Source organism: Acomys minous, assembly GCF_964271855.1.
Source record: "Acomys minous genome assembly, chromosome: 12".
NCBI lineage: Eukaryota > Metazoa > Chordata > Mammalia > Rodentia > Muridae > Acomys > Acomys minous.
Window position 1 is genome coordinate 83447734 of NC_140493.1, and position 72089 is coordinate 83519822.

The window sequence follows — 72089 nt, forward strand, 5'->3', positions numbered from 1 at the left end:
GCAATAACTCCTCAGTCCTTTATGATTCCATTTCAAATTTATTAAGTGCTGGATATCCCTACTGAGGAGGAGGTGTTAACTCTTCTGCAAAGTAGGGAATTCAGCCATGTGGCCATATGGCCATGTGAGGGGACAGTGTCCAGGAGGAGAACACAGCCACCGTGTTCACTTTCTGAGCCAAAGGTCACAAAGTTTATTAGTTTTAAAGATACCATAATTAATTGTACTGCCTAAAAATTAATATTGATTATTTCATTGTGACTATCTCATACTTTTGCTTTTTAAAAGCCATTAAGCCAGGCTTCATGGTGAGGCTTGTAATTTCAACAGCTTTGGAGGCAGAGGCAAGAGGATCAGAAATGTAAGGCCTTGCCGAGGTGACAAGGCAAACCTGGGTCACTCAACGAGGACCCATCTCAAAATAAATGATAAAACAAAAGGCAAGCAGTTAACCCAGTGATGAAACATTTGCCTAGCATGTGCGAGGCCCTTAGGCTCAGTTCCCAGCAGTGAAAATACAATTTAAAACATTAAACGTCCATCTATTGATAGATATCTTACTTATCTATTATTATTTGTTTTTGTTTTTATTTTGCTTTGTTTTTGTTTTTGAGTCAAGTTCTTCCTGTGTAGCCTTATCTGACCTGGAACTTGCTATGTAGGTCAAGCCAGCCTAGGATTTGTGGAACTCCTCCTGCCTCAACCTCCTGAGTGTTGAGATTTGAGGTCTGTGTCATGATGAATATTGGATACTTAAAAATAATTACCAATATGTCTTTTTAAGACAATATTAAGTTAATTTGAGGAAATGGGAACACCATTGAACTTTCCAAATAAGAAGAGCTACACTTGGTTGCAAGTCAGTTAAGAGTAGGCAAATATTCACCTTGTCTTTCAGTAATGATCAGCTAATTCCTTTTGTCATTTGAGTTGACCAACTGTAATGCTTTGCCACCACATGAAGACCTCACTCCGTGACTTACGCACTTAGACTCTTCAGGAGGAAAGACCTCGGTGTTATTTAGGAAGCCTAGCTCTCCGATAAGCACTGGGCATTTCATCTCACTCACTCAGTGCAAATCAGGTGCTTAGGCGTTGCTCTCTCAAGGCTCTCAGCTTCCCTCAGGCAGTGAAACCGAAAGTGAGGCAATCGATTGGGAAGCGTGGAAGTAGACTTTTAAAAGAGACAGATCAAATTAGCATGGCAATTCATGATTTTCTGTAGGTAAAAGTTGTTTCTATTTGTAGTATATAAGATGCTGTCTTCAAATATGGATATATTCTGGAATGATTTGATCAACTGTGCATTTATGTATGCTAACTTGTCACAGTCCTCCTCTAATGGACAAGCTCCAATCCATGTGTCTTCTGCGAGTCCAAACCTTTCCAGTGTCCATATGATTCCTTTTTTTTTTTTTTTAAATCCTCTTTAGCAGTTCCTTTGGGGAAGGAACCGTATTACTAGAATTCTGTTCGTAGTAGATCATCTGTGGGTGTTGTGCTTAAATGTCAATTTATCTTGTGTATAAAATTCTTGGCTAGCACTCTTTTTCCTTCTGTGGCTTAAATATATTAACCCATCACTAAAAATAGGTGATGAGTCTTTAGTTTACTTTCTTTATATGTGAATTGTCTGGTTTGCCTACATTTTTTTTTTTTCTTAGCAGACCATTAACTTTCCTAGAGTATTGCAGAACTCACTTGGTTCTTCTGGACCGATTTTCCTAGGCTGATTGGGTACTCTAACAAATGCACAATGTCAATTTTACTTTTACTTTTAGCATTTTTTCATCAATTACGTTTTTTTTTTTTTTTTTAACATTTATCCCATTTTGTTGCTTTGGCTTCCTTCCTATTAGAGACTTTTCTGTCAGTTGTAGTTTTCGCAGATGGCCACGCTGACATACTTGTTCTAACTCAGGCATTCTCATAGCATTCGTGACATGTGTCAACAAAGGGGGACCCTGTCCCTTCTCTACATGAGTCTAGGTCATGCGTTGTGACTACTCTGACCAATGAATGAGAAAAGAAAAACATGTCAAACATCTTATGAGGTTAAGGTAGAAAAGTAAAACAGTCTCTTGGGACTCTAGGGTGAGATGCATCTGGATTTGTATCAGGCTGCTTGCCCTTAAGACTCTGTCACCAGTTATAAGACACCCGTGGCTACTTGAAGAGTTTGCATCAGTTGTTCAGACCAATAAATCCAACAGAGCTCTCAGACAATAGCCTGTAACAGCCAGATCATCCTGATCCTTCAGTGTCCAAGTCTTCCACCGCTCCAAGCATCCTGGAACAGAGTTAACTCATTAATGGCCTTTCTGAGCTCATGAACCATGAACAATATACTATAGTCCAAATCCTCTACGATTAAGGAAAGTGTTTTTCAGAGGCTTGGAGACAGGCTCGCTCTCTCTGCAGGTTCTGGTTGGAAAAAACCAGTAAGTCCCTTTGGCTGCCTTGAAACTTTCTAAGTCGGCATATACAAGGGTCTCCTAGAGACTACATAGCCATGGCCTCCAACTGTTGGAGTCTATCTTAGTGTTTGTTGAAATAGTTACTGTTCAATATTGACACAGGTGAGTGCTGAGGCCTGACTAAGAATAGGGCTCACGGAAACCTGCATGGAACTTAGTGAAGGAAAGGATGTTTGCCGTAGCTTTTAGCTCCTTTTTGAAAGATTCAATCACAGTTTCGATTTGCGTTGCAGACATACCGTTCCCAGGTATGCATTGTTTGCAGTGTGTGTAGTGATGTGTACGTGGCACTTACTTCCTGTTTCTTTCGGTTGTTTGTGTTTAGGGGAAGTTAGATTTTTGGATGAAATAGGATTGGGAGACAGACATTCAGGCTCCATGGTTCTTGGGCTCTGTCATTTCCACTTTGTGTCCTAACAGCGGTCTCCTCTGAGGTTTTCCTACCTGTAAGTGTAGGGATTTGGGGAGCATTCTTTGCTCCTTTCCTGTTTGACTGGGAGTCTTCCCAGTAGTTTCTCTTCAGCCTGGAGCTTCATCCTAGAAAAAATGGGCCTTGATTTGTTTGGAGAGTTTTGAATATTATATTCACTTTAGTACTTTCAAGCCTACCTCCCTGCTGATTTTTGTGGACACAGGTGACGCCACAGGGTTTTAAATATGACCCTAAGTTTTGCTGATGTTCTCAGGGGGATTCAGTGTAAGGTCAATAGTGAGTGTTTGGGTTTTCCTGTTCCCTGCTTCATCCAAAAGAGAAGCTAATGGCTCAAGAGCCTTACGACGCTATGAGTCCTTTCCCTCCTGTATCTAACTTGTAGTTTCTAGGAGTAAAACTGGTACATGGTCATGAACTTGCCTGTGTGTGTTTGCTGTTTTAGTCACTATTTTAGTTTTAGTTGGGAAATTCAAGTAGAATTATATACCATATACATAAACTATATACACCTATGACCACTGTGATTATCCAAGAATTTCACACATGCCTTTTAATCTCAGACTAGTATATGTGTTTCTGGATTGCAGGATAATTAAAGGCTAGGTATCAAAGACGTTTAGGGGAAGGACAATGACACACCAACTCTCTTGTCCTCGTGAGTAACCTGTAGGAACCATCCGTGTGGTCTTCTGTCGTTTCACACACTGGATCTTCAACCTAAAAGTTCAACACTTTGGAAATATGTAAAAACAAATATTAGGCTTCATAATATGAAGGAGTGAAAGGGATTTTCCTGTTACAAAGTATCACTCTATCAGCAGTTCCTCTCAAGACTTTGAAAGGTCAGAATTATTTGGGGGAGTGGAGGAATTGGGTTAGAACATGAGGTGAGAGAAATGAGGGAATCATGCCAGCTCTGGGTGCCAGAGTCCTTACCTGCCACAAGAGTGATATCCAGGGACATACTGACAAGTCTTTCCTCCATGCTAATAGCCGCCCAGTGCTCTAGCCCCCACTGCTGCAGCCCTCAGATGAAGTTAACCCCCACAGTGAACTTGGTAGCATTCTGAGTACAGTCTAGGAAATCAAAGCCAGTTGACCACAGAGACGAAGCTATACTCATGTTTGTTCTTAGGCTATTTAGAATAGCCAGGTTCTAAAATCAGCTGGGGAACCTAGTGAGACATTAAATAGATGATCATACAAAGACACACACACACACACACACACACACACACACACACACACACACACAGAAGCACACATACACAAAGACACACACACATGCACAGAGATACATACATACACACATACACAGAGGCACACACAGACACATACATACACAGAGAAACACAGACACACACAGGCACACATACACAGACAACACAGATACAGACATACACAAATACACAGAAAACACAGAAACAGACACACACACACACACACACACACACACACTTTACTCAGCCTCCCAAAAGAATGAACTCATACCAGTGTTCAGAACGATGGCTGGAACTGAGCTCTTGATGTTCACTGTGACATATTTTCTCTTATATGTTGACTCTCAAGGCAAAGAAGAGGAAAAAAAAAAAGAATTTGAAAATACAAGGAGATTATTAGAAATGTGGGAGGGTAGGGAAGAGTAGCCGAAGTGGCGGATATGGCCAGAGTGCATCATGCGCATGCGCAGAAATGTCACAACAAACCTCTTTGCATGAGTTTTAAAGATAAATAAAAACAAGAAAAATTCAAAACAGATGATGTGGGATCAGGTATAAATGGCAAATCAGTTTTTAAATAAACTATAAAACAACGGGAAAGAGATTGTTGGCAAAAGAGGTGAGGAGCACATGAGTGCGCGTGTAATGCTGTCGGCGTTGCCCTTAGCCCTTACCCCTGAAGGCTGGTAGAGTTACTGGAATCCTCAATTTAGAAATGCCTGCCTGTCCTGAGCCTCCCAGAGGCGTGCTGAGTACAGTCAGCTGAAGCACAGATGTTTCCGGCTTTAACTGTGGTTTAAGGTGTTAAGGAAGATTAGTCTTGAATTACATTTGGGAAAATCATCTTTACTATTATGAAGCAAATAAGTCTTTAATAGTATCTTTTTTTTTTTTAAAGCATTTCAAAGATTTTTTTCCCCTCTGTCTTTTTTTTTTTTTAAACCCACCAGATCTTCCTTTTGAGACAACATATTGTTGAGTTAAGTGCGAACGAATCAGCAGCATATGGCTTAATCTTCCCTCAGATCCCTCTGGGCTTGGGAAATTAATTGACAGCCTCGGTGGCAAAGCTTCCTGGTAGTATTTGGAATCCCGAATTTAGGAAGCATGTCTGGCGTCAGTTAACCACTGTGGTTCCAGTTAGGGCTCTCCTCTATTGAAAAGTCTTAAATCGAGGGCGAGCGGGGATGCAGCCTTCATAGCTGGCTGGCTCAGGCTCTGTGTCTGTTTTCCCCTCTGTGTTTATTTTGCTCAAGATTTATTGAGAAATGTGCATCAGTTAAACTCAAATCAAAACGTGCTTTGCTTCCTCTGGACTGAAACAGTCATGCATGAGAAAAATGCAGAGAAGGAAATCTGAGCCGACCAATTACTGTGCTATCTAATGTTTCAGAAGTCCCAGGCGGTTAAGAATCATAAGGGGAGCGCAAGATAAGCTTGAGGGGTTTTGGTTAATGGCTAATCTGTGAAGTTTATTTGTAAAAGTTTCTCTTTATGAGCAGTAACAATCTTTCTGCTTCTTGGTAACCCCCGCTCTTAACCACAGGAGATGTAAACAGATGCCCTCTGAACTCCAAAATAGTTCACTGAGCTCTTGCTTAAGGAACATCTTTTTGGTTAGGAGGAGGAAAGAGAGGAGTGACTTCCCATGATGTCCTCATGGGGCTCAGATATGGGTCTGGAGAGCCAGTCCTGTTAGACTGACTCTTCCTTGACACCATCTGGCTAGTGATCTTTTAAACTCATTAACATCCACTGTCAGCCTTACTTCCCACCAAATAGACAGAGATAGAATGAACAAGCATCCACCACCGTATACCAGGCTGCTGCCGCTCCATGGCTTTTCTGCTGTGATGGACCATACACTGTGGACCTTTGTCACAGCGACAGAAGTAACTACAAATGATATGTGCCATCTGCTGGGCGCCATGGATGGTGCCACAAAAAATCTCGTGGCTAGATCCCTTCCGGTTTGATTCATCCCAGCGTCTGAAGTCCTAGGAGACAAGAGTGGGGGCTACTGTACCGTGGAGCTGGTAGGGTCATTTGATGATGTACTGGTTGTGCTGCTTAAGTGCAATTTGATAGGAAGTTTGAGGAGTTAGGATGAGTCTTGCAAAGGTTTTTCTCTAAGGGCTTTTAAGAGCCACACCCATCAAAAGCAAGGCGCCTCTGGGAACCCACGCAGGTTTTTGCAACACTTTCGCATGTGGGAAAGGAAGCCCCCTTCCCTAGAAAAACCACACAATTCAACCAGTGTAATTACAGAAATCACAGCTGAATCAGATGTCTTCTGCTGTTTTGTGCTACTTAATGATGTCTGCCTCTCCCTGCTTTATAGCTGTTTTATAATCATAATGTTTCGAGACATCAAATGTCAAACAAATTTTTGTTTTGGTTTTTTTGAAAAAAATAAAATTGTGAAAAAAAAAACCCACCGAAGTGAATATTATTATCAAACATCCCCATACCTGCTATGCAAATTAATACACGTGAAACTGATAAATTTCTAATCTTTCACGTTAAAGCCTGTCTTTGCCTTACTGCTCCTGTCCCTTGCCAGAGGCAATCCTCACTGTAAATTTTGTGACTCTCTCTAGCCTGTGAATCTTCACTTCTAGTAAGTAAAAAGATTTAATACCAGCAGCATGTGCTACTGTTTTATAGCTTTAGAACCTGTCCTGATTCACTTTTATTTAACCATGCCTTTGAGAGTCACTAATGTCAATGTGTGTAGAGCTGTTAACTTGTATTAACTAGGTGACTACACTTTGCAATGCCACTGTCTCTTTGCTAGCATGTATTTTCATAATTTCAAATTTTGTCCTATATATACAAATGGTTTAATAATTTGAATAATTTAGACTTATTTAGTTAAAAGTAAAGGATGTTTTTTAAAAATGGATTTATTTCTTTTGTGTGTATAGGTGTTTTGCCTGCATTTATGGCTGTGTGTGTGCCTGGTGAGTGTGGAGGCCAGAGATGGGCTTCAGATTTCCTGGAACTGAGTTTCAGCTGGTTGTGAGTTGCCTTGTGGGTGCTGGGATTCAAGTCTAGTTCCCCTGAAAGAGTAGCCAGTGTTTTTAACCACTGAGCCATATCTCCAGCCCCTAAAGCATGTTTTATATGTAGCAAAAAATTGCTTTCTCTATAAAATTTTGTGGTTTTGCCCATTTGGACCAGTGCAATCTTGGTAGTAAATGCATCAATTTATGGACATTTACTCTGTATCAATTATTCTCACATCTTAGTTTTATTAATAAAATTTTATTTTCAAGTCTCACTATGTAGCTTAGCCTGATCTTACATTCATGGTCTTTTATTTTTAATTTGTGTGCTTATGGTCAAATGCATTAATTTATTTTTAAATCCTAAGGCAACCTGGCAATTCTGGGCTAAATACTCTAGGTCACGAAGCATTTCCCTTTTTAAATATTGTTGGGTTTAATTTGCTACTACTTTATAGCTTTTTGTGACTTTAATTGGTAATATTAGTCTGAAGGTTTTTTCCCCCTGTAGTTTTGGTAGGAGGGATGTTCTGATCTTACAGAACCAATTAGGCAGTATTCCCATGTATTCAATTTTATGCAAGAGGCTTTGTAGAATTGAATTATTTTCTTTTTTAATGTTTCTTAAAATTTACCTGTAGGAACATGTAAATCTTAAGCGTCTTTTATGGAAATGTTTTGAGCTACAAATTTAATGTCTTTTATAGATACGGCACTGTTTGGAGTACCTAATTATTTTTGAGTGATTTTCAGTTATTTGTGTATTGCACAAATTTATTCATTGTGTATAATTTATCTAATTTACAACCGTTACTCTCACAGCTTTTCCTTACAGAGCATTTACTGTATGTGGCTGTGTCTCTCAGTTGCATCTTCCATCTTTTGTCCTCATGGGTCCAGTGGGATAGTAATCACTTTTGTCGAGGAGCTCGAAGGGATAACTCTTGCTCTTATTCAGTCTCACTATTTTTTTTATGTCTTCTGTTCCATTGCTTTCTGCTCTGATCTTTGTCCTGATAACGTTGGTTTTCTTCTATAATTACTATTATCATTAATTGTTATTATCATTTTAACTTTCTTTGATTTCTCTCTCTGTGTGTGTGTGTGTGTGTGTGTGCGCGCGCACACAGGTGCATGTGTGTGTATATGTGTGTGCATGCACGTGCATGAACGTGCACAGGTGCAAGATGTTTATGGAAGCCATAAAAAGGTGCTGGATCCCTTGGGACTAGGGTTACAAGTGACTGTAAGCCACACAATATAGGTGATGAGACCCAAACTCCAGTACTCTGCAAGAGCAGCAAGTGCTCCTAAGCGCCACACCATCACTCCAGCCTCTAATTCTGTTCTTTTTCTTTCTAACAGTCGATAGAGGTGATTAAGACTGTGTTCTACTTTAACGTAAGTGATCAGTGCTGTACATTTGTCTCTGAGCACTGTGTTAGAGATTTCTCAATGATTTTGATGTTATGTTTATATTTCCATTTATCTCAAAATACTGTATCAAGTTTGTCTTTGGTTCCATTTATTTTATAAAATTATGTCATCATTTTATTAAGAAAAGTATATGGAAAATTACCACTTCCGGGCTTACCTTCACACTTTTTAGAGTGCAATCAGACAGCCTTTAGGTTTGGGTACTCTTTCTTCACTTCCAATGAACACATCGCCTTTAGCGCATTCTGCCCACTGTGGGATGCATTGGCAGCGTTTTAGTCCTTCTGGTGGGGACACAAGCTAGTCCCAGCCCAACGTGAGCTCTGGAGACAGTTTTCTCCAGTCCTGTAAGCGTTCTTCCTTGCCTTTGGATAGCTCCCTGCGTAGCATCCCCAGCCTGTTATCAGGAGCCTTAAAAAGAAGCTCTACAAATCTCAAGAGCTCTCTTCCCGTGCAGCTCTCCTCGCCTCCCTGCTAATTTACTCTGAGAACTCTGGCTCCTTGACCTCCGTGGACACCTCCATCCAGTTCCTTTACTCTAGCCAGCTGACGAGCACTCTGCCGGCCTTGTTTATGTACATTCTCTCAGGAGTTTCTCCCCGGGCTCATTAACACAAGGCTGAGCAATCTTTGTTTCCTATATTTCACTCCCATTTAAAATTATTGCAAACAGGAACTGACCTATTATTTCGGCTTTCCTTCAGTTATTTGTGTGTAAGTGAATGACCTGGTACACAGCACGGAGCAACTAAGCTACATAGTTTTATGGGACTTGGAGCAGGCTAGACAGCACTTCAGTGTTTTATATCTTTGAAGAAATTTATGAGTAACCAAGACCGTAGGCAGAAGAAGCGCGAAACTGGAAGGAAATGTTGTTAGCATGGAAGATGAAAACTGGTATCAGCCATTTAAAAAAATGCATTTAATGTTTTATGAGTGTGTGTGTGTGTGTGTGTGTGTGTGTGTGTGTGTGTGTGTGTGTGCATGTGCATGTCATAACATGTGTTCGGAGGTCAGAGAACAATTTTATGGAGTCAATTCTCTCCACCTTCCACCTTCATGTGATGTATATTCAGGGTTTTCTAGAGCAGCTGTTCTCAACCTCCCTAATGCTGAAACCTTTTAATACATGTTCCTCATGTTGTGGTGACCCCCAGTGGTAAAACTGTTTTGTTACTACTTCGTAACTGTAATTTCGCTACTGTTCTGGACCATAATGTAACTATCTGGTAGGCAGATAACTGATTTGTGACCTCCAAAGGGGTTTTGACCACAGGTTTTGAGAAGTGCTGCCCTAGAGAAGCAACTGATAGAATTGAGAGTATATACACACATATGTACATTTATAATGCATATATTTATATATAGTTACATGTTATATTATGTATAAATGTTTATTTAGAAATATGTAAATATATAATATATAAATATATAATATATAAATATATTAAGGGGATTTATTAGCGTCGTTTCCAGGCTGTGGTCCAGCTAGAAGAACAACGGCTGTCTACCAGTGGAAAGTCCAACAGCCCAGTAGTTGTTCAGTCCACAAGACGGGCTGTCTCAGCTGGTCTTCGCTAAACACTGGGCTCCCAAAGATGTAGACTGTAATGCCAGTGAAGGAATGGACTTGCCAGCAATGGTGAGGGTGAGTAGGCAAAGACCAAGAAACTTTCTTCTCCCATGTCCTTTATACAGGCTGCCACCAGAAGGCGTGGTCTAGACTTAAGGTAGATATCTCTACCTCAAAAGATCCAGAGTTAAGGGCGGGGGGGGGGGGCGGGGAGGGGGTGTCTTCCCACTAAAAATGATTTAATTAAGAAAAATGCCCCACAGGTGTGCCCCACTGCTCGAGGTTTAGTTAACTCCAGGTATAGTCAAGTTGGCAACCAAGAACAGCCATTACAAGTCTACCCCTTGTCAACTTGATACACAATCATATCTCTTTATGATGTGCTTAAATTTCCAAATGAAAACGATATCCAGGTCACAATTAAAATTAGCTACCCCGTGCACAACTTGAAATGCATTCTGCCTGACGTTAGTAGAGTTGTGGTCTTATTGTAGGCGTGGCCTGGATGGAGGAGAGGTGACACTGGGGATGGGCTTTGTCTCTCCCTCCCTCCCCCCCCTCTGCCTTCCCTCCCTTCTACCTACTGACTGTAAAGCTCTCAGCTACTCCTCCAGTGCCATGCCTGTCGGTTTCTTACCATGCTGATGATCATGGGCTTAACCCTCTAAAACGGCAAGCAAGCCCCCAGGCAAATCTCTTCCTTTATAAGAGTTGCCTTGGTCATAGTGTCTTTTCAGTACAATAGAGCAGTAACTAATACGTGTGGGTCCTGGGGATCTTGCTGAGCCTTCTTATCAGCCCCATTCATTCCTTACATAGTGGTCGAAGTGATTCTTTCAAACAAGACATCAAATCATGGGCTGGAGAGATGGCTCAGAGGTTAAGAGCATTACCTACTCTTCCAAAGGTCCTGAGTTCAATTCCCAGCAACCACATGATGGCTCATAACCATCTATAATGAGATCTGGTGCCTTCTTCTGGTGTACAGGTGTACATGCAAGCAAAAAACTGTATACTTAATAAATAAATAAATAAATATTAAAAAAAAGAAATCATATCATATCCCTAACTTACTTACCATTCTTTGATGGTCTTACAGTTTACTATAGGATAAACTATAAAGCTACACCCAAACCCACAGAGGCCAGCATCCTTTGCCTAAAGCAAGTTTTTTTTTTTCTGGTTCCCTAATAGCCTGCATCCCTCTAACCTTCATTCACATAGCCTTCTATTTTTCACATACGATAAGATCACCCCTGACTCAGAGCCTTTAACCTTCTTGTCCCTTCCACCTAGATGGCTTTTGAACACTTCTGGGGGAAAATTTCTTTTTAAAGTCATTGGCGTCACTCTAGATTTTCAGGGAAGACGTCTCCATCTCATGTAAATAGTCAACTCTCACCTTGTATTGTGTTCTTTAAAGCCCTCGCCACCATTTTTCTCTAGTCTCACTGTACATATTTACTTATATGTCTCTCAGAGTAAAACCTTCAAGGCTTTCACTTGTTTGCCTTGAATGCACATTTTCTAGAACAGTACAGTGTAGGCGTGCAATCAATAGATGTTTGTTTAATGAGGGAAGATATCCAAAGGAGTAGACAGGCTGCCTCTCTGTCGTCCAGGCTAGCTTGAACTCATGCTCCTTCAGCGTGAGCCTACTGACTATTGAGTTCATGGGCCTAGGTCGTCATGCCTGGCAAAAGCAAACTGTTATGTGTGCTATAGAGACTAGTTATATCTTTGGTTATACCGAAGGTATAAAAGTAATAATTATTGAACAAAAGCTGTCCTACATACATCAAAGGACAAAATAGAACAGTTTTATAGATATCAGATAAATTTACAAAATTACACTGCTTTGTTTTGTTAATAGATAGATAAAAAAGAACACAAATCCATGTCTAACTTTTTCCCCCCAATGCCATGATCTTTCTGTTATTTCCCAGTGCAGATCTTTAGCTTGGTCTTTAGATCTTTAGAGCACTAACTAGTTTACTAATTTCATTTAAAGAAATCAGCCATATTGGCCTCATGGTATACTATGTGGGCCAAAAACAAATGATATTATTTTTTGTTTAATCTTATGCTGGTAAAAAAAAAATCACCTTCTCCAAACCGAATAGAATAAATGCATGCTCTCCCTCACAGTTTATTGACTATTCTGTCTCCCTATGGTTTTTATTCCTGCAATCTCTCAAGACATTTTTAAAATGTGGTCTTGAATTCCAAAAGGCTGGCTAGAGGACTTTGGTCCAGCTAGCAGGAGATATTTGTAGCTGAGGTTGAAGACCTCTCACCTTTCCCAGAGGAATCTCTAGAGAAGTAGAAAAGACTTCTAAGGCGAATTTGTTGAAACTGACAAGCCCTGAATTTATAACCAGGGAGAGAAGTAACCCAGCAGGTTTAGTCCAAGTCACAGTCCAGGGGAGCAGGACAAACAAGGCTACATCTCTACTTTTCTTCTGGTCCTTATTGCTTGTTGCAAGAATGCCATGGATTGTTTTGTAAGCAAGGTGATGGCTTCAGGGTGATGGCCCGACTATCCAAAGAGCACGTGAGGAGAAAAAATAATAAAAAAAGAACAGCACATAAATAGATTGGGCTATGTAACGGACTGTTGTTGTGTCTTCAGCATCTCAGCATCCATATCCATATTTGAACCGCCTTCTGTAGTAGCATCCTAATTAACTGTTGAGTAATGGCTGCTCCATGGCCATGTTTCCATTCTTGGGCACTAAAAGTAAAATTAACCTTCCTTATTCTGTCTAAGGAGTAGGAACATATTGGAGCTTACATACTTTAGTCTCTTTCCTGTAATACTATGAAAATATGTAAAAAAAAAAAAAAAAGTAATAGCAACACTTCTTTATTCTAGTGGCTCAAACATCTTAGTGTTTCCTGCTGTCCCAAGCCCCTCACAGCCCAGCTTCTCCAGCCGTCCCATTGATTATGTGAACTACTCAAGAGCTTTCTAATAAATAGTAATTTTCTCTTTAATTTTGTCAGAGGTAGCTTCTTTTGCTTATTGGAATAGTCTGGGTATGAGATGCTCCCCCACAGGTTCATAGGTTTTCATATTTGGTCCCCAGATGGTGATATCATTTTGGAAAATTATGGAACCTTTTGGACTTAGGGGGTATAGGGTTTGGGGCAGAGAGGGATAGCCCCTCAGCTTCCTGTCCCAGTGTTTGGTTTCTGATTCACCCAGATATACAGGTCACTACTTAAGTTCCCACCACAATGCACAGAAGAGAACAAGGGCCACCATGAAATGGCTGTTCATCCTTGAAACTGGTGTCAGCACTACACTTATGCATATGGAGTGTCAAAAGCATTCTTTTTATACTTCCAATAACCCAACTATCACAGAAGAGTGAATGATCACAAGCTGCGGCTCCCAGAGAGTTAATAGACTACTCATTGCTATTTTGACTTTTCTCTTGTGTCCCTTTGCACTGATCATCCGATGCTCCCGTGGCACACACTGAAGCAGAGCCAAGTTATCCTTCCTGCGTTCTTGTCCCCGATCTTTAGCATATACCCTCTTTGGCTACCAGGTACATCTCCTCATGTCTCTGACAATGGAGCTTCTTGATTCAGAGTGCAATTTGTGACATTTCTTCTTCAAAAATAAGTGGCACATGCATTCTTCCTTAGGGCACAAAATTCTTAGAATTTGGGCTGGGGAGATGGGTCAGTGGATAAAGCACTTCTGTGCAAACGTCAGGGCAGGGGTTCAGATCTCCAGGACTCAGTGTGAAAACCCAGGCATGCATGGCGGCTGCCTGTAATCACAGCACTTACAAAGCAGAGGCAGGGGATGCCCAGGACAAGGTGACTACCTAGCAATTTGAATCTGTGAGCTCCAGTTTCCTCATAGTACTTTACCTCAATAAACAACAAACAAACAATTCAAACAACATGGACAGTGACAGAGGAAGCCAATAATGTCAAATTTGGGGCTCACACATAGATGTGTACACACACATATAAGCATCACATATGCATGTAAGTACACACACACACACACACACACACACACACACACACACACAGCATACCCACACATGCAAAAAAGAAAAAAAACTACTATTTTATAAACTTCAAGCATACCATAGGAAATCTAAACACCCAGTTTACAGGGTTGTCTCTTATTATATATTGCCTAGCTATGCTATTTTTATAGTAAAAAAAAAACCCCAAATCCAATATTTTATGTGTTTAAATATAGGATACTTGTTGCTAAGAATTATTTTTTTATGATATGGAGAGGTTTATTATATGAGGAGGGGTACCCCAGAGAGAAAGAGAGAGGCAGGAAGAGAGGTAGAGATATAGAGACGGCAAGAGAGCAAGACAGGAACAGCAGAGGAGAGTGGAAGAGGAGCAAGCTAGAAATTATTTTGTGTTTCAAAGCAAAACCCTCTCAGAAAGCAACATAGACCAGAGAGGGATGAGCCTGCCAATCACAGTGCGATTTGTGTATGCCAATCATAGTGCGATTTGGCATAGTGTATGGAATCTGGCACCCAAGTCATGAAAGATGGAACAAAATATGAAACCATTCAGAGAGAGAGAGAGGCTGAAGAAGTGTACTTGAATATGAACTCTAGGTTTGAGAAGGGGATTGGAAGGCTCTTCCATAGTCCTTTTTGGGGACAACTGAGAGAGAATAGCTGTTGTCCAGGAGGAGGTCACTTGTCTGGGTTGGTGGCAGAGTTAATGTGGAGAACTGGTGGCTCTTGGACAGAGGTCTGGGTGAGCTTTGGCACTATGGTGGATTCCCGAAGCATCATGGGAAGGAAGTTTTTCAAAATGACTGGTAGAAAAAGTATCTTTATAGAGAAGAAACGTGGGAGGAGAAGTCAATACGCATTCTAACTCTGGCATTACACCTCGTCACCAGGCTCTGACAAACTTCGGATCAGAAGGGCATAGGGAGGACTGATCCAAATCAGATACAGGACACTGGAGCATGGGGGTGAAAGATTGTGAGTTGGCTAGTGGAAGGCTGGGCTAGTGACAGTTGGTAGGCAAGCATGAGAGAGACAGAAGAGGGTGGCAGATGAAGAAGGCGAAGGAGAGGCTGGTTCTAATAACGGGAAGAGCGTGCGATGCAGAGACAGAGTACAGACACTCGGGGTGATTAATTTTCTCTTACAGCTACTGTGGTTGTCATCCGCATGAATGGAATTCCATAGGTCATTCAGTGGAAAGACACCGAATAAGGCAGTATCAGAAGCGAGAAAAGGCCTGGCCTATACAGCCCCTGAAATAGGAGAACTGAATGTTACTGAATTACCTCTATAGAGTGAAGCAATGAACACACATTTTTAAAAGAGAAATGTTTATATCATGATTCTGCTTAAAAAAAAATAAGGCTGTGTAAAATTAGAGATTGATATGCTCCAGGATGAGACATATTTGATGTAGCATATGTGCAGAAATTTGTCCTCATCTTAATATAAAGTGGTTGAGAAGGCAAATCAGGCAGACAAATGGCTTCCTGCTGCTTAGATATTTTTAGGAGTGAAATACATTTGGGTGGTTTTAAAGTAAGATAGTCCGAGGTCTGTTCATGCATGAGCCAGGAAATGCTTTGGGGTCCAATCGCTACTAATAATTGACCATGGCATCTTCAGTGCTGGGCCTCTCTAATGCATTATAATAATATTTCCCAAGAACCCTAAGGCTCAAAGCATTCATTCCTGGATGGAGAGTTGTCCTGATACTCTGCTGCCAAGCAGGAGAGTTTTCTAACTGTGTTTACCACTCCTTTGAATAGAGATTGAATTCTTTCCTCAGATTTATAGCTCAAGAACAGTTTGATGTGCGCAGTCTCTAGCCCAATTTCCAGTGTCTATCAGCAATTTATCTGGTTTGGTTTGACTAAACTGAGCTGGCATCTTATCTCACTCCTCAGGGGCTGTTCATGATACTCTGAACTAATGGCGAACATAAAAACAATATCAGCCATAACAATAAATCCAAGGAAAAGCTACCAAGCTTTATATACACTCCGCATCCTGTAATGTGAATTTCCCCACTGTTTTCTGTCTTTGGTGTTTTTCTTGTGGAAATGTGGTGTCACCTGGGAGGCTATTGCCTGTCCTCTACTAATTTGAGTCCTCATCCCTCCTTTAATTTTACCATACAGTCTCTGGATATTTGAAGACATATTCTTTAAATATCTGTTACCTGATTGGCAGTTGGCTAGGCATTCAGTATGGGGCAGGTGTCTGAATGGGGCTAGGCTGGAGTATTCTCTATCTTTTTCCCAACTGTCTCATTTGGTGATTCAAACGAGTAGACCATATTAGCCTATGGATTAGTTTCTATTTTGGTTGCAGCATCACAAATGACCAGCTATTTATTAGCTAGAAGTTAAAGCAAGCCTACTTCAGGACCTGTTGGACACAGGAACCTCCAGGCCTTACTTAGATTGAAACAATGGGTATGACTCTACTTTTAATATTTAAAAAGTGTAAAAGGAGCTGGTTCCCTTTAAAAACTTTTGATGAAAACTACCTATTTCCTATCAAAAGTAGACACTTTTGAATAAGTCTATAATTTTTTATCTCTATAATGGGACCCAAGAAAGGCCCCTTGATTTTAACTATTAATGAATTAATGAATAAAAACAGGTGAGGCCTGTTTTTAATGATATGTGGCTTAGCTACATTTTTTTTAGTATCAGCAGCGCATACCTTCTCAGGGAGCTCTGGGTACTGTTACTTACTCTTATGCACCAGTGTGTACTCAGCCTGTTTGGTGTGCACTTACATATGTGTGTGTGTGTGTGTGACTAGAAATGCCTTCTAAGAAATTCTACACCAAAGTCTAACAGAGCATTTAAAAAAAATATGTGCATGAGTGCACTTGTATGTTTGCGTATTCACAATAGTGTGTTCCTGTGGTTGGAAGCCAGAGGTCTATACTGGATCACTTTAGTCATGCGCCACCTTTTGTTTTTGAGACAGAGTCTCTCCCTGAACTTGGAGTTCATGGATTCTGCCATGCTGGCTAGTCCACAGGGCCCAGTGATTGCCTGTGTCTACCTACCAATGCTGGGATTACAAGTGCCCATCACCATGCTTGGCATTTCGTGTGGGTTCTTGCAATTGGCCTCAGGTTCTCATGTCTGCATTGCAAGCATTTTACTGACTGAGCTGTCTCCCCAGGCCCAACAGAACCACTTTTGATGATTCCATGCTTTAGGGTAAGAGAATATGTAGCTTAGACTTTTTGTCTTATGGTTAAGTGGTATCATAAACAAATTTTAGTAGTATCAGAAGAAGATGTGTTAATTATTGGTCAATGCTGCTTCCTGCCTGTGTGAATGAATCTGACTTGTTGGTGGTACTTTGAGTTTACCTAGAATATTTATTTATTTTTCCCCTAAAACTATTAAAAGTATAAAATTCAACTAAGCTTTGGTAGTGATATGCACAGGAAAATGTTTTTTCATGTAAGACACCTTGATTTTTAGGATAGGAAATTCATCGATTGTGTCCTGGTACCAGGCACAATAAAGTAAGCAAAATATAAAATGTTTGCTTTCCTAGATGTGTCCTTCAGTAGCTTTCAAAGGACGTTTCTGCTGTTTGAAGGTGCCGGGGATTTTTCTGGTGGGTCAGCACCTCTGAGGCCTGGTGAGCATGGATGGCTAGGAAAAGCCGGTAAAGGGCAGAGCTTTGCTGCCCTGCATCAAACAAATTCTCCAAGGTTGCGTTTGCTTTCTGCACTTGGAGAATCCCTTCAGAAAACGCAGGAAGAGAAAAGAGAACTCTCAAATCCCTTGATTGCCCATCTGTTTCTCCTGAAAATCATGCTGGCCTCCCCTGGCTGCTGTAATGCTTTATCGTGCCTCCTGACTCCAGGATTTTAGTTCATATAAAGAAGTCAAGAATAGGGTCTGTAACAGAAGTGTTTAAAGGAGGTAAAGGAGACAGAACATAGGGCACTGAGGGGAAGCTGTCTCTCTTGCTTGTTTGCTTGATTTGACTTGAGTATTAAAATGCAAGTGTCAGGTCCAGGGAACCATGGAGTTGGCTTGGCCTAGCTGCCTGCCTTGAGAGGTATTTGTTCTAGGTTTTTCAGGTTAGAGTCCAGGGCTCCTGGGGCACATTGTGTCTTCCAGTTCCTGAGAGACTGATGTACTCCCTCAGGCACCAAAGTGGTCAGGCCTCTTTGTGTTACTGTGTGTAATTTCTTGGAAGTCAAGGACTCACAGAAGCTATACAGGACAATTGGCCTAAGACATTAATCTTGTGTACCCTGTATAACTTGCAAATGTCATTGCATCCTGGCAACTACAACTCTGTGGTTGGATACACAGTACAAGGTGATTTTTCATGAAGTGGATGAAAAGTTAATAAGCTCTTTTTAGGCAGACCAAGCTAATTTGGGATTACTTCTTTTCCTCTGTGTGTGTGTGTGTGTGTGTGTGTGTGTGTGTGTGTGTGTGTTGCGTGCGTGCGCGCGCATGCTCGTGTATGGTGGGTACTTGACCTTGTGGGTATGTGTGCACCTGTAAACAAGCACATGTGGAAGCCTGGGGTGGATTTGGAGAATCATCCTGAAGTGTTGTTCTGCTACATTAATTGTGGCAGGGCCTCCCAATCAAACCCAGAGCTCACGATGTGGCTCTCATGGCTAGCCTGCTTGCTGGGGTGACCTCCTCTCTCTGCTTTCTCAGACTAGAATTAGAGGAAGTCTGCGATGCCCGTCTGGCATTTAAGTAGGTTTCTGGTGATATGAACGTAGATTTTTTTAATGCTTGCATGGCAAGTGTTTTAAGCACCGATTCATCTAATTTGCATATCTGTGTTAGCCTCAGCTTCTAGTAGATTATGTTGATTCCATATAATGCTGAATGTGAAACAATTTCCCAGTTACTTCCTTAGAATGTTACATGGGGGAAATTTTACAAAGCTACACAGGCAGGCTCAGTGTACCATAAAACAGGCACTTCACGCTCAGTTTTATCTCCTGGTAGGTAGGGAGTCTTCTTGCAAATTGTCTTAAAAGAGCCAATCAATCAGAAAAACAAACAAATTGACAAAAATCAAATGGAAAGAGGCAACTGATTCTCTTTCCATTCCCCAGCATTATGGCCTAAGTATATAGACATCCCTAATCCTCTAGAAGGGAATGCTTTTAGGACAAAATGTCCCATCTCAGTACTTAGGCTGTGGAAACATAGCAGCAATATCAGAGAGCCCTGACCATTATTATTATTTTTTTACATCATACTGTATGAAAAAGAAATTACCCTGGGAGATTATCCAATTCACAATCAGTCCTCAAGGACTGTGCTTTGACGAAACATAAACTGAGCATTAAGAAAATCCCTCAGACAAGAAGAGCAAGAGTGATTGAGAACACCGTGCAGCCCTTAAGAGAGTCTTGAGGGCCAAGGGCAATTTGACCAGAGCTTGTCCATTAGACACCACACTGATTAAGAATTGCCAGTGATCTAGTACAGCTGGGCCAGGCAACAAAGCAGAAGCCCCTGTGTACTTCCCAGGATATATTTATAATGTTCACATTGCAGGTTGCCAGTGTGATGATTTTTTTTAATAAACCTATTTTGTCATCTTCATATAGTTTCCAACTAAAGCAACCCTCCAGGTGCCATTAAATATAGAAACCAGGGCTGCATCAATGTCACCTGATTATTAGAATTAATCCTCTGGCACCTGTCTCACTTGCAGAATTCTGTTTTACGGAAATTAAACTGTGAGATGCTGCGTACTTAAGTACACATTGTTCCTGTACATGGGAAATTGACACCAACACTTTCCAAGTTCATAATCAAGTCAGGGGTAGGTCACCCTGTAAGAGGGAGAAATCTGAAGAGCAGTCACTTCAGCTTTTCCCTACCCTCCAGCTTGTTTACAAGGACTCTCTGCCTTTCATGTAACAAGAGATTTCTCTCCCTTCCTTTCAAGCTTCCTTCTCCTTCTGTTCTTCTCTGTCCCTTGCTGCTGTTCTCCCTCTACTTGGCAGTGGTTTGAGAAGTACATCCCCCAAGTCACTGTGGAGCGACAAGAAGCACAGCATCCTGCTACGATGCTCTTCAGTGTCCAGTGATAAGTAATGGTGCCTGAGGATTACCCGAGACAAAATATTCATTCTAGGCGAGATACGCTGTTCATCTTGTTGATGTATTCTTTGTGTCTGAGGTGATAAACCGTGTGTCCGAAGACACAGAGATGCGTTATGCAACAGTGAAGTATGCTTAGATGTGTTGGCACTCCTTTGAAAATATGCATCATTTCAACATCCCAGACACTGGTGAGAGAGAAAAGCTTGAACGCAGTGTTTCCCACTCCCTTCTGACTATATTGACTTTGTCTCTGGACATCCTGGTTCTCATTCAAGGCTTAGACCTTCAATACTTTAGATTTCAGCATGCCAAAGGAGAAGGAAATAGCTTTCTTCTGCTTTTTATAGTCACGTGATTTCTTTCTTCTTTCCCTGTTTCCTTCTTTTCTTCTTTTCTTTCTTTCTCCTTTCCTCCCTCTCCCCTTCCTTTCCTTCCTCCCTCCTCTCTGTTATTTATTTATTTATTTATTTGTTTATTTATTTATTTATTTATCTATTGAGACAGAGTCTCAGTATCAAACCCTAGCTGGCCTGAAACTTAATATATATAGACCAGGCTGATGCTGAACTCCCAGAGATTCACCTGCTTCTGCTTCCTGAATGTTGGGATTTAAAGCATGCACCACCTGCTCACGCTGTGATTTATTCTTTATCTTAATACTTCTTGAGAAGGCTATAGCTCCGGATGTTCCTGTTTGCTAGTGAATTTCTCCTTTCCTCTTTAAAATTTTAGACTTAGCCAATACTTATGGACTATACAAGTGGGGCACAGTGGAGTTGAGTTGATATAGATCTCGTAGACACTGTACTGAACTAATTGCATCACTAAAACATCTAACAGGAACCCACACGGTTTCATGTATTGTCCCACTGTCACTGCAGGGAACATGGTCTTGATAGCTGAGCTACTTGCTCAAGATCTACATAGTGACTAAGTTCTGGACTTGGCTTTTGAATCATATCTTGGACCTCAAAACCTGTTCTTCTTTCCTCCAGCTATTTATAGAAAATAGTGCATGGGCCATATATGTGATTTAATTGGTTTCACATTATCTTAATTGATAAAAGTTTCCAGCTAATCATTAGTATTTACTGAGAGTTTCATGTAAACATATGGGTATTCATATCTTGGCAGAATGAACATGATAATAAAAATATTGCTCATTAAGATTACACGTGATAAATAGGTTTTGAGGTACCCGTGGGTGGCCTGGTACAAATATATCATGTCCTTCCTTCATTAGCATCCTGTGCATGTGCATGCAAGTGTGCATGTGTATGTATGTATGTATGAAGTATGTGCATATTGTAGAGGCTGCATGCCATGGCATGTGTGTGGAAGTTTGAGTAAAATTTTGTGGATCTGGTTTCCACATTTACCTGGATTTCATTGTTGATAGGGTTGACCTTAGGTTGCTAGGCTTTTAGGACAACTATCTTTATATGCTATGGCACCTCACTAATCCATATCACTCCCCCCAAAAACAAAAGTAAGTTATATTCATTCGCTAGACCACCAAAATAGCAAAAAGCAGAATATATTACACAAATTCTCAAGAGGAGATCATTACTGCTTCCTGTGCATTTGAATCAATAAATTATAACATGCCTTAATGTATGAAAATGTAGATTGAAGGTTGAGATGATCAAGTGTATTGGTTACTTTTTGTGTTGCTGTGAAAAATACCTAGAGAAGCCATTTGAAGGAGGAAATACTTACTTATTCTGACTCATTGTTTCTGCCCATCATGACTGTGAAGACATGGCAGAGATCACGGCAGCACAAACCTGTGAGAGAGTCTTCTCATATCTTAACAAGTCAAAAAGCAGCTGAAACGTGGGAGATGGCTGAGTGGCTGAAGTGAAGCCCTGGGTTTGGCTTCCCAGCACCTACTTACAAGCTTGGTTTCATAGTGCATGCCTGTAAACCTAGTACTGGAGAGAGAGAGAGACAGGAATATTATTGGCTGGCCAGCTCAGCTGAATCGCTAGGGATCCACATGCAGGAAAGACCCCTGTCTCAAAAAATAAATGAAGATGACACCAGACATTGGTCTCTGGCTCCCATATACACATTGCAACTGAACACACACACACACACACACACACACACACACACACACACACACACACACACACACACAGATACACACATCAGACATTGCATTGGTTTTTGGCCAGCACTTATGCACTGCAAATACACGCACACAACACACACACACACACACACACACACACACACACACACACACGCACACACGCACACACACACACAAACAGACTGAGATACACACAGAAACACACATAGAGATATACACATCAGACATTGCATTGGTCTTTGGCCGGCATTTATGTACTGCAAATGCACACACACACCACACACACACACACACACACACACACACACACACACACACACACACCTCGAGTTGGAACTAGAGGTAGATATAACTTTCAACATCCACCCCAAGTGGTCTATTTATGCTAGCTAAGTCCTATAGCCAGCATCCGAACTTTGATCTCTGGCTGGGAAGCAATTGTTCAAATATGTGGACCTATGGGGATGTTTCCCACTCAAATCACAGCATCCAATGGCAATATTCCTTCTTCCTAGTTGAACAGGAGGCCAATGTGGGCATATAAGGGGAAGAACTTTTGATATCATCACCACCTATCTGAATAAGCCCTCCACAGTGAAGTTAGTCTTTGAAAATTTTTGTTTAAATATATGTTAGTCTATTGCAAAACACAATTTGCTGTCAAGGCTTTTTACCTATAAAAGGGAAAAGAAACGGCACTCATGTAAATGTTTGTGTCGTCCAATGACCAGTTTACACTGTTGAGTACCTGCTACTCAGATACTGAATCATACCTAAGCTTTTCCCTAGACACATCTTTCTCTCCATCTTGCTACCACCGAAGAAAGGCTACTCCTCAGACACTGCTGTTAATTGCCAATCATTTTGATTGCAGAGACATTCGCGCTCTTCAGGCTAACTCTGCTGCTATGGGTCACGGCTTAGTTGAGGTTTTTCTTATACTATGTAGAGTCACTTTGACCAGTTATTTCTAGAAGTGGGGTGTTTGATATAGAACTCCAAACTTGCTAATGCCCTAGGAGATTAATTTCCTGTGACAGTGTGCGAGGCAGATGGTATCTTCTGATCCCTCCACTGTGTTCTGAAGGGTGAAGGATTTTGAAGTTTTTCTTTCTTTTTTTTCTTCAGTCTTGTTGATACTATTTCTTGTGAATGAAGCATTAAAATAGAATGCACTGCCTACCTCACTTCTGCTTAGAAACCTGTCCTTCAGCTTCGTTCAGCCGTATCCCTCCTCCAAGCCTTGACACTGCCCACTTCTCTTCTTAAGGCAGCCACACTCCCTGCTGCGCTCTGACTGTACACCTCCCACAGACTTTATGTAATACTGAAAAGAAGGGACTTCCCTTACCACCAAGCCTAATTTAAAACTTATTTTACAAAATTAATTGGCTCTTTTCTCTTCGCCATTAGCCAGAAAAGTCGGTGCTGATTGAAGCATATTTAATAAATATTCAAAACATGTTTCAATTAAAATTAACTGTGTTTTCACCCAAGCTCCAGTTCCTCCCTTTCCAGTGGATCACTGCTAAAAATGTTAAACTTTAGCTGGGCGGTGGGAGGCAGAGGCAGGCAGATCTCTGAATTCAAGGTTAGCCTGGTATACATAGCAAGTTCCACAACAGCCTGTGCTACACAGAGAAACCTTGTCTCAAAAAACAAAACAAAACAAAACAAAACAAAACAAAACAAAAACAAACAAAAAACCAAACTAAACCAAAAAAAATGATACTTACAGTTCTTTTCATTTTAATTTACAAATATGTAATTGGATTACAAAAACATAATCAAAATTTGTGTTATTCTAAAACTTTTTTTCATTTTTAACTTATTTTGTCAACATACTTCTAAAATAACATCTTAAAATACTGCTCATTTAAGGGCTGGAGAGGTGGCTCAGTAGGTAAAGGCACTTCCTGCGAAGCTTGATGACCTGAGTTTGACCCTCAAAACCCACACTGCAGAAGAAGTTGTCCTGTGGCTTTCATCTGCACCAACCCCCACACTCGATAATAAATGAATGAAGGAAGGAATGAAATCAATTTCTAAATTCTAAAAAGTAAAATCATAGCTTATTTGAAAACATGATTATATTATATTCTATATTGAGAATTATTCCAATTTAGACAATCATTCTCATATTGATAAGTTTTTTGCTAATAAAACACTAATTTTTGTAATCATTGATATGTATTTAATATAGGGCATATAGACACACTAACATATAAACACATGTGTGTTATTATATTACACATTCCTAACTTCTCAGACCCTCTTCAAACTCTTCCCAGATTCTCTCCATCTTTTCTTCCACCCAATTCCACACCCTTTTTTCTCTCTTTCATTAAAAAACAAACAGGCCACTAGAATCAATCAATCAAACAAATAAACAAACCATAATAGGACAAAACTCACAAAAAAATGTATAGAGCACAGGTGTGTGCATCACACACACACACACACACACACACACACACACACACACTTACTTTTATACACAGAAATCACATCAAAACACACAATTATAAAGCATATAGTGTAAGCAAAAAAAAAAACAAAAACCTGTAAGGTAAAAAAAGCACACAGGTGAGGTGTTATGAAAAAAATAATCTCTCCAAAACTATCCTTGAGCCCTTTGTGTGTTGGTCATTTACTGCTGTACATGACTCTGCCCTTAAGTGTGGTTTGTACACCTAGTGAGGACTCCATTGGAGAGAACCAAAGTTTCCTTGGTGTGTGGTTGCTAAGTCAAGATCAGTTAATTTAAGAGATGGGGTCTCATTCCAGTTCCCCTCTCAACACTGGGGTCTCATCTGGCTCGGATCTGTGCAGGCCCTGTTTCCTTGGCGTCTTCCAACTCCACTGGTTCTGATGTACAGTTTCCTCTACAGTCACGTCACCTGCTTCCTGCATGGTTCATTTTAATTACTCTGAAGAAACTTTTGTTGCTGTTGTTGCAAACATGTGGTAGCTGTCTTTGTCATTCATACATTCTCAAACAGGTTGCATTTATCTAACTCCAGCCTTTTGATTATAGTTCAGGTGTTCTTGGGAAGAACAGACTAGAAAAAGGAACAAAAGAAAGAAAGGATGTGCCTTTGGGGTTGAGGTCACCGGACACTAACCTAGGGGCAAAGGAAGGAATTATGGAAGATAGATACATACAGCTCCACCACAGAAGTCAAGGGGTCTGAGGCTGCACTGGGTTCTAGAATCATCCTACTCTCCTAAGTGTGGTATGTGTATCTGCCAAGAACTACTCTGGACATGGCCAGTATTTCCCAATCTGTGTTCATTTGGCATTTTAGCTTATGCTTGCTCCAACTATTCATTGATTATACTTTTATGTACTTAATGTATTTTCAATGAAACCATTTTTTTAATTATTAGTTTTTTTTCTTTTAGTATAGATTTATAATAAAAATGAATGGATAGTACAGATTGAACCATATTTAAAGTTTTTATTTTTAAGTTATATATTCTCTCTACATCCTACTTGTAGTCCCTCCTTCCTCTCCTACTGGTCCCTCCCTCCCACCCTCTTCCTCCTATCCCCCTTTCCCTGGTCCTCAGAAAAGCAAAGCCCACCATCCACCCCAGCACATCCAGTCGCATCAGGACTGAGCTCCTCCTCGTCCACTGAGGCCAGGCAAGGCAGTCTATTTAGGGTGAAGTGAATGAAAGCAGGCAACAGAGTCCATGCCATAGACAACACCCACTCAGCTTATTAGGGGACCCGCATGAAGATCTAACTGCCTGTCATTTAAATATGTGTAGGGGCCTAGGTCCGGTCCATGCGTGTTCTTTGGTTGGGGCTTCCTTCTCTGTAAGCCCCCACTGGTTTAGGTTAGTTGACTCTGCTGATCTTCTTACGGCATTCTTGTCCCTTCTGAGTCCTTCTATCATCCCTGCCCCAACACACACACACACACACACACACACACACACACACACACACACTTTCCCTCCCTCCCTCCCTCCCTCCCTCCCTCCCTCTCTCTCTCTCTCTCTCTCTCTCTCTCTCTCTCTCTCCCCCCCCCCCATAAGACACCTGAGCTTTGCCTAATGCTTGCCTGTGAATCTCTGCATCAGAATTGATCAGCTTCTGGGTGGGGCCTCTCAGAGGATGGCTTAAGTTAGACTTTGTCTGTAAACATAATAAAGTATTGCTAATGGTGTCAGGGGTTGATTCTCTTCCCCAATGGGGTAGGTCTCAGGTTGGGCTAGGCATTGGTTAGACACTCCTTCAGTCTTTATTTCTGCACACCTTGTACACAGGGTAAATTCTGAGTTGATGGTTTTGTAAGTGGATTGTTGCTCCTCTTCCACCACTATAAATCCTGCCTGGCTAGAAGGTAGCTTCCCCAGTCTCCCATTTCTACCTCCTCATCCCTAGCTAGGAGGCTCAGCTAGAGGCATCCCCACACCCTCCCTGTAGCCTACCCAGTTGCCAGTCTCCAGTTTGCCTCAGTGATGCCGCTACCATCAGATTCCCTTTTTTTCCCAAGCCCACTGACTTCCCCTCCCTACTCTCTCCACATCTGATTGCCGCCTTGTTTTCCTCTCCTACACCCTGTCCTATCTGGTTCTCTCTCCGCTTCCACTTCCACTCTCTGTTCTATTTCCCCATCTCAGTGAGCTTCAAGGAGGGCGTCCTTTAGGTCCTCCTTGTTACTTGTCTTCTTTGGGTCTGTAAAATATGGCTAATAAGTGAGTACATGCCATGTGTGTCTTTCTGGGTCTGGGTTACCTCACTCAGGATGATTATTTCCAATTCCATCCATTTGCCTGCAATTTTCATGATTTCCTTGTTTTTAATAGCTGAGTAGCATTCCATTGTGTGAATGTACCATATTTTCTTCATTCATTCTTTGGTTGAGGTACATTTAGGTTGTTTCCAGTTTCTGGATATTATGAATAAAGCTGTTATAAACATAGTTGAGCAAGTGTCCTTGCTGTACGGTAGAGGATCTTTTGGGTATATGCCCAGAAATAGTAGAGCCGGGTCTTGAGGTAGTACTATTCCCAATTTTCTGAGAAAGCACCAGATTGATATCCAAAGTGGTTGTACAAATTTGTACTCCCACCAGCAATGGAGGGTTTTTTAAAAAGTAAGCTTTGTAACAATGACATAGGCAAAGATGTCATGAAGAAATTCAATGCTTTGTATGTTAACTTATCAATTTTCAAAAAAGCAACAAAGCATAAACGCAAACTTTAGATAATGATAGTGATAGAAATGTCCCATAAATGGATTGCGATTGCATTGACTGGGACAAATATTTATTTACCTAAATAAAGTTTTCATATATAACATAACACCCTATCCTATAACATTGCATGCAGTATCTTGAAGCTAAGCTGTTTTAGCTCTAGAAGCTGGACTATGGACCTATGTAGCTTCTTTATATGTTTTTATTTGAGGGAACTATGAAGATAATTTTTCTAAATACTATTTTTAAGTGGTAGGCATAGAAGTCAGCATACTAAGTAAGTACTTAGGAACCAATCCCCAAATACTATTTTGATAAAAGCTAAGTAATATACATCTATCTATTCATCTATATTTACTTACATGGATTTTTCTAAATCTATCATTGATATGTATGTGTGTCTTAAATCACGTGCCCTGATTTGTTTCTTATTTAAAAAACAAACAAACCTGTTCATTATTTTATGTATTTGGCTCATCGGCCTCCCTCTGCTGGTTTCTACTTAAATCATAACTTTGAAGGACAAAATAAAACCAAATAGCATTCTCTATACTCTATAACCAGAAAGCAATCAAATGGTTCATTTTATGATTCAACGCAGCTCAGGAAATGATTTCAATGAAGAAGATGAAGAAATTTCAAGGATTTTTCTATTTGTTGAGTTCTACAAAGCACATGGGATTGCGGTTGCCACAGCAACAGATCCATCTGTGCTAGTTTGTGCCTTTGTCTTTAATAACAGGAAATGGGTTATTATTTTGTGTATATATGAGTTTATGCGTGTGTTTATACATTTGTGCAAATGGGGAGGGGGGAGAGAGAGAGAGAGAGAAAGAGAGAAAGATAGAGAGAGAGAGAGAGAAGAGAGGGAGACATCATTACTTGTATATAGATTATCTTTCCCTGTTTTAGTATTTTAAACCTATTAATTTTTACATTTTATATATATATATATATATATATATATATATATATATATATATATAGTCAATCTCACTACACTGTTTAATCAATGTGGTTTCTGAAGATAAAATATTAAATATAAGCACAAACATAGTTATAACACATAGACATAACAATCCACATAATAATTCTTTTTAGGATAATTCTAAGATTCCATTGAAATATTAGACAAGGGTACCTGAAATTAATAATGTCTCATTTGAAACCTGAAAGACAGATCGAGTAACACATAACTGCACACATTCTGTTGCCTGGGCCAGTTTTCATTGACGACAGCTCTGTGATTGGAAAACCGTGTCTTCAAAACCACACAGTCCTTAACACAGAGTTCCTGAACGAAGAAACCAAACGTTCTACTATTTAAAGTGACTTAACCAAGTGAAGACAATATAGTAAAGGCCATATAAATGACATTTCCATAAAAATATAGTTACTGCAAAAAAAAAAATCAAAGATATGCCACACCTTCCCCCAGAACAGTCATAGGGGAGGGGAATAAGGGGAAAATGGGAAGGAGGGAAGAATGGGAGGATACAAGGGATGGAATAACCATTGAGATGTAACAAGAATAAATTAATAAAGGAGGAAAAATATTCTGAAAAAATATTAAAATAAAAAACTTCAAAATACAAAAAAAAGTAGTGGTGAGAGATCTCAAGCTATTTAGATTTCATTTCTGAATTCACCTTCTTCTAGCATTCAAAATCGTATGTCAAAATTCTTACGAAATGAAAGAAAAGTCAGTGTCAGATGATAAAACGAAACCATAGTTATGTTTCAGGACATCTATTGCTCAGGTGGAGAGTGTAGGTGGAACTGTATAAATGCAGATCACCAAGACAGACAAGAAGATTTTTTAAAAAATTCTTGCCTTTTCTGTTCTCTTTGCTCAATAGGATGCTAAGTAGTTGAAGATATGGCAGCTTCCAAGGGCTTTGCTGGGCTAACATCCTTCATGTCATATAGTCCCGGCAGCTAAAGTATCACTTGCTCAGCCACCAAACTTGTTCAACAACAAAAAGAGGGTTGCCTAGCATCAAGCTTGTCTTTGTTTTCTGGTTTGGAGCGCGGGTTGGTGGGGTTTTCTGTTCTTTTATATAAACATGACGAAGTGTCAAGCACACTTACCTCTCCTGATCAGAGCAAACATGGTTTTGTGAACTAATATGCGCTTTTATCACTTGTGCACATGGTTTCCAAGGTGAAGGAAGAATTTTCAAATAGAAATGATACCAGAGAGTTCCCCTGTATACGGGATTACTTAAACATTTTTGTACCTTACAAGAATCAGAAGATCAGTTTTTGATGCTTGAAATCCATTTGTCATGTGCCATGGTAAGGTCAGCTACTGCTATAGATCTGGTGGCTTCTTGAACTAGGCTGAAGGGACATGAGTTATTTTTCCACATTATCTATCTAACACATTTCTACAAGCAAATTTCCTCAAGACACCCTCATATATCACCTTCCAGCAGATGTGAAATAAGTACTATCTACTGCTGCTTCTGGTTATTAAATGTGGAAATTAATGCCATGAGATACTTCGAATATGAATTCTTTGCAAAACCTGGAAGGAAAAGAGACAAACACGTGAAAGCAAAAGTAGATTACACTTCTCGTGCAGAAATCTAGAGATAATCACTGTTAATATTTGGTTATATACTTAAGTTCTGCCTTTCTGTATATATAAGTATGTCCTAAACTATATGACATTGTTTCTTTCTTTTTAAAAACTTCCGTATTTTATGTATTGGATCCTTATTCTACCTCTGTTGATTATATATATATATATATATATATGTTCAAACTGTAGTTTTCACTTCAACATATTATTTTAGCTATTATTTTCTAACATCACCAATGATCATCACATAAAAATTCTTCAAGTGAGCTCAGTCTGGTGGCAAGTACCCATAATATTAGCAGGTTGGGGACCCACGCAAGAGGATTACAAGTTGGACTGGCTAGAGCTATGTGACGAGACCTGCTTCAAAAGAAGAAAACCAAACGGTAAAAATTCAAGTAGATGTACGTGGAAACAAATAAAAATGTACCACATGACGTAGCCTCAGCTCTTTCTAAAACCCAAAAGAATGTAAGGATTAACTCTTGCTTGCGAACACTTCTTTTCCTGGTTATTCTGCCCCGTGTAATATGGGATTCCCTGCTTATATGCTCTAGACAATACTCCATTTTTTTCCATGTCATGCTAGCTCATTTCCTTTCAGTATTCTGTTGCATGGATGGCCTGCTGCGGTATTGGTTCTCAACCTTCCTAATGCTGTGACCCTTTAATACAGTTCCTCATGTTGTGGTAACCCCCAACCATTAAAGTTATTTTTGTTGCTATTTCATAACTGTAGTTACTGAATAGCCATGTAAATATTTTTTGGAGATATTTGCCAAAGGGGTTGCGATGCACAGGCTGAGAACCACTGGCCTACCGTTTGTGTTTACCTAATGAAGGCTATCTCCATTACTTGCAAAGTTTAACAGTTATAAACATAAATGCACACACAGGCTTTGATGTGGACATGAGTGTTCAAAGTAGCTTTGTAAATAACAGGTAGCATCATTACTGGACCATGCGGGAGGAGTTTCCTTTGTTCTGTAAGGACCTGACTAATTCTCAGTAAGATGGGCTGTGCTTTGCTCTTGCTTTCTGTTTTGAAGCTTTACTTCATTTGTTTTATGTCTTATTATTCTAGTGCAGTGGGCACAGTGGGCACCTTATGCTTCTGTATTGCTTACCACGGCATAATTCAACTTGGTCTGATACTGACAATGGCATTCAGATTGTTTTTTTTTTAACCTTTGCCTGATATACTATCATTAGATTTAATGATGTCATTTAATTTTAAGTACACTCAGTCGCCTTTGCAGTCACTCACACAGTCAGTGAATGTCTATTGAACTCAAACTGCAGAAAAGGTTGGATTTTGTGACCATGAAAGTGTTGCCTTTTTAATATATGACCTTAAGATTGTTATTTACTTCATAAGTAAACTATCTACCGTCATATCTTTTGATTTTATCTCGTGTTACAAATTTTTTCTATCAGTCAACATTTTATTTTCGCATCCAGTGATAACGAAAGTTATTTCCTTTATTCATTTAAACTACCACCGGCTACCTGTTTAAAAAAAAGAACTGTAATTTTTTTCTTATAATATAATGGGATTATTTGCTTCTTGTGTATAAGATGAAAGCTGCTTCTATTTGCATTTTGGATTTCTGTCTTGAGCGTCCCTAAGTCTTGGTGCAATCTTGAGTTTTATATACAAAATATAATTAACTTATTATAAATGTTGTTAGATTATTTAGTGACTTAGTTTGGATATCTACGGAGTGTATGTGGTTTAAGAGAAACAGTGAGAAATTACTGTTCTTTGTATCCTGGAGTCAGGCTGTAGTGTGACTCTTGAAGAATACTGGCAAGCTATGTTGTGGGGAAGAGTTTTACTTTTAGAGGCAGCGCACCAGATACATTGTACTGAAGAATTTTACTTTTAGAGGCAACGCACCAGAGAGCAGAAGTGCCTCCCACCCGGCATACTTACCTGATCCTGTTACTGTATGGTTGGAGAGTTCTGCCATTGGCTATTCAACTACTATCAGCAGCTCACCACACTGGTATAGGCAGTTGTTGTTTTCACGAAGACTTTGGCAAACATTGGCATTTTCTCTTGATACTACGAAGGGCAAAAATATAACTCTGTGGTATCAGTTAAAGAAACAAGGGAATAGAGTATGTTTGTGGGACAATTCTACTCTGAAGCAAACTGCATGCTAAAATAGTATTATGTAGGAAATAGGATTTTGAAAATATTTTAAGGTAAACTGACCAAATATAAGGGAGTATGCAAATAAGAAGGGGCAATTAATGACTTCTTGTAATAGGGCATCCATAATCACATCTGCACTGCAGGTCCACATAGTATAATGAATCATCTTACCTGAAAGTGTTTGAAATTTCCACATGTTTATAACTTGCTTTGGATATAAAATATACATGAAACATACTGTATGTCTTATAAAACCGATTCAACTCATTTTCTCCCCGTTTTGTCGAACTATGCTATCAATACGAGGGTGGCCTTCCTCAAACGTTTCTTTTTCTTAGTCATAATCTGGTTCGGGTGACAATGTCTTTCCCTTATGTATTAGAGGCAACTGTGTTCTTACTGACTTTGCACTAATATTGGGAGTCATTCAGAATGACCTCATTCTGGGTTCCCAGTTGGACTCCCATGCAGTCTATGCTTACTTACCTGGAAGACTGAAAGGGGAAGCTCACAAAAGATGCACACTGAGCTGTCCCAGGCACTGGGCTGAGATGTCAGAACTCCTGATAAAAACAACCCCTTTTGCTTATTTGTATATGTGGGATATTTGTATATTTTTTTCAGCGGTGTCTCACATTCTCTTTATCTTAGGATGTTTTACAAGTTAAAGTTGAGCTCTCTTTAAGCAGTGGAAGCTCAGTCTTCAGACTCCTCTCATTTGCTAGGCTGTCGTATCTATTGATGCATGCATCGGGGACACTGGGATACCACTGAATTGTGTCCCTGAGTCGGTTAAAGTCAGAGGAGTCTTTTTCAAAATGAGGCCGTTCTTAGTTCTGGTTGGCTGAAGATCTCGTAGTCCTAGGAGATGCTGAAGACAAAAGGCTTAGGAATCAAGAGCTTTGTGTGCAATTAACAATCAACAAACATCTTCTGAATGAGCCACGGAACACTCTCTCTCTCTCTCTCTCTCTCTCTCTCTCTCTCTCTCTCTCTCTCTCTGTGTGTGTATATATATATATATATATATATATATATATATATATATTAATAGAAAAACTTGAAATTTTAAGTCCAAGTGGCTGGTTCTGTAATACAAGATGCACAGTGGTCGAACTTTGATTTCATCTATCTTTTTTTTTCTTTCTTTTTTTAAATCATGCAGAGTTTCCTGGTGAACTGCTTCTTTAAATTTTGCATAACTTCTTTTATGGCGCAGAAGTGCATAACCATGGAAAGCTAATATTCTGCAATATCTGCTGTTTATTTGGTTCGCTCAGTTTTATCAGGACAATCTAGCTATGTGAGGCGATGTGGCATTTATTGTTTCTGTAATATTTTGGTAAGACAACTTTAACTTTTAAAAATGTTTTGGTGTTTTATGCTTAAGCAAAACATTGACTAAGAAACACTGAGCAGATTAAAATAGATAAGCAGGTTGTTAGTGAGTTGTTCTATACACAACATTCTAGAAAACAACATGAAAATAAGGTAAAGCCTAGTTCTGGAGTGACTCATTGCATTCTTACCTGGGAGTTGGTTGAAATAATAACAGTAGAGTGTAGAAATGGGTGGTTCTGCTTAGGCAGAACCCTTCTCAGTCTACTTTCCATCAGCATGTTTTTCACTCTGTGCCAGTGACTTTATTTCTACCATTTTTGTCTTAAAGTGAGAGAATTGCTGTTGTTTACTTGCTGAATGCTCAGATTATGTTGGGAAAATGTCTCTGATTTAATTCTTGGATAGAAGTGCTCAGCTGGGAAGAGAAGCCATGACCATGGAAAGTTGTAGAAAGGAAAGCATTTAATTTGGGCTTATTTACACTTTCAGAGGGTTAGTACATTCTTATCACATGATGATGTGCAGACAGACATCATGGTGGAAAAATGGCTGAGAGTTCTATATTTGGGTCCTCAGGCAGCAGGAAGAGAGAGACGGTGGGCCTGGGTTGGACTTTTGAAACCCCAAACCCCACGCCAGTGACATCTTTCCTCCAACAAGGCCGTGCCTGCTCCAACAAGGCCACACCTCCTAATCTCTTTCAAGTAGTGCCACTCCTGATGACCAAGGAGTCAAATACATGAGCCTGTGAGGGGATTTGGGGAGCATTCCTATTTAAATTGCCAAACTACCAGGAGAGGTTTCCACTTCTGTTTGTAAGCTTGAGAATTTCTTTTTTTTTCCAATTGATTATTATAGTCTGTCTTGATGCTATAGAAAAAAATACAAAAAAATTATATTAGGAAAAAAAATCTAATTTATTTCTTTGTTTTTGGAAACTAGAAGGTAAAAACATCAAGATGCCAATGGGCTTGGTTGTCTGGTGTGGGCTGAAGGCAGAAGGTTAGGTGATGAATACAGCTGGAAGCTTCCTTTACTGGGCTTTAGTCTTCACTCACAAGGGAGGGTCTTTGATGCTGCCATGGGACTTTTCCTGGGAAAAGAAGTGTCTGTTCACTCTAGTTGAGGAGGGCACCAACAGGTTAGGTGAAGGAATCCATCCAAGTCCACTTGTGGCACCAATGAGTTTATCAGAGAATAAGCGACTTAAAGGCACCTACACTCTCAGAAAGTCCCCTGGACAAAATTTTTTTTGACAGTTTTACCACTGAAGAGTCACAGTATAACTTATAGACTGCTACAGTACAAAGGCCCCAGACTGGTGCCCTGTTTACCTTGTGTATCCTCTACGAGGAAGACGTCTGATAATGACTTCCCAAAGGCAACTGAGCCCTGTGAGTCCCTAAGCCTCCCTCCCACTCCCTCCAGGAGGGGATAAGAGGTGAAATCACGCTGGACTCAAGATGGCAGTAGCACTGTGCAATCCAGAGGAAACAGACACACCAGAACACTTATTCAAGGTCCCACACTTTTTTAAAAAAATGTATTTTTTAATTTATTGTTTCCGAATTTCACATATGCATCGAATGCACTTTGACCAAACCGGCCCTCTAGTCCCTCGCCTCTCGCTCCTTTCAGATTTCTCCCACCACATCACCACATCTCCTTCCCATCTTCCTACGGTTTCTCTCTCTCTCTCTCTCTCTCTCTCTCTCTCTCTCTCTCTCTCTCTCTCTCTCTCTCTCTCTCCCACAAAGTCTAGTTGGTCCTGGTGGTATGTGCACAGATGTAAGAACACCCATAAAGAATTCACAACTCAAGACAAGTTATGTCTCCTTCCCCAGAAGCCATAAACTGCCATTGGTTACTGTGTATGGTAGGCCTTCAGGATGCCCGCTCCCACCCCCGCTGGCATTTTGACTGGCTTGATCTTATGCATGCACTGATAGCCCCTGTGAGTTTATGTGTATAACATGCTTGTCATGCCTTGGAGACTTTTTTTTTTTTTTAAATAACAGTCTTCTGTGATCTCTGGCTCTTCAGATCTTTGCACCCCTATTTGGAGATGATCCCTGAGCTTTTGGGATGGGGGTTATAGGTGTCCCATTTAAGGCCAAACATCTCACAGTCTCTTATTCTTAATAGTTTTGTCTTAGGGTTTTTGCCTGTTGTGATAAAACTCAATGACCCCAAGCATCTTGAGGAAGAAAGGGTTTCACTTAATAGCTTATATAAGCACATCATGTAGGGAAGTCAAGGCAGGAATTTAAGGCAGAAACTGATTTAGAGGCCATGGGGTAGTGCTTCTTACATGGCTTGCTCGGCCTGTCTTCTAACAGCTTCTAGGTCCACATGCGCTCAGGTGGCAGAATCCATAGTGAAGTGGAGCTTCACACATCATTTATCAAGCAAGAAAATTCATGACACACTTGTCCACAGCCCAATACTATGGAGGCATTTTATCAATTAGGACTCTTTATCCCAGATGATTCTAGCTTGTGTAAAGCTTACATAAAAACTAGCCAGCACAAGTTTGATCACTTATTGGTCTCTGTATTAAATGTCATTTTTTTTTGCAAAAAAAGACGTTTCTATGCAGATTTTTTTGTCTGGAATAAATTTATGAAGGATTAGAATTGTTCTAATTGGTGAATGTGAGGATAAATATTTAGAGAACAGTTTGATACTAAGTCCATTTAGAAACATAATCGTAGTAGATTCTACCCTAGAGCCTGAGAATTGTCTGGACACATGTTATTGGCCCAGAAAATGATGCTGGGAATGAGTTTCATCTCTTGAGTGGGTTTCAAGCCCAATCAAAATGTGACTGCTTATTCATATAACATTTGCACCACTATTGTCCCAGTGGGCCTATCTTGGTTGGTAGTTCTTGGTAGGGTTAGCAAATGAATAAGATTGTTAATTGTACTGAGATAAGTTTATAAAAATCATTCTTTTATGCAAAGAGACTAGAGGTTTTGCTGGCCATCACAGCCTAGTCAATAACACACACTGAGATTACTTAAGACTACACCTGACACTCTACTATGTACTCAGCCTGGCTTAAAAACCCATCTTTATGTGCATCAGCTTTCCCATGTAATCACCTTGTAAACCCTAAGCTAATGCATAGCTTTAATCTTAATCTTAAATGATAGACTCTTACAAGACCTGACTCGGATTAACGCATGTGTGCCATGGTAACCATTTGATGAGAGCAGCTAACAGGCTGAGAGCAGCATTGTATGACAAACATCTACCATAAATGTGGGAAACAACATGCAGGTATAACTTGATGTTTACTTCTATTTACTTAGTATTCTGAGTCACTAGAGTAACCCAATTCTATAAAACATTTTAAAAGATCTCCGTAGTGAATCGCCCTTTTCTTCCCTATGTGACATTTTCTATGCTATTCAAAAAAATACAGAGCAAGACCCTTTGTTAGGGATACTGAGACATCATGGAGGAATGTAGACACAGACAGCAGTAGAGACACAGTTAGATTAAGCATTCAACAGGCAGATTACACATAGGCCAAACCCCACAAACTACCGGCAGACAGGAGACATGGTGAGAGAAGTGGAACATTCAAATTTGAGCTCACTATCAGTTGTACTAGTCCAAGAAGAAATTCTGAGTTTTTAGTATCTTAATGTGTCACCAATGCATTTGTTCCTCTGTTATCTTTCCTGAATTTAACCAACACAGTTGAGGAATCCCCTCACTCAGAAACCTGCATCACATCTTTTAGCACTATAACAGGTAGCCCGTGGGGAAGAAACCTACAAGTGAATATCATCTTAATTCCCCATGTCCTGTGACCCAAGGGTGTGGTGTCTTCAGCAAGAGGATCTTACTCTCAAGTTCTAGTGGTCAACCATGAGCAATGGCCTGAGTTGTTTGGTGGACATCTCTAGGATCTGCTGGACTAACAGCTAGAAGGCAGGTATCCTGCACCTGACTTTAATGTCCCATATTTTTCTACCTTTATAATAATACCCTATGAATTTTGGAGGTACACATTAAACTGTAGGGAACACATAGAAAGCCCACAACAAAACAAAACGCCCTTTTAGAATAGTGGTTGTCAACCTGTGGGTTGCAACCTCTTTGGGATTGGCAATATCAGATACCCCGCATATCTGATGTTTACATTATGATTCATGAATCATATTACAGTTTGATTTAAAATTACAGTTATGAAGTAGCAATGATGGAGGCTTTATGGTTGCAGGTTACCACAACATGAGAAATTGGATTAAAGAGTCATAACATTAGGAAGGTTGAGAACCAGTGCTTTAGAGACTCCACACAGTTAAGTAACATGTCTCCTTATTTGCTATTACATGACATTAGATCCAAGGACAATGCTTGGTAGACTCAGTGTTCAAGATATGTCCAATGTTCCTTTGTTTGGTGCTGTCTGACTGGGGCTTGATCAATATATTCACATGAAAGGAAATTGTTTTCAGGTTGAGGACAAGTAAGTACATTGCCCCCTTCAGAAGGGTTGTTGTGGTTAATTTCAGAGGCTAATCACACTAAGTGTTTCTAATTAAGGATTTGAGTGCCTTAGTAATGGTAACTGTGCCTGCTTTAAGAGATAAGCTGTCTGATCACAGTAGCTTTCCAACTTGAATGCTTTTGCTTCATAAAATTATCAATGATATGGGTGTGTAGACTCTGTTCCACATAGCCATATAAAAGCCCAGCCATGTGACAGTGGTGCCATGCGTGAGAAAATTAAGAATGCTATACAAGGTTTTGGATATTCAGGCATAAATGTAGCAAAGATCACGTCTGTAAACATTTTATTGTCCAGATCACACTCTATCTGTGACAACAGCAGGTGAAGAATGTCATCTCTATGGGCTATGGGCAGCACTGTCTAGCAGTGACTAATATTTATTGAAAGGGAACATGATTTGTTTTTGATATCTCCATGTTGGTGACACTCAGCTTCATAAGGAATGATTAGTAAATGTTTGGGTGCTGTTCATATAGTTCAGTATACTGCATGACAATGTATGGTGCTTTCAGTGTGCTTGCTTCACTTTATAATTAGGCTGAGAATCCTGTAGCATCACACTAGGACTATATCACTCACAGACTACACTAATCATTGACAAAAATCCCTGGACAGTGTTTGCTGTCAAAAAATGATCTGCTGACTAGAAACCTGTGGATAGCATAAAGCTAATGATGAATGAGTACCTAGTCCAGATGTTGGTTAGACAATCACAATCGCCATTAGTAGTAAGTGAAAAGTGAAACTGTATCTATCTTCTACTGCTAGAAGTTAGGGGTTTCACAAAACTAAACTAATCCCTCGTTTGAACACAAGAGTTTCAACTCAATGAACAAAACAATAAGGCAACTGGGTGTGGAGGGATTGTAATATATAGTTGATTCTGTCATACAAGTTAGTGTCACTGTAGCCACCCCTTCAAAATATTGTGTAATGATTGTCACTTACTTCCTATTTCCCCAGACCCTTTAGGAAATGATCAGCGAAGTGAGATTATAGTGCTACTTATTAATGATTATACAATTTAAAGTCAATATCCAGAGCTGTCACAATCTGCTTAGAGTTCCTGAGCGTTCTGCCACTGTTGTATTAATGCTTGCTTTCCTAATTAGATTTTGTTCAATCTGATGGGCATGGAATATTGAATATAGAGTTATGTTCCTGCACTATTTTTTTTTTTTTTTTTTAGGATTTCTATTAGAGTCACAGAATGTGACAGGGCTGCCGGGAAAGGTGACAGGACTTGTGATCCGTCTCCTGAGTTCTCAGAACTTTGACTCTGTACTTTATATGAAGGCAGTATTTTTTTTCTTTTATAAGGAAGACAGTTGTAGAAGGAAGAGTAGCTCAGCTGTTCTGATAAATTTGTATCACCTCTGGAAAGTTCATATCCTCCTCTTTCTTTCAATTCCAAGACAAAGGGAGGGTTCCAAATGGTAGAGGTTGTTTTTCTTTAGCTGATTGGTTTTTTTTTTTTTGTTTATCTTCATAAATTCTGTCTTATGCCAAGTTCAAGAAACTGGCATTCTTGTGGGAGGTGTCATTGAATTATACAAAATGCACCTATGGGGACACATCTTATTTATAACTCTGTAATATGAATATATTGCATGGCTGGCTTCCTGCGATGACTAATTTATATAATCAGCTTGATTAGATCAATAAACACCTAGTCTTAGGGTATTAATGAGGCACACTTTAAGTGTATCTCTGAAAGGATTTCTAGAGAGGTTTAACTAATGAAAGAAGACTCCCTCTGAATTGGTGGTACCATCTACAGGCAATGTGCCTGACTTAGAATGAGAAGGGAAAAAGGAAAAAGTTGACTGAGTACAGGCAACCTCCCATCTCTGCTTCCTAGTTGGTCCCATGGATCAAGACACTCTTTCATTTCCTCCCAACTGTGGGGGACTGTACTCCTTTCAGCTGAAGGGAAAAAATTAAATGCTTCTTCCCTTAGTTTGCCTTTTGTAAACTATTTGATCACAGCAAAGAGGAAAAGCACATAACACATCTCCTGACAGTCGCAATCAGCTGCTGCCGGAATGAGAACCCTCTACCACCACTTACTGTTTGTTCATCATGCCAGAAGGGCGTTTCCCATGGCCAAGATCATCAAAGCAACATAATCATGCTTACTTGATGCGTGGCATCCTTATGCATCTTTATTTAGGAAGATCATGGAAGAGCAGTTGGCCATACTTGAAGTCAGTTTCTCCTTAAAGGCTGCCTTCAGATTCCCAAAGTAGCTTGTCTGTGTATCTATATGTACACTCTAACTATTGATACAGAAGGCCTGGGCTCGTCTCACATGTTCATAGCCTATATCTGGCCTCTCAGGACCATGGAGAGAGCTTATGAGGTTTTTATTGTCCAATAAGCATTAATGCAATAGTAATCCCATTTTCCCTGATGTCAACATAATCTTAAAGCTTTCCTGACCTCAGTATGATAGATAAGAATGTGAGGAAAAAGAACACTTCACTTATTTGAGTATTCTTACCAGTTTCATTTAACAACCATTTGTTTTTATAGTTAAGTGTCGTCTAGATGCTGAAGACAATGTGGAGAGGAGGTGGGGTTGGGAGCTGTTTCTAGTCATTGGATACATCACTGATTCATCTTGAAAATCTTTTAAAATATTTATTTTCTTACGTAAATTATGTTCAGGGAGGGGTCTCATGTATCCCAGGCTGTCCTTGAGCTTCCTATGAAGCAGAATGAATTCCCTTGAACTTCTGAGCCTCTTGCTTCCACCTCCCACACTGAGCTTAAAGGCATGGGCTACTATGTTGGTTTAGGAGGTACTGGAAGTCAAACCTGGAGTTGGACGAATCCTAAACAAGCACTCTACTGACAGAGCCACAGTCCCACAGTAAAGTTTCTAGGCAAGAATACTTCATAAAAATTTTACACCCATGTTAGAGCGAAGTGCCGCAGGGTCTCATTATTTTTCCTAATACCAAAATCATTTTGGAAGTTTTTTGACTTTAGCACATTTTTATTTACAGTATTTTTCATGTTTCATTATGCCTACAGATTGTCTCTCTGTCTCTGTCTGTGTCTCTTTGTCTCTGTCTCTGTCTCTCTATGTCTGTTTCTCTGTCCCTGTCTCTGTCTCTGTCTCTCTTTCTCTCTCTCCATGGCTTGGAAGTATGTTCTTGGTTTCAGTTTTCATTACACAACCCAAGAGATATATAATTCATTAAAAATCTGTTGTTTACCACTAACAAATAGGCTATATTTCTCAGACAACAAAAACAAAATGGTGGGTTTCCCAGTGTTTATTAAGAAGGTATTGCCTTTTGAGTCAGAATGGAATCCATTCTAATTTGTCCCCTCTGGATCAGTCGGCATCTCATCAATTTCCTTGTCTGGATGATTACTATGTTACCCACAGTGGTGCCTTTATGGTTATCCATGCAGAGAGAGAAACAATCTATGGGTCTATTCCACTGTTTCCATCATTATGTCTAAGTCAAAATTATGCAATCAGAGTGAATGTTCTATTTGGTGTTTTACACTCAACCAGGGGATACACTGCTATATTTTTTCCTATTAACACAGAAGGCTTGATGCTTGCTCTCATTTATGTGCCCTTTACATGAGAGCCACAGAGGTGGGTAAGGTGTGGATGGTGGGTGGACATAAGCATGAACTTTCTCCCATATGAGCTTGGCAGAACACTTTCCATTTTTCTTACCAAAATTTCATATGACCACATATTATGAAACCAGAGAGTGATTTCTAAATGTCCCAAACCCTGGATCTTAAATATAAAGGAAACTAGGATCTGTAGTCCTGTTGGGATCGTGCCAAGAGTTAAAGGCAGCAATACTTGTTCTGACCCTGACATGTAAATGTCTCTCCCCTGCTCAAGTAGACCTTTCCTGAGATCTAATATTCTGTCTTATTCATCTCCTCCTTTTCCCATCATATCAACAGGTTTGAGGATATGTGTGATCCTTTACACTTGGTTTTCATTGTGGAAACCAATGGGCACCCTATATCACTTCAATTTCTAAGCAATGAATAAATTAATAAAATATATTTAAAAAAAAAGAATAGCCCCAGAATGAAACCAAGAAAATGTCATTAGACTGACTTTGTTGGTGGTAAAATGCTGCCATCACGGGAGATGCTTGAAATTGTATTTTTATAAAAACCAGAGTTCACAGAACAAAAAATTAAATCTTAGTTTATGCAAATAAAAGTTAATGAGTTAAAAAAAAGAAAAAGTTGACCCTACACAAAAAGCTTGATCCCTTTATCAGAGGTTTTTCTTTATACAAAAACTTCTCAAAGATAATTGTCTGTTTTCTGTTTCTAATTTTTCTACTCTCTTTTATCTCCCATAATTAAACAGTTATTTTATTTCCTCTCCTTAAAGCAGACCTTGATGATTGCATAATAGAAAATCCACAAGTCATCAGTTGGTGGTAGTGCATGCTTTTAATTCCAGCACTCAGGAGGCAGAGGCAGGTGGATCTCTGTGAGTTCAAGACCAGCCTGGTCTACAGAATGAGTTCCAGGCGAACTATGGCTACACAGAGAAACCATGTCTGGAACCCTTGCCCTCAACAAAGAAAAAAAAAGAAAGAAAAATAAAATCCACAAATCAGCTATTATTACCCATTCTATTAGGATGTAATGGGAGGATCAGGTGGGAAAGGGAAAGGAGACAAGCAAGGAAGGGAATATTGGGAAAGACAGCTTGAAGGGTAGTATGGAAACAATACATTAGAACATATATCTAAATAAAATCAGCAAATAAAGGGAGAGAACAAAGTCCCAATGAGCCAGCTCTTGTCACCAAATGAAGGTTCCAGTACTGGAAATGGGTTACATTTAATTGGGTGCCCCATATTTGACCATGTCCCTTGGATGGAGACGCCTGGTGGCACTCAGAGGAAGGATAATAGGTCACCAAGGAGAGACTTGATACCCTATGAGCATATACAGGGGGAGGAGGTCCTCCTCAGTCACAGTCATAGGGGAGGGGAGTAGGGGGGAGGATGGGAGGGAGGGAGACATGGGAGAATACAAGGGATGGGCTAACAACTGAGATGTAATATGAATAAATTAATAAAAAAAACAAAAAAATAATAATTGAGACTTTGAGCAAAGTGTCCCATGAGAATCCCCAAACTACCAAGGCTAAGAGTATACCACAAACTGACAGCTAGTCCCCTTTGCTGAAGGCAGTTCCTACACAACTCATTGATCTGGTGCCCAAATGGGATCTTCAACCCTGTGTTCTTTCATCTTTGGTAGAGGAAAGTACTCTGCATATCACAAAGGAGAAATGTAAAAATCAACCCAGCTATAGACCCTTTGATCAACAGTGGTGTCCTGCCTGTAAGATATGCTAGTGCAATGGTGGCAAAAAGCTTGTGGGAGTAATGAACCAATATCTGATTTGACCTAAGGCTCGTTCCTTGACATGGAATCCATACCTGACACTGATTGGGTGACCAAGAACCTGAGACTAGGCAGCCAAGGGACCTAGGGTAACACCAAATACTACTGTTTGGGAAAATAGCAATAAATGACTCTTAATGACATTTTGCTATGTTCATAGATCATTGCCTTTATCAGCCATAATCAGAGAAGCTTCCTCCTTCAGCAGATGGGAACAAATACAGAGCCACACAGCCAGACATTGTGGAGAATGTGAGAGACCTTTGAACACTCAGCTCTACACAGGGTGTTTCCATCAAATCCCTCTGCTCAAGGATCAGGGAACCCTGCAGAAGAAAGAGTGTAAGAGTCAGAGCAGATGGAGAAAGGCAAGAAACAAGGTCTTCTAAATCAACAAGACCAACACATGTATGACGTCACAGAGACTGAGGCAGTGCACAAAGGGGCTTCATGGATCTGTGTCAGATGGGCTTTAGAGCTGAAAGGAAAAATGGGCAGGCATTCCCATGCCTAAACAAGAAGCTATCTATAATCAATAATCACATGAAAATGAAAACTTAGCTCTATTCAAGGCAGTCTCTCCAGGGAGACAAACTACTTTTAAGAGCAGGCTACAGGCTCATCAGTAGATTGTCTACAGAAAGTGTGAACTCAGTGGTATCTTCGTGGGGATTCTTTCTTTTATAATGCCACATTAGGACTTTTCTTTTTATAAAAAAATTATCCTGTGATATGTATATTCTTCTACATTTTATTCCACAACTCCTTTGCATATATATATATATACATATATATATACACACACATATATGTATATGTATATATATATATATATATATATATATATATATATATATACAGTTTAGTGTTTTTATAGGATTTCTGAATGTGTGAGTGAGTGGGTCTCTGAGTTAATATCTTGTTTCTGCCTTTTCTTTGGCTTTTTTCTTTCTGTTTATTTGTTTTGTCCTATTCCAGTGCACTGGGCTTAGTTTTATCTTATTACATTATATATTATTTTGTATTATTCTTTGAAAACCTGTTTTTTTTTTCTAATGAGAGACAGGAAGAAGGTTCATCCAGATGTGAGGGGAGGTGGGGAGGAGGTGGGAGGAGTAGAGGGATGGAAAAACCATAATCTGGATATTTTATGCATGAAGAAACTTTCAATAAAAAGGAAAAAAGGTAAGACCAGATGGATTATTTTTATTGCTCACAAAAATACAATAAAAATGTTACCTATAATGATGAAATTATAATATAATAATAAAGGGAAAGTCTTTATTTACATGGAACTTATAGTCGACTATAAGCCATTATAATTAAATATATTTTGATATAAAACCATTTGTATGAATATATGTATATACGTATGCATACATATTGGTGTGTATGTGTGTTTATTTGTGTGTATGTGTGTGTGTGTGTATGTGTGTGTGTGTGTATGGGCCAATTGCTCATCATTTTGTTTTTTGAAACAGAATCTCTGTTGAACTAGATATTTATTGACTCAGGTTGACTGGCTGGCCAGCAAGCTCCAGGCATCTTCCAGTGCAGAGACACAGACACACACCATCACACCAGCTTTAGATGGGTGTTGTTGGATAAACTCAGGTTCTCAGGACGGGCACTTCTCCCTAAAGAATATCTTCCATCCCCTGCTTGGGTTTTTATAATACAATGACCCTTAAAAATTTTCCTGTGCCTGCCTTCCAACTTGGCCAAAATAGGCATTCAATTTAATATGAAGCAATTAATTCATTTTGCCTTTGAATTCGAACTTTTGTCAACTGAGTGAATGGGTGGTTGCCTAATGTTTGCAGGTGGCTGTTTGGAGTTTGCAGCCAGGTTCACATGGAATTTTTGAGATAACCTTGTCTCACTCCCACCAAACCACACTCACGTGAATGTGCTGGCCACACACACATTCTCTCCCCCCCTCAACTTCCATCATTTTTTCCTGGGCTTAAAATCACCTCACCAGTCCTCTAAAGGCTATTCCACTCAACCAGAGGAAAGCGATGTTTCCCCTTTAAACAAGGCACCTGGCTGAGTTGACTAAGACAAATACAGGAAACATTGTTTCTGACAGCTGAGAGTCTTCTCTAAGTTAACTGATTATTCTAGTGAGGACAGTACAGCATTGCCCATCTAAGTGGATCCTGATCAGATTTACTTGGCTTTGGATTTCCGGTCAGTGGCAAGAGTAACATCAAAACCCCATAGCTCTGATAGGCATTTTCTTTCTAGAAAGGGTCCAGGTGAGTGTGCGCGTGTTACTTCGCTTTGTTACTGACTCTCTCTGATCCATCACATTATCTCTTGTGGCGTGTCTAAGACATGAAGATTAGTGTGGCTCTCTTTTTTCTTCATTGCCTTATTTTAAGCCTCACGCTATGCAGATTTGATCTCCCTTTGGCTTGCAGGTTCATCAAAACTTTCAGTTTTCCGTAACAACTCTGGGTTCTTTGTTCCTGGTACCCCCGTAACGCCTCCAGATCTTCAGCCAAATCACAAAACAAATGATAACAACCTTTCCACCCTTACTAACAGCAGAGAAACCTCCAGCTCGCACGCTAAGCATATGTGGCCTTTCATCAAGGTCTCCTGTGTGGAAGCTGAGTGAATGCTTATGAGAGTAAACCAAAGCACGCCTGGCTCCCCAAGAAAAGCATGGCGTCACCAGTACTTGACTGCCACCCTGTTTTTTTTTTTTTAAGATAATAATGATTATAGCTTCAGTGAGTATTACTTGTTCTGGATAGTATATTTTATTCTCTATACTTGGCTCTCACAGTAGCCTTATGTGACAAACACCATCTTTATATATGGATACACAAGGTTTAGAAATTTTCAGGGACTTACCTAAAGTCGCAAGAAGGCAGATTTCAGAGCGGATTATCCACAGATGTTTTCTAAATGCGTTTAGAGAATTATTGTGAGCATAAAATATAATTATAAATATAAATAATTATTTTTTTTTAGCAATTGAATAGCTAGCATCCCATCTCCCTCAGTAGAAGTAGTAACTGTCAACATCTGAGCAAAGGCATTATTCTCTCTCCTTTTTCTTGCGAGTTCCAGTGTGTCTGTGTCCATTTCTGCCCAGGGAGAACAAGGTGGTATCAGTTTCAGCATATGTTCCTTCCCAGACTGAGATCATAAACCAGGCTCTGAACTGATTCCTAATGTTTCCTACCTGACGGGAACTCAAGGAAGCTACTGACTCACTTCCATCACTGAATAGAGCTTTGGAGATATTTTCTTGACCCAGAAGGTTCTGAAGCATGTAGTGAAAACCCTCTTGGAGGGAGACGTGAACTTGAGTGGCCATCTGAGTTTTTCCCTCCCATGTGATTCACATCCTTGCTCCTTAATAAAAATAGATTTGGCTCAAATGCTAATACTTAAGGCAGAATTTTTCATAGATTAATTTCACTGCCTCCCCCCCCAGAAAGCGGTTGTGATTCCGACAGTGGGCCTTTCTAGCTATATTAATAACCCCTTAATATCTATAAATATATTTTGATTATCTGAAAGTAAATTACTTCCTGAATCAGACTACAAAAACAAGGGACACCAAAACCATCTAAGCTTGTTATTAGATTATTTCTTCTTTGGATGGTCCCTCTTATGTTTCCCGATATATTAACATTATTACATTTGACCCTGCAAAAGCATCAATTTTCACTTTAAGAAAGAAGTGCTTTGATAGCTCTTTTCTTTGGCCTGAAAGGGCTCTCCAGAGCCACTGTGAACTCATTAACATATTGAGCTTTGAAGTTTCAGATCTGGCAGAATTTCTATGTTGAGTCAGAATCAAGAGACCTAATGCTAGCTCTCTTCTCAAGTAGTTATCTCCCTTGGCTAGAAAATGCTGCTAGCAAAGGCATTTATTCATTATGATGTAATGCAAATTTTTAGCTGTTCAAACTGTTTGTTGAACCCTTAACCCCAGCTTATAAATGTTCTGAGTGTTTACAGGGGAGAAAACAGGTATGATGGAAACATGGTCTTTACAGGGCCTTTTGTGCTGGTTTATGCTTGGTATTATCACTCGAGAAAGATGAATGCTGCCAATTTTCTTTCATACTCTAAAAATCACATTCTGTTTAGTCAAATCGAACGGCCCGTTACAAACTAAAAGCAGGGTCTCTATTTGCTATAGCCAAAGACATCAACCTTCGGGATCAAAGCGGTAAGATGTATTAGTTTATTCAACTGCCTTCCTCTTGGATGACTTTAGCTTGTGTCAAATGGAGAAACAAACAACCACAAAACCAGCCAGCTCAGTCTTCGTTACCACTATCCAACCTTAGCATTTTGGCATTGTAGTATTTCTAAAACAACCATGGGTGGGTGTTGCTATGGTCTCATGAAAACTTTATAAACACATGGTGTTGTGTTAGCTTTGCCTTCTGATCTGTTTAACTTCTGTACTCTAGGATAAGATCTAGCTCTCGATATTTATAAAGTAAAGAAACAAATAAAAAAAAACTGACCTACACAAGAATATTTTGCATTACTAACCTTCTCAGAGTTTTCTTTAGCTCCAAAATCAAGACATTAACATAATGCCTATAAGGATGCTATAAGGTATAAAGAGAAGGTGGGTGAGATTTCCTGCTGAATGTCCCATGTATGTGATACATAGCAGGGTTTTGCTCATTCTTCTGCTTAGAGAAGAAAAGGCAGACCATGCCATTTATGAGTGTCCAATACTTATAAAACGTGCTGTTGTCAGCCATCTCTGCAGCCATGGTTTCAGATCATCCATTGGGAGGCCTACAATGTAGGTGAAGCAAATACCACCATACCATAGAAATAAGAAGACCTTGGAGTTGGTATCGGTATGAAAATTCTAGCCTGAGTCTTCTGACACCACCCATGTGCTCTTCCAACAATCATAGGTTCAGTCTTTAAATGAGGATTTTGAACATATATGCTATGTTCTAAACTATAATATATGCCTCAATTTTGTTCCAGCATCAGTCCTTCCATCCTTTGTTTTAACCTAGCAGTCACACTGAATGAATTCCTAGAGGGGTCCCTCTGTTCCCTGGGCTTGCAATATGTCAAGTTTTACCTGTTTCCTGAGTAGATGCTGCAGAGGACATAGTTTTACATTTTATTTCTCCCCCTCAGTATAGATTTAGGGCGGTGAGAGACAGAGAATAATCATCGGAAGCAAAGCTCCTCATAAAATGCAGAAGGGACAGTGAGAGGGGGGTAAGAGTGACGGTTTTGATTTATGCAGGGCTTCTGCCAGTGTGAGTTAAAAGAAACTGCTGCTGTAAACCATGCTTTCCACTTCTGCTAGGCAGCATAGCACATTTGAATAGCAAACATCCATTCTCTGGCATTAAGAATGTTCTTCCAATTTGTTACGGGGATTATTGGGAAATCAGTATGTCAACATGGGCCTAGAAATGTCATCATCCTGTCTGATTCCCTGAAGCCAGGAAGATTGTCCCGTCGAATACCCGAGTTTCCCAACTGTATTATCTTGCCTAAGTTTTCTTGATACCTGCCTGGAAAAGCTAAATATGAAAATCTTTGTATTTCAATTTCTTGAGTATTGTTTTTTTCAACCTCTTATCTTTTTTTCTTTATTTCAACCAAAAGAAAGGCTGATTTCACTGGATTCTGTAACCACAGTCGTGAGGCCCTTTAAAGTCCATCCATCATTGGTCGAACAGGCCTCGTTAATTTTCGGTGTCACAGGGGTCTCAGGGTTCATGCATCTTGAGAGTATTGACCCTAGGGTGCAGTGGCTTTCTAATGCATTAATGCAGTTTGAATGAGTCTTTGCATGCAACCCTTTTGGGTTTTGTAAATGTAGTCAGAGTGGGAAAGAAAAAAAATAATAATAAAGGGGAACTGTGACTGAAGGAACATGTTTGCGAAGAGTTGCGTTGGTAATGAGATCATTTGGACATATTTTGGTAATGTGCGGCCGGAGACAATTGGAAGAAGGGAACAAAGGGGAGAGATAACCTCGGAGACAGAAGGGAAATGATCGTCTTTGGAATTTCAGCTCTACCAGCAAGGCAAAGATGGGAGAGAAAGGCTGAATGGACACAGCATTTTGGGTTGCACAAAATACGATCAAAGAAACGGGAAGGATAATCGGAGGTAATGATGGCAATTTGTTTTCTAGTTCAAAGATAATTGACCCTCACAGAAGACATAATTATGGTATATTACAGAGATAAAAAGAGAGACAAAGGCAGAAGCCCACAGTGATGCCAAACATGATTCCAGATCCCATCATTATGATGTTTTAAAAACCACAATATTTTGATATTAGCCTTTCAGCCCACACACACACACACACACACACACACAAAGAGAACAGCAGACAACCAAGCTGGTTCCTATTTCGCTGGTCAGATTTGTGCTTTGATTTTCTTTTCTCCTCCTCTCTCTTCTCCTTTTAAGGTTTCTTGTAACAGCTGCCAGAACTTGAATCAGATATGCTAGAGAGGAGGATGTAGAAAAGTGGACAAAACATTGGCCTGTTTACATGAGAAAGGCAGTCAGAATTTACCCTTATCTCTCAACCTTTCATTTACAGCAGCTGGGCGATTTTGGACCTAGCCTGAAAACTCTGAAGCTCTAAGCTGAGATTTATTTTCGCTGAGCATTTCCCAGAATATGACTGATGAGACAGCACTTGAGATGATTTTAGATTGCATGGACAAACTTTATTATTACATCAATTATAGTTATATTTAAATACCATAGAGAATATAATTTGCCCCTTAAATCTCTGCTATTTGGATGGTATTTTTTTTAAAAGGATGAAATCAAGTAAAAACAGTGAAATCAAGACATACAAATGAATATTTGTGTAAGCGGTGTGTGACTGTGGTTCAAATGATGACAATGTCTTAAGAATTACCAACATTTGTGAAACCATGTCTTAGTTTCTTTATTACCTTCATTTTACTGCACTGTTCAGCCACCACTCTATGATGATGTAATGGGAGTTGGGCATGGTGGTAGTTCAGACACATTGTCAGAATATGGAAATTTCGGTGCTTTATATTGGTCGCACCAATGTGATTTCCGGTCATATCCAACTTCTCACATCTGGACTTGAAACATGTCACAAATCAGCTACTGATTGTGTCAGGTCAGTTAGTGATGTATGTAAGTCCAGAGATACTTCTGAAGGGCCATGATGTAACAGGAATGCTCAATTTGTGTGTGTGTGTGTGTGTGTGTGTGTGTGTGTGTGTGTGTGTTTCTGTGTGCTGGAGTGGGAGAAGAGGGGATAATATTACAGTAACTGGAAAGGGAAGTTATACCTCCATGAAGAAGAGCAGTGGCCTCCTTCAGTCAAAATTGTGTATGCTAGGAAAAACACAAAGAGCCCATTAAAAGAAATTCAGTCATTCCAAGCCAGTTTTCATTATTCTGCCTCCTCTATCACCCATGGAGAAACCCATCTGTAGCTCAGTGTAGCACCTTTGTAAATCTCTCCTTGCTTGTTTTAGAGAATTGATGTCCAACTACTCATTGCTCTTTCTATTGAACACATAAAAATGTCTCTATTTAGCTGAAAACTAAGACTGACATGTAAACTATTTTCTCAGGATTAAGTGAGACCTGCTTTTTCTTTACATGGGAGAGGTTGTCAAGGCTAGAAGACCAGAATTCTTCTTACTGAGAATAAGAGCCTTAGAAACACGAGGGGACCTGGATACAGTTCATTCTCAGATGTCACTAGTTTGCCATTTAGGCTTTAGAAATGCTCAACCCACAGGCTCAAAGAAGCCAAAGGGAAGATGCCTGAATCTCACTCAGACCAGAAATGCAATAGACATCCGAAGTAGATGGAAGGAGGGAACTGGGTTGGAGATGGGGTCGGGAGGATAAAGGAGTAAGAATCGGGTGGGTAGAGAGGGGAGGAAGGCAGGTAAGGAGAAGAACTGGGAGATAGAACTGAAGTCCTTTGGGGGTGCATCTCTGGGACAGGGGAGGCTCCTGGGAGTTTATAGGGGTGACCCTACCTGAGACTCCAAGCAATGGGTGTTAAGGAGCATAAAGTAGGTGCCTTGTGTAGCCAAATGGGGCTCCCAGTGGATGGAGGGAGACACCAACCCACACATAAAATATTCCGCCCAAAATATGTCTCGTCTACAAGAAGTGTAGGGACAAAGATGGAGCAGAGACTGAGGGAATGGCAAACTAATGACTGGCCCAGCTTGAGACCCACCCCACAGGAGAAGGCAGACCACTGTCACTATTAATGCTGCTCTGTTATGCTTGCAGACAGGAGTCTAGCATAATTGTCTTCTGAGAGGCTTCATCCAGAAGCTGATGGAGACAGATTCGGAGACCCAAGGCCATGCAACGAGCAGAGCTTGGGGACTGTGTAGGGAAGTAAGAGGAAGAGTTAAGGGAGCTGTAGGAGTCAGGAACACTACAAGAAGGACCTGCAGAGTAATCTAACCTGGGGCCAGAAAGGGCTCACAGAGACTGAATCATCAACCAAAGAGCTTGTGTGGACACAACCTGGACTCCCATGCATATGTAACAAATGTGCAGTTTGGTCATCATGTGGGTCCCCTGACAATAGGAGTAGGGGCTGTCTCTGAATCTGCTACCTACCGCTGGGTCGCTTTCCCCTAGCTGCGCTGCCTTGTTAGTCCCTGGTGGGAGAGGATGTGCTTAGTCTCGCAGTGACTTGAGATACCAGGATGGATTGGTACCAATTGGGGCCTTCCCTTCTCTGGGAGGAAGATGAGGGGGGAATGGGGATAAGGCTGGAAGGAGAGAATGGTGGAGGCTGGGATCAAGATGTAAAGTGATTAAATAAATAAATGGTGGAAAAATTAGCAGTATCCATATATATATATGGATATATATTTCTGCTTTAGAAATGCCATTTGACATTACTAACACTTAAAAACTTAGATACTATTTCTCATGTCTAGCATCTTAGTGCTCAGCCATGGAAGTTTACTCTTTCTTATACCTCTTTTTTGGTCAGTGTTCTTAGGCCTTAAAACTTCAAAACAAAACCAGATGTGGTGTCGCATACCCTTCAACCCAGATCATTGGAGGAGGAAGAAGGCAGATCCCATTGAGTTCAAAGTCAGCCTCATCAATATAGAATTCTTGGTTAGCTTCAGCTAGATAGTGTAACTCAGTCTCAAAAATAAATGAGTGAATAGCACTGAATAAATAAAACTCCTAAGGCACATTTCTAATCGATCTCTTAGATTTTTAGCAAGAGACTCTGCAAACCTAAAGCTCTCGAAGAGAGCTGACACTACTTTAAGAGTGTCCCCAGAAACACCCTCTCTGTTACATAAACAAACAAAAATGCTCTCATTTTTCAACTTCTAGAAAAATCAAAACAAAACAACAAAAATCTGTGGTCTGCAGCTGGAGAAGGAGCAGAAATTTTGCTTTTGACTCTTCTGTGAACACACTCTGTTCAACTGATAATACTGCTCTTAATCTGTATGCTTTATTAGTTTCATATTATTGCTAAAACACATCACCACAAGGACAAGACACTTATTAGTTCTCAGTTTTGGAAGTCAGTCACAAGTGATTAAGTCACTGACCTATAATCAAGTTCCTGGCATGGCCTTACTTTCTCTGAAACCTGGAGAATCAATTTTCTGGCTTTTCCATCTCTCAAAGACTGCTTGCATATCCCTTGTCAAAGCCATCATAAAACCTTTCTCTTCTCTCCCTCATTCTTTCATCTTAAGGGAAGAAAGATTTATTTGGCTTATGGCTCCAGGAGACATAGCCCATTATGTCTGGGAAGGTATGGTAGCAGGGAGGGGAGGCTAGTGGTACACCGTTTCCATGGTGATAAAGCAGAGAGTGCACATGAGATGGGTCTAGGCTCTAAAGGCACAGACCAGCCTTCAGTGACCCACTTACTTCAACAAGTCTCCACCTCTTAAAGGCTCCCAAACAGTATCCCCAGTTGGGAATCAAGCGCTTAAACACGTGAGACTTTATTGGACGGTTATCGCTCAAACCACAGATTCCCCAATTCAAGATCCTTTGTTTTAAATTTACCACATACGTAAAGCACTTCTTGACTTGCTACTTAACATGTTTCTAGATTCCAAGGACTGGGATATATCTATCTTGGGAGCTCACAGGGAGCATGGGAGTGCATTATTGAGCCACAGCATAAGATTTCCAACCCATTTACTTTGAAGAGCTCCCATGTTAGGCATGTCTGACACTGGACAAAGAAGAGAAGTCATAAATGTTTATAGTTATCTACAGAAAAGCTATATTTTATACAATTACAAATTACGTAAATTCTTAAATGTTTTGTGGCATGTAGCACACCAGTACTTTGGCTTCTTTTGTTATGTGGTTCTCTCAACACTAGATCCTCTCCTATAATTGTCAGTCAATTCTGTGTTTTTGTCTTCATGTATTCATCATATCTGATTTGGTCTTACACCCTTAGCAGTTTCATGTCTACTCACTGCTTAAATTTGAGTCAGGCATGAAGGACTTCCCTTTCCTGTCTGTTCCTCGTCTCACAGAAATTGTTCTGATTCTGACCCTTGAACTCTTGCTGTTCCCTGCAACCCTGCATGAGTTAACTTTGACATATGCCTTTCACTCGCCATTCTTCTTTCATTAGAAAGGTGAATTTAGTTTTACAGCAAATCTTTCCATACAGATTGATAATACTATAATAATAATAATAATAATAATAATAATAATAATAATAATAATAATAATAATAATAAAAACATTTCTATAGCACTATAATATTAGTCGTGCTGTACATGATTGCAAATAGAGCACACAGCGAGACAGTAGCACATTAGAAGTTCATTCAGTTCACATATAGCATTTGTGTTAATGTTCTACTTATCTTTTCCTGGGCATCATCACGTGTGGTATCAGTGTCCACTGATGGATTAGTTTAAGCTTAGATATAGGCTGTGACTGCTAACACAGTGCTCAGTCAGGCATCTTTGCTTCTTTAGAATGAAACCATGGACGGAAACCCTGCTTGGAATCATGTGGGGCCTTTGAAGAAAGGAAATAACTGATCATGTGATAATTCTTGATTCTTCTCTCATGGGGCATTTTCAAGTACTTCTAACCCGTGGGAGTGCCAGTACTTTAATACGTTAGTGGTTTGGGGATCTGCAGGGAAAGATTCAATGTTAAACCTTCTAAGCTTGACAGTTCCATTTTAGACATGCCCAGTTTACCGCACTTCAGCTTTAAACAACCTGGCGCTGGATGAAGGCTGAGTTCCGCTCCTGTGTGACACTTGCTGAGCATCCGTTGTCAGCTCTAACAAGCTGTGTATTGACATTATTCAATGCACCTTATCTACCAAGATAAATCCCAGCCATCTCAACCAGGGCGTGCATTTAAGCCGGCAATGAGAAGGACCACCAGGATGCCCATCGTGTCAGAACTTGAGCACACAGGGCCGCTCATTTGGCTATGTAGGTGTCAGGAAAATGCAAGGTGAGGCTTTTTAACCTCCATAAACTTTGCAAGGAAAAGATAAAGGCTCCAGAAGCTTTTAATCCATTAAAAATAAATTTTTAAAACACTTTCTTGCATTTCTCTTTATATGTACATATGTATATACATATTCTTTCATACATACATACATACATCATACATACATATATCATACATACATACATACATACATGTGCATGTGTCGTTCTATGTATTCTATTTTGTCATCTCTTCTTACACTCACTGGGGCAAAGGTTCATTTTATGTTCTTTCCAGGTCACATGTTATTCATGGAACTGTTTCTACTCAGGGCCCCGTGTCCTGCCCTTCTTGATCGTTCTTGGATCTCTGTGTATGGTAGGATTTGGGATCTATTCTTAGGTATTAGAACACCACAGCAGCCTTCTGTTGCTGTTTGGCACATCCTTGCGCATGTCTTCACGGGTGTAGGCAATTTTGCTAAAATGTTAGAGTTACTGAGAAAAAAAAAATGAACACGTAAAATGAGAAAAATGTGGGATGCAACTTTTTCCGCAATGGGAAATATCCAGGATATGCACTCTTTACGGGGAAGGTTGATTTCCGTGGGGAATATTTCTCTCTGAAATATTTTCTGATCCTACCTCCACCTTCTTCTTTTCATATAACAACTCTTTCTAGCATCTGGTTCTTTCTCCTAATATTCTTCTGCCTCAGGCTATCCGTGCTCTTTCCTACCCGTAAGGAACATGCCCAATATTTTGATTACTTGCTTTAAAGTAATATCCACAATAACAATTCTGAGGCCTCGAGCAAACCCACCCCCGGCCCCCCACTTCTTCTACTACATGGAAAAGCAAAAGATGATGCATTATTATGGCTTATCTGGCTAATACTTAAATCCTACACAGCCACGCTGGACAGAATAATGCAGCATACCCTTTGGGTGTTTCCCCACTTACAATTGGCAGATTCATCTCTCTTATTTGGTTGTCCTATATACAATGAGTCAGGGAGTACTAATAAGTTTCAAAAATAAGTCTTAGGAGAAACAGGGTCTAAGTAAGAAGTAATAAAGAGTTGCTTCCATGAACAGGCAATGCAGTCGTTGACAAGGTTGATAGGGATTAGCGACAAGTTGAAGACCACCTGTTTCTGCTGAAGGTCTCATTCCTAGGTATCAGGGTCAAAGGTTTTCTCAATGTGAGAGGCAGCACAGATGTATTACTTAGGGATAATTCTGTTACGTCAGTTTGATGTAGTACACAACACTTTGAATTTGTAAGGCGACATAGCTTGTGCCGCCGTAGCTGATTTTTGACTTTGGAAATTCAAGCTGAGCGTTGCCTTTTATTTCAATGGGATTGCTATAGATTCTTTTTTCCTCCTGTGTGTGTGTGTGTGTGTGTGTGTGTGTGTGTGTGTGTGTGTGTGTGTACATGTGTGATCTACCTACACAGACCATATGAAAACCAGAGGTTGACATTTATATGTGTTTCTCATATTTTCCACATTATATTTTGATCCAGGTCTCTTATTGAACCTGGAGCTTGCCATATTGGCTATATTCACTGGCCAGCAAACCCCAGAGATCTTCTCTCTGGTTTCCACTTCATCCTCAGTGCTCATCTGGCTTTTACTCTAATGGTCCTTATGGTCTCCACCATTTAATTTTTCATTATTACCATAAAAATTAATGGGCTCTCAAGAAGACACTCTCGTATGTGTATGCTTTCTGTTTTATTGTATTTATCCCCATTACCTTCTATTTGTTCCCCTCCTCTTCTCAAATAATTCCTCTACTTTTCATGCTTTAGAAAATATATATATATATGAGAGAAAAATGCACAGTATTTTTCTTTCTGGGTTGACTTATTTTACTTAACATTATTGCTAGTTTTGTACATGTTCTTGAAAATGATGTATTCTTTTTCTTCTTTATGACTGAACAAAGAATCTCTGTTTTTCAAAGATCTCCCTTGTGTATACTAAGACATTTTCTATACCTATTGGTTTGCTGATGGGCTTCCAGGCTGATTATATAACTTGGCTATTGTGAATTGTATAGCTATAAACATCAGTGTGCGGGTATCTGTATGAAAGCATGACTTTCCATTTAAATGTTATGATTTATTTAAATTAATTAATTTATTTACTGGCTTCAACATTCCCTGAGACCACACTAGAAGTCGAGCAAAACCTATGATAGCTTTATTTGAATAACTTTACAAAGATGGAAATAATGCCATTTTTCCGATCAATATTTTACAAATTCTTCAAGGAGAAAGTGAATTAAGGTAAACAATAATAATTTCATCTTTGGAATCTCAATTAATAGATTTGGAATCATTCTTTTAAAGGTATAATGTAACATTTGTCAATATTGTAATTATATATTGGATTATAAATTTAATTAAATATATCCACATTAAATATGAGTAAATACAGTTCTGTGACACAGAGAAATTATAAATAAACATTGTAGTAAGTAAAGTACCATGTGGTGGTAAAAACAGTGGTTTTATTAAATTAAATTAAATATAAATTAAAATAAATAAATTCCATTTATTAAATGGAATAAAAATATACTTGTAACTAGTTGTAATGTGTACATAATTTATAGTTCTACCTTTTTACCCCAAAATATAAATGGTAGTTTTACTCCAAAATTGAAACTGTAGACTTAAAAATACCAAATGTTGCTTATATATATATATATATATATATATATATATATCCATTTAGAAATATATATCCATATATGTGCATATACTTATGCATATATATTTGTGGTGAGCCACTTAAAAAATAGATATTTAAGATGATGATTGTTCTATTTTCATTCTGTTTCTGTGATAAAACATTTAGACCAAAAGCACCTTAGGACAGGAAAGGGCTTATTTCACATATATATTTATTTCATTTTTATTTCCTACACTTCCAGGTCATAGTCTATAGTGGTTTGAATGAAGAGGCCCCCCACTTAGTCTTGGATATTTGAACACTTGGCCCCCAGTTGGTAGTGTCATTTTGGAAGGTTGTGGTGGTGTGGCCTTGCTGGAGGAAGTATATCACTGGAGGTGACTTTAAGATTAAAGGTCTATCATTTCCAATTTGCTTTCTCTGCTTACTGCTTGTCTCAATTTACTTTCCTGTCATCAATCCTGGAATGTGTTGTCATTGCATCCCTACTATGTTGGACTCATCCTCCTGGAACTGTAAACCAAGATAAACTCTCCCATGAGTAGCCTTGGTCAGGGTGTTTGATCACAGCAACAAAAAAGTAACCAGGACACAGTACATTGTTGAAGAAAGTCAGGGCAGGAACTTAGGGCCAAAACTTGAAACAGAAGCAATGAATGAACATTGCTTGCTCTCTTGCTTTCTGGCTCACTCACAGGCTTACATCTACTAAAGCTTTCTTATATAACCGAGGACCACAGGCCTAGGAAATGGTGCCACCCACAGTGGGCTGAGCCTTCCTACATCAACTAAAGTCCATCAAGACATTATCCACAGATCAACCCATTAGGGACACTCAACTGTGATTCTTTTCAGGTGACTCTAGTCTGTGTATAGCTAATGCCATTCAGGACAGTGATGTATATAAAGTTCACACTTCTAATTTCTGATTGTATTTCCTTTTAAATCAGTTGAAAAATTTTTAATAGAAATTTAACACATGAATTCCCAAGCCCTGAAGCTCTGGGTTTGCAAATGGTATTTAAAATGGTTTCCACAAAAGGCGTTGGGTAATACAAATATAGAGAAGACCAGGCACCCAAGTAACAGCTTTGCTGTTTGAAGAGTAACATTGCATTACTTGGGAATGCTTTGGAAGTACAGTTGCATCCACAGCACAGAGAGTGACCGGAACTTTCATCTTCATAGGATTCCTGGGGGCATTTGTATTCACTTTAAACTTTAATAATCACTTGTACAACAGACTGCATTTAGAAATGTGCCAGTTATACTCTGGAATGTCTTGCCACATGGGAAGAATACTTTTGTGATAAATTTCTTACTAATTGAAAAAAAATGTATTTCCTCCACAAGGGTAACAGGAAATTAAAGAATTCTATGAAGCCAAACATTTAAATTTGGCAAACTATACAATATTATTATGAAGGATAAAAAATAATTATGAGAAAGATAGAAATGTGATTATGATTGAAAAATTACTAGTTGAAGCAAAAGCACATTATTCATGAAAATGTTTGCTCTGAAACATTTACACATCAATAATATAAAAATTTCAGAATGAGCAAGAAAGGCAGATCTAAGCAAACAATACCACAATTGATGTAGAGAAAGGTTTTTGTTAAGTAAAATTTATAGTATACAGAGAAACCAGTTGAAATGAAACAAGTCTGAATCTATTAAATATATATGGCAACACTGAAAGTATGTAGTTTTACATGAGAATTCTGTCAAGAAAAATACCAGTAAATAATTGTTATATAGAGACATGACTGAAGTCTAACTAAACTAATTTATGCTAAAACAGTTATTCTAATTATTTTTGCTAAGAAATTAATAACATTAAGTTCTATAATAATCAAAACCATCAGCTGAGACAAAGTCAACTGAGCAATAACAAAGAAAATTGCATTTCTTTGGGGCTAATTATGATTACAGTGTGGAAAACAGATTTAAACAGCCTTGAAAATATGCTTAGAGGTCTTTCAAAATGGCAGCTGTATTTATGATTTTAAATGATGGGGGATTTGGAAACTACATCTTTTTTTTAAATTTTAAATTAGTGCTGGCAAAAGCCACACATAAGTTAGGACAAGGAGTCCACTAGATAAAGCAGTAGCCAGCAATAATGCATGCCCTCCAAGCAGTAGTTAGGTTCAGTTCTAAGGTCAGGTCATAGCAGGATTTGTTTGAGCTGAGGAGCATGTCTACAGACCAATTGGAAGGCTCAGGAGCTCAGCTCAGCTGTCTGATGCAGTAGTGACTCCCTTCCAACTCCAGTTTCAAGTGCTGAACTAATGAACCAACACTCTCTTTGAATGTTCTCACTTGAGAAGGCAATACCATTTCACCCATATATTTATGGATAATATCATTGTAAAGAAACTAAAGCTACTTTTAATAGAAATATTTTTGTGGGTCTAGCAATATAAAACCAACTTGAAGACCAACACATCTTTTTGCATCCTTCTAAATTATGACGGCTTAAGCTGTACAATATTGCAGGGGCACAGTTCTTTCTTGCCCCTTTTCTTTTCACACTATCCTTACAAAAACACTTCTTTGCTTATTTTTAAATGTAGATTTGTGTTGCCTATTAATGTGAGATATGTAATAAAACCCTTGCAAGTAGAATTTTTAAGGGCTCAGAAAGTTCTCTGGTAAAGACAATGGCCTTTCTAGTTTTGAAGGATGGAGAAGGGATAATACAGGACAGGAGGGTAGTTTTTATTCCTTCTTTTATTTTGAATAAAAAATGTCTATTTTTGCCATCTTGTTTAGCTTACCTCATTCATATGTAGTACTTCCTTTGGTTTCTCTTTCTGTGTGTGTGTGTGTGTGTGTGTGAGAGAGAGAGAGAGAGAGAGAGAGAGAGAGAGAGAGAGAGAGAGAGAGAGAGAGAGAGAGAGAGAGAGAGAGAGGAGGATGTGGGGGAAGGTAATGGGGAGGAGGGAGAGAGAGGGGGAGAGAGGAGAGAGGAAAGGAAGAGGAGCACACAGCAGTACAGTAGATGTTCATTAAGGGAGAATTAGTTTCTTCTAGCCAATAGGATGGAATATTTCTGGTCTGGGTGACCTAACATTCCAAGACACCAATAGGTGAATTAATCCAGTTGGGTTTGTCAATCACTTGGCCAAGGGACCTATCCTCAGGAAGGGAGCAGCACCTGTAGGAAGGTGGGCTCAGCTTAAACCATGCTGAAGAAATAGGAAGAAGAATTGCCCTTTAATGAGACAATGCATTTTCTTTTCCAGAATTCATCTACCTAGCCAAGTCTCTAAGAGCTGATCTGCCATGAAGTTTGGCTGGATCTTTCCATCTCTCTGAGTTACAACTATTTATTTCTTGTCTCCTTCTTTCTGATGCTGACCAGATCCTAAGTATGCTTTTCTAGTTCTTTGATTGTTTTCACTTCTTCTCCAAAACTCCCTTTTCTACCACGGGGCTGCTTGCCTGCCATCTGACTGAGCGCCTTGCTGTCTTAACTGAAATGCCACGGCTTTTTCCTTCTCATTTCCATTCCCCTCCTCTGGACAGCTGCTGAAATTCATAGCTTGCCTGTCCTGGGCCTTTTCCTTTAAATACTAGTAAAATTGTTATCTTAGAATAAGCTTTGGCTCTGCTTGAGTTTCAAATGTTCCCCGCCTTTTAGGTTCCACAAACCATCCTTTCATCCCTAGATCATATCTTGTATGTGACTCATGTACACGAGAGTTTGGGAGTGGGTAGCCATGTATGTCCATATATAGAAGACAATGCAATGAGCTTTCTTCCCTTCTCATTCCCTTGAGAAAGAGTCTCTCCCTGAATGGGAAGCACCCTGGATCTGCGTGCCTGCTACCCTCTGCCTGTTGGGGTTCCAGGCATATGCAGTTAAGCATTTTCATGGGTGCGGGGGACTTGAATTTAGGTTCTTATATAGACACAAAAACTCTTAAGTACTGAGCCTGCATTGGCTTCTCAGTCCTTACCTATTGAACTTCTGCACAGTTCCATTGTTGCTGCCCTTATCCGAGATCTAGTCTCTCCCACGAGTTAGTGAAGCATCACTTAATTACACATCTCACTCCTTATGAGACTTAAATAGTAGCATAGCAGCTGGGCCACTTCTTTCACCTCAAGTCCTCTTTATACCATTCCCTGTTGGCTTCCAATCTCCTTACCCTAAATCCTGAAACTCAGGTGGATTTTCTTCTAGATTGTACAGATATTAGTATATTAACATGGTGCCTGGTTACTTGTATGGCTTCTGTTTCATCTCAGAGTCTTTAACTAGCGGAAATGCTAACTTGATGTTATTGTCATACCAACACTGTCAATCTTGCATCTCATGATTTGCTGCTTCAAAACTATGGTACCAGGGGCCCCAGCCCATGCACTATTTGGTACCACTGGCCTGTCTTGGGAGAGATATCGCAGTTGGTGACTCAGCTTCTGTTACACGTGATTATTAGGCGACAATTTATTCCATTAGTAGATTACTTTTTAACCAGCGTTTGTTTCCAGATAGACTCTCATCTGCCTAATGTAGGACTTGCCTTTCTGGCTCTCAGTCAATGCACATCAGAGAAATGCAGACTTGTTTGTGTATGATTATGAGCAAATTGCATTACAATGTAATTTTACTGAGTCACAGGCACCATCCAATTTCTATTCAAAGCCCACAATGTTGTTTGTTTCAACCTTTCCAATTGTCTCTATTGTGACTCATCCATGTATACATTAGAGAATTGATTTTGCTACAGAAACAGTCTTTTAAGGGTGATACAGATGTGGCAATCTCTCATATTCTGATCTTTAGGAGAAACTATTTTCTATGCTTTCTATTTAATTAATAGATATATAATATAGATAATAGATAATATACTTTGGATTTTCTGATGTAAAAATATTTTATCTATTCTGTATTCACTTCTGTATAGGTGCTACAGGCTGAGCACACTGAGGAACATGAGCTATTTTCAGGGTATGACCAGTTATCATCTGGCTTTTGGCTGATATTGGGGTTGAGTGGGGACCATGGGGGCTTCAAATTCGCATGTCCTGTATGTGGAGAGTTGCACAAAAACAAAAAAATTAAGAAAGGAGCTGATAAGTTCAATGCTTAGATTGCTCCAACTTACAAAGAGCTGTATCTCATTTGCATAACATGAACTTTTTGTGCATACTGTGTCTGTTACATGTGTTTCTACATATAAGTTAATTTGTGGTATATCTCATTAGCATCTTGAATCTCTAGTGAGAAATGTATGTTTTAATCTTATAATGAGTCTCCTTCAGGTAGTCTGGAGAGTCTTTGTGCCTGTGCCAGTGGACAGATTTAATTTGCATTGTGACTGGTAGGGTAGGGATGGTGGGGCTGGAGGAATGGGGTTGTTCCAGGCTATTTTTCATATGTGATTTAGAAGGCTTTGTGCAATGCCTTCCACATCTCACTCTCTGTCCTGTTCTGTTCTGCCTCAATGTGACATTACTGTGCTGTTTAGAAAAGTGTAGCTTTCACTCTGAGATCTCATTGTATATCAGGTTACATTGCTGGATGAAAAGAGCGTGGGTGATTCCAGACTTCCATTCACTCTTCTGATGGGGGAAGCTTTGGGCAGTGAATGTCCAGGAGTTCCAGGCAATGGTAAACTTGAAAGACATTCCTTCTACCCTCAAAGGACCTCAGTATTATTGGTCTTTATGTACATACATCCTTTGTAGCCAGAGGAAGGGCTTGAACACATGGCCAATTCCTCACAAATAGTTAGTGAGAATGAAGAACCCACTTAGAAATATCAGGAAACCACAATATAGAAATGAATGTCTAAGTTTTCAGTAACTTTTTTTTCTGGTTGTTGGACTTGGTAGAATATGAAATAGAGGGAAAACAGAAAGAATAGAGGTGGGGGCGGTGGTAAAGCGTATTTACTCTATGAGTCAAGTGGATTTGTGTTGTGAATATTGAGATAGGATATAATTGTGTGATTTCATTTGGATATTTTGATATCTCTCTGATTGCCTTCAGACATATGCATTGCCTTACATATAATAGAATTCTTTGAAATATGAATGATGATAAAAATTGCTTTGATTCCAGACATCTATTCAGCTACTATGTGTGTGTTTCTGTGGAGAAGCAGTTCATCTTGTTAGTAGGTAGCAAAGACGATCTCTTTGAATTTTACTGTGTTCTTAAACCACTCCACCAAACCAACGCAGGGCAAATCCCTGTTTGTCAGTTATGTGCAAAGAGATGTCACTGCGATCAAGTCAATGTCTCAGAGCAGAAACAGACTACTACTTTTAAACACTTCCATTTACTGACATTAGGATCAGGTTTCAGAGTAGCTTTATTAGTTATCATCCTTCTCTTTAAAATTGAATAACATCGGTAACTTTGCCAGAATATCAACGACTTCCTAGTGGACACAGCACCTGTTCAACCCAGCTTGTCTCTAATAAGGTTCATGGAGGCCGTGAGAATGCCACTTGCTGTAATTGAAAAGGAGACTTGGCTCCTGTGCTCTAAAACCAAATGGGTAATTTTTTTTACCAAAGGAAACGCTTGCTTTTGAAAACTATTAAGTGTGTATGTATGTATGGATGGATGGATGGATGTACATATATATGTACATGTGTCTGTGTGTGTTCCATGCATGTATGCCATGGCATATAATTGGAGGTCAGAGGACAACTTGTGGCTGGTCAGTTCTCTTCTCCTACTGTGTAGGCCTCACAGAATTATTACTGAAAAGGCAGCATGGTGCCAACAACCTCAAATAAACCACAGTGTTGATAGCCATAGATGACTTTACCTGAGTTCAACCTCATTTCTTATTCTGCTGCTTTTTGCCCCAACTCAAGTCATAGGTACACTCTAGAAAGCCTCATTGTCATGTCTGGTATGGCATGGTCTGGTGCTGTCCCTGGTGTATACCAGAATGACGCTTTGTAACCTTGCCTCCAAAATCATCCCTGGGTGGCTAAATAAAGGTGCCTATATACCTGGGCAGGGCAGAAATGAGGTAGGCGTGGCCAAGGTTCGTGGGCTTGGAGGAGAGAAGAGGATCATGGGAAGAGGGGAAGGAGAGAGTCAGAGAGCAGGAGAGGAGGAAGGAGAGTCAGAGTCGCCATGGAAGCCATGGGATAGGTAACAAAGGACCACATGGGCTGGGAGGGGTTAAATATGAGGATCAGCGTGGAGAGAAGCGGCCCAGATGGAAAGTATATGCAAGTATTTATATTATTTTGGAAGGGAAGTAGCAATGATAGGAATGAGTAGAGCAACTGACATGACACGTGGGGCTGGGAGGTAACAAGATGCTATAGGAGGTATTATCTGCCCAGCCCCAGGTGAAATAAGGCTCATTAAAGTTCTGTGTGGCGTCTGTATCCGTTATTGATAGCAGGCTAGATAATACTGCCATAATAATTTTATAGATTAATAATAAATATTAATAGCCATTTATTCTCTACAACATGTATCTGTAGTCACTGATCCTGTGTAGCATGCTGTAAACTCACCTTCTAGTGGTGTCATCTCCTTGACTGGAAAGCATCCAAAGCTCTTAAACTTGTTTATGGTCCCAACTTCAAGGGAAGCGAAGCCTCAGGTTAGCCCCAGGGACTGTGGAATCGCTACTCAATGGTAACAACTGTCAATGGGGGTGGGGGGGGGGAGGGTGCGGGTTAATTTGATCTTTTAAAATGGGAAGCTTCACTAACATTTCTACAGCATTCTAAAGGGATGACTATGCTCTAGGCACCACGCTGACTGTTAAGTATGCTTTATCTCCATCCTTTCTTACTGTGGCTCTGTCAGGTAAATGCCGTCACTGCTTTATTTTACAGATAAGCTGTAAGCTATGACTTCTCAGGGGTCTCATACTGGATGGTGGGGCCAAGTAAGGTGTATCAGAAGTTCTTCTCTTAGACTAAATTTTGTACCATTTTTCTCACAATTCAAAGCCTCATTCCCTTGAGTGATTCATTCAATTGTGGAAAGCCTGATATTTCCCGTATATAATAATTTATGCCCCTGATTTCTTATGGTGTTTAATGTTATATTATACATGATATTATTTAGTTTGCATTATAATGCAAGATAGACATTTCCTTTGTGTTATTTACAATCTAACAAAATACAACAAAATTTAAGTGATATCGAATAATAACAAACAGTTCATTATTTTTCATAATTCTATAGATTGGACGTTAAGTGATTCTTTTCCTGGTCTAACCTAGTGCCATTTGTAGTCATTGAGACCTTGTAGCTACATCAGGGCTACAGGTCTCTAAAGCAGTCTCCGTCTTCTTTCTAGAGATTGACGTAGACTGAGACCCTTTAGATCCCATACCTGTTGACTCTCAACATTTACTAGAATAAACTGGTCATATCATAGCTTGATGGACTTGGGATTTTATGATAGGGAAAGCAGAAACAGTCATCTGAGAGCTTGATGATTCCAATGTCCTCACTAGCCAGCACCAAGGAGAGGAGTGGCCATGACGCACTGTTACAAATCCCTCTACACATTGTACTTAGAACAAAAGAACTAAAGTCAAGCTTTCTTCTCCTTCTATCCTACAGTGTTTCTGGTCATGATTGTTGATCATAATTGTCAACATAATTGACTTCAGAGACATCTAAAAAGATACATATATATGCGGATACTTCCAGGGAATGAATAGAATAAAAAAGCTGTGACATAATCAGGCATTTAACCCATTGATGGATTCAAAATTTGAACAGGTCAGTGAGATGTGATGGAAACTGGGAATCAGAAGGAAGTGACCCACTTCCTCTTCCTAGAGGATATTCACCCTGGCTCTTTCCTGTCACAGGTATGCTTATAGGTTGCCATAAATTAAACAGCTGTGCTCCTCCATACCCTGCCTGCCATATACGAGAGGGTGAAACGTCTAAAATCATGACTTGTAATAAGTCAGTCATCCCTCGTATAAGTTCTTTATGTCAGGGGCTTTGTCACAGTGACAAGAAAGTTAAGGAACACAGGAGTGGAACCTTTTGATCCATAATGTTATCAGTACTGGTAGAAACTGGTGATAGAAACGCATTTCCAAAGTTTGACTATGTTATTCAGTGTCACAGGTGTCTCAGTTGATGCATTGAGCCTTGACAAGGACAAAGTATAGTGTTATACACAATGCAGAACGTGACTGGAACTTGAATACGGATCCCCTGATCACTACTTTATTGCTCTTTTAACGGTGTCATGGATTAACAGGTCTGTGGCACTTCTGATGCCACTGTTTTGTATCATTTACAGATAGCACTAATCAAGTTTGAAGCTCAAAATGAAACTGATTATGAAGTTTCTACAGTGATCTATATTGTCTTTTAATGAAATAAATAGTAACGGTCATTGGTCATTTTCTTCTAGTGGAATAGAGTGTCATGGATTAACAGGTCTGTGGCACTTCTGATGCCACTGTTTTGTATCATTTACAGATAGCACTAATCAAGTTTGAAGCTCAAAATGAAACTGATTATGAAGTTTCTACAGTGATCTATATTGTCTTTTAATGAAATAAATAGTAACGGTCATTGGTCATTTTCTTCTAGTGGAATAGAACCATCTCTGCATAACTCAAGTCTTTAAAGTACACAATGCAGGTTATTTTGTAGTCAATGTAATTCTATTTCTCCCTCAAATTAGGTGTTTCCTATCTTGGCTACCTAAGCTAGGCACAGTTTGGGCTGTTGGAAGATTGTTCTACAAATCATCTAATTGAACTTTCCCTCTGCCCCTCTTTTTCTTTGTGAATGTGTTCTTTCTCTCTCATTTCTTTTTCCTATTTCTCTGCCTCTCTCAAGGGCATAATTAGCACATCTTGCATTTGGAAATGATAACCTGCAGAGAGCACTATTATACTGCAAATAATGAATGCACCCAAACTGCAGTGACGTTGCCGCCACACGGAGTTAGAACTTTAATGTTCTGCACATCTGCAATGAGTAAGTCAGAAGGAACTGTAATTGAGCCTGTTCCATGGTTCCTGCAGCCAGTGTGAGTCTTGATGAAAGCAGCTGTTTATGCTTCGCAGCATCGCCCTGCTTCAATAAAGGAGTGCAGGCATTAGAAGGACGTCCACTGTTTCCCAGAATGCAAATGGACACATTTCCACAGATTTCCAGGGAACTGTTTGTACAAGATACCTGCTGAGTTCAAACAAATCAGGGACGCTGTGATTATCAAGGTGTGTAAAAGGAAATTAGAAATGTGCATTCTTCAGGAAATTTACCCAGATGAAATGGACCACATGTGCATTTGTGAAAAAAAAAAACTGGGTGAAGTTCATCATGCAGTCTCAATTGTTTTACAAAACTTGTCTTACCACATAATTTTTGGAGTCAACATAACAACTTACCTTTCTCAGGGTTTTTTTTTTTTTTTTTGGTTGTTGTTGTTGTTTTAAAGGTGTAAGAGTAAGAGTGATTTCCAGAATTATATTTATCTTGCTTCTTATGTCTATAAATTTATGGTCTTAAAAAATACAGGAAGAAAAAGAATAAAATAAGCAGAGATAACAAAAAAATCCACCCATGCTTCTATCAATAACATATTAGAGCCTGGTAGCTGGGGTTCTTTAAGATGACTAGAGTAAGTGCAAACACTTTCAGCAACACTGCCCATAGCAGGTGGGAGTGTCTGTGTCTGTGTATATCTTTACAAACTCCATGAACTCTTCATGTGAGTCACGTGTTCCAAGCTAGATGCTCTACTTTATCTATAGTGCCACATAACTTTCCCTGTAGGGAGGTGAAGGAGAGGAAGAAGCCTTTAATGTTCATCTCACACATGATGTATTATGTCCCTTCTTTCTGTAAACAAATGGAAGTGTTCTATACCTAATGAAAAATAACAAAACTGCCTCTGCTTTGACAATGCTTGGAATGCAATTAATCATTCACTAATTGTAGACCACGTAGTTCCGTGTGTGGCAGTAGAACTCACCGTGTCCATTGAGTCAGCTTCTAAAAGTCTCCCTATAATTAATTTTGGTTCTCAACGCAGGTGGGTTTATCATAGTCCTGAAATATTTATATAGTTATTTGTTCTGTTTTATTCCTCTAGTGAGATCCTAATGAATCATTTCTTTTAAAAAGAAGGTAGTGATGAATGCACATCATTTTGTCAAATCTATAGTAACATATATATGTACACACAGACACAAAGGTATTATGATGCTTTAGCAATGAATTTCATACATGTATACAGCAAAGTAAAAAGAAAAAATAAGTAAAACAAACAAGTGATAATCTAATTGTTTGGTGCATAAATAATTAGGGCTTGTGGCAATATGGCTGCCTGAGAAAATGGAAAGCATTGCTTATTTGTATTATGGATAGTTCAAAGTAGCTGAAGAAATGCTCCAAAAATGCATATCTATAAAAATTTCAGCCTGTGTAATTCACAATGGGAGACATAGACAAGGTCAGAAAAGATCACATATACACTAAATAGAACATAGGGCATAGGAAAGAAGTTAAATTTACCTTTGTGCTATGTGGATGATAGAATTCACACCAGATCCCTCTTGTGCATTATTGAAGGTCTTTGAAGCTAAAGGTGCACACGTGTCTTCATTATTCAATGTATGCCTACGGGATGGTCAGCTCTAATCATCAATATTTTTTAATCAGAAGGATTTGTTTTTTATATTTAGAAGTCTTTGGCCACACGTATGTATGTGTTCCATATGTGTACCTGTTCTCTACAGAGGCCAAAGAGGTCATCCGATTCCCTGAAGCTATGATGGTTGTGAGCTGTAACATTGGTGCCGAGATAACCTGGGTCTTCGGCAAGAGCGCGAAGTCATCTCTTCAGATTCAGCTTAGACTCACCTAGGAGGGGGCTTCAGTGGGACTTCGTCTACATTGAGTTGGCATATGGGCGTGTCTGCAGACGACTGTCTTAATTCAGTTAATTGGTGTGGGAAAACCTAGCTCACGGTGGGTGGCATCATTCTGGGAATGAAAAAAATCGAGTCAGGCATAGCCAATCAAGTACCCACGCGTCCATTTCTCTCTGTTGTGCCTGTGGGTTTGATGACTAGGTGTCTTGGTTTCCCTGCAGGGAAAGACTCTCACCTGAAATTGTAAACCAGATAGCTATTTATCTCCTAAATTGTTTCGTGTCAGGGCATTTCATCAGTGTCATCCATGAACTAAAACAGTTTGCATTCCTTTGTTTGTTTGTTTGTTTTGAGATAGTGTCTCAATGGAACTGAGTATACATACTAGACTTCCTTCAAAGTCAGGGATCCAGCTGCCTCAGCCTCCTAACGCTGGGGTTAAAGGTGTGGGCCGACACACGTGGCATCAGCTCACATCCTTAAACTCGGATCTTACTGGAAGTTCCCAGGACTTTTTGTACCATCCTCCACAGGGACCTCCTCCGTTGACACACTTGATCAAATAAAGAAGCAAACTTCCCCCACCTCTGAGAGACTGCATGAAAATAAATTCAAGTAAATATCGTCACGCTGCCCAATGCTCAGACCTTGCTTATGGCCTTGCTCAGACAAAAGGCTGTACGTCTAGTGCTTGTAGAGTGTTGAGCTTTTGTTTTGCCTTCGTGCTTTTTCTTCTGCAGCATCTGTTGGCTCAGACTTGGCATGCTCCATTGTGCACCTGTGTAGAACACGGCCGATTCAATAGGAAAGGGAGAAAGGTGACCAGAACGAGGGCAGAGGAGGGGCAAACCCATTCAAGACACTTTCAAATCATGAACAGCAGCATTTAACATTTAAATTTAAAGGAAACGCACTGGCAATGCCTGCTTGAGCATGTCTGCTCACATTGTTGCTGGTGCCCTTGCTCTTCAACGTGAGCAAACGGGAGAATTGGGAATTGGCTGTAGCGTGTGTGTGTGTGCTTGTGTGTGTGTGTGTGTGTGTGTGTGTGTGCCACAGACACAGAGCATAGCTGATGTACAGGCATAGCCTTCATTTGCATAAGTGACCATGCTCCACTTCTTCTTCATCTCTTAGGAAGACCCTTTCTTCTGGAAGGATGGCTCCTTTGAGGGTAGGCTTAGTCCCTCCGTTCTGTGGTCTCAATAGCTCTGGGATCTTGTAAGGGTTTTTTGGGGATCAAAGGGACTCCACTGAGTGCTTCTGGGAAATAGAAAATATAAACCAAGTAGGTGCCTTCCCCTGAATCATTTTATGGCAAGTGAGTTGGTCAATTGCTCTGAGTGCTACACACTGGGAGTCCTTGAAGGACTTGGTGGCAAGTCCAAACTTCAGAATAGGGAATACGGGTAAGCAGTGTAGAAAATGACAGCATAGTATTCCAGCTCTTAGGATTGTTACACTCTTAGCCCTTTTGTCTGTGATTTTTAGTGTGAAGGGTGCTTTGGATCTTTACAGGGGATTGACTTGAATCTGTGTGAAAATGTTCAACAAGGTGTGGGTAGGAGGGTATAGTGAAAAAAGAGATCAGCATCTACAGGCGGTAGTGAGCGTGCCTCGGACTAGGAGTTGGCGAGACATGGGTTTCAGCTCAGCTCTTCTCTGCTTCCCTGCACTGTCGTCTTTTTCAGTGCCAGGTACTGTGCGTCTACTCTCTGATGGCTGTCTAGCCAACCATCTCACCTTAAACACCACTGTCTTTCTCTCTTCCTCTTCAAGCTTCCGTCCTCCCTCGCACCTTTCAGCAGCATCCGTCAGTGTTATGCCTTAAATAATTTGGTCCTGTTTTGCACCAGGGTGTTTTCAGCACCAGAGTGGCTTGCAAGCTCCTATGTTTTGAAAGGAAAGTTTCAAATTGTTCTTTTGTGAACGAAGAACTTAACTTTAGAGAATCTGTGTTTCCTCAGCTTTGAAAGGGGTATAATAAAGCCAGTCTTGAGAGCGTTAACAGTTAACGTTTAGAGAGTGCTACACTATAGCTTTGCAGTGTGGGAAGCACATGAAAAGTGGACCACAGTTTTATCTTCTCTGAACTATGGATACTGTTTCTAATTAAAAGGATGCCATAGATTAATAGCCTGCATTTTCTCTTTTTAGCATACATATGTAATCAGTGTACTTTAGTTTTAATGAAATATGGAGGTTTCTTTTGGTCACCATTGGGAATGGTTACATCTTTGATAGCCCTAAATTTCAACCTTTATAGACAGATATGCAATGCCTGTGTTTAAAAAAATTCACACTCAATAAAATAACAAAGAAGTAAAAGTAGCCTAAAGTAATGATACAAATGTAGCCTTCCTGTCACAGTATGGCATCTTTGCTTCACAGAGGTCCTATGATCTCAGTTTATATTTTATATTTTCAGATACACATATATTGTGAAT